This window comes from Neolamprologus multifasciatus, chromosome 19, assembly GCF_963576455.1.
Source record: "Neolamprologus multifasciatus chromosome 19, fNeoMul1.2, whole genome shotgun sequence".
In the NCBI taxonomy this organism is placed as follows: Eukaryota; Metazoa; Chordata; class Actinopteri; order Cichliformes; family Cichlidae; genus Neolamprologus; species Neolamprologus multifasciatus.
Window position 1 is genome coordinate 15,244,548 of NC_140457.1, and position 72,089 is coordinate 15,316,636.

Here is a 72,089-nt window from a genome sequence, read left to right on the forward strand (position 1 = left end):
CAGCAGATTATTCATGACAGTTTGAGTTTAAAATGATCCAAAACGGGGATCTGGGTTCATTTGTGTAAGTAAGGAATTCCACATGTCGATGCTCCGAACAGAAATTACGATTTCCACAATGGCACCCATAGATGCTGCACATGTTACTGAGATTTATACAAAAAGCTTTAAGAGGAAGCTCACTGCACACCCGGGGAGCCAAATTGTGCAAACATTTATATTATATTTTTATGCTATTGAATATAATAAAATGACCAAAACTAAACACTGTCGTTGTGTGACCTTACTGACTTATTGTCCATAATTCTAATTGCCCATCTTTATAAGGGGCCCGATTTTTGCAGATGCTGCTTCCGACCAAGAAATAAAACAATAACTGCAAGAAGCTTGGGGGCTAGTTCAAAGACATCCACATTTCAGCAATATTTGGCTCTAAATTGGCAACAGGTGTGAATGCTAGCGTGGATGGCTGCCTCTCTGTGTTAGCTCTGTGAAAGCCTGGTGACCTGTCCAGGGTGTACTCCGCCTCTCACCCTATAACAGCTGGGATCCAACTTAACTACAACCCTAAATTGGATGGATGGATGGATGGATGGATAAATCATATTATCATCTAGTTCGCCTTTGCAACCTTACTCACCTTTTCGACTTGTTTCTCAAATCTTAAGATGGGAATCTAAAAGAATAAATGGATATTAAACCTCTGAATTCTGTTCCATCCATTGTCCATTAATCTTTAGATCTGACTTACTGGCTTAGTTTGAGAACTGAGCTCTTGAAGAAAAACAAACTGCCACCATTTTCTTATTGTTGAGCATGTTTTCAAACCATGCGCTGCCATGGACTGTAAATGATGGAGACATCTTTTATGTATTTTACTGGACTCCATTGTCCCAGTGCACTGTTACTGACAATAGTGCACTGTGACTGTGGAGTCAATCTCTGCAGGACAAAGCCTTCAATATCACATTCACATAAATGCAACTCAGAGCTGCCACTTAACCCAGCCTGCATCATGTGTTTGGACTCTGGGAAGAAATCAGAGAATTCAAAGCAAATCAACACAGGCAAGGGGACAAGATGAAATTCAACACACTGAAAGGACCTCACTGGCTATTGTTTAAAATATATTCAAGAACATCACTTATGCAGAACCACAATTTGAACCAAACCACATCTCATATAAGCTGCTCTCCGTTTCATGACCGAGACAAATCTCAGTGACTTACTGTGGAATCTTTTTGAATCCACACCCAAACCATGAGCAACAAGTTGCATGTGAAAAGATTTTTACAGTTTCTATCCTGCAATGGCACAGCATGTCTGGCAGTCATGAAGGGCACAACCACCAAAAAGCTCTGCTGTCTTGTTCCACTGCCAAGCCATAATTACAGCAATAAGGTTGGAGAGGCTCGTTAACCTTAATCTAGGAATTATACTGTGGCACCAGGGAAAGGAGGACGTGTTGTGTTGTGTGCTTGTACATAGGACCTGGAATTAGACATTTACCACAGAGGGGGGCTGGTGCTGCTTTGAACTACACCGAGTGAGAGTTGTGGTTCATGCAGTTCACAGAGCGCCGTATAGATCCTGCTTGAAACTCTTACCTACTGTGTGCTGTTTGAAATGGAGGGAAAGTCCTTTTGTTAGTCTCTACCTCCATCGTGTGGTTTAAATGTAGCATTGCTCACTTATCTTATATACAATGTTTTGTTCATTAAGCCCCACTGACCTATGAATATCTCAAGGATAAAAATGGCAGCTAGCTGAAGGGAAGAACAAGTGTTGTTTCTACACATAATAGACAACTTAGCAAAAAACAATTTTAGCAGCCAGTCGCAAAGACATAAATTGTTACCATTTCTTTTGTTGAATATATGCATCAACAAGGTGATTCCCACAGAGATGTTAGCTGAAAACTTTCAGCAGGCAGTCCTTGGAAAATTGGAGAAAACTAGACAAGTGGAGAACAAAAACAAAGAAGAAGAAGAAGGAGAAGAAGAAGAAGAAGAAGAAGGAGGAGGAGGAGCATATCTAAAACAAAGCAATTTACAGCAGCTGAATTAGAGCGTGGGCCTGAACATTATCGAAGCAGTGTGGGATCATTATCTCATCTTAACAGAGAAAAGAACAAAAGGCCTCATTTCTCCAGGTCCAAGAGTTCCTTTCTATGAGGCCTCAGTGCTTTACAATACCAAATGATGTGATGGAGAAATTAGGTTGTGTCCCTTTTCACTCACTCTTAACTTTTTGTTTTCACTTTCTCTAACTGATTTGTTTATGCACTAAAACTACTGTAATAGTTTTAGAAAAAAGATGTTTTTTTTAGGGTTCAAGTTTGACAATAATTATAATAAACAGTTCAGGAAGCATATTTTATGGCACAAACTTCAATAACAGACATAAACATTACATCATTAGTACTATTCTAAGTGTTGTTAACCACACTTTAGTTGATCATCATCAAAAAAATTAGCTATTTTGCAAAGGTTAACTGACTATCATTTGACCATTTATTACTTGTAGTTGTTCTAAAGCTAAGGATTAAAGGCAAAGATTAAAGGTTGTGCTTTCCAACTTTTAACATGATTCTGACATGATTCAGCACAATTATCAGCTTGCATGACAATTTGAATATTCTAAAGAAATACACACAAGGAAAACTAACTTTGGCTTCTCCCTTCTTCACAACAAATAGGCATTTTTGAGTTGGCACCAAAACGTAATAACTTTGATTTTGCTCATACACAATAAAATATGTGACATATCATTTCATGTGTCATATCAGCATATCTCAGTCAAATGTTTACATACAGAAGAAGATTAAATAACAGAAGCAGTTCCCTTCGTATTACATGACATCGAGAGGCTATTACGACAGGCCAATTTACTGCTAATTCTATGAATCGCCAAAAAGTTAGTAAAATGTTGCAGCAAAGTAGGCGTTTCTCTTCATGTTATTCTCAGGTGCATGAAATTGTGTAGGCGAATGTTCCGTATCTTACAGGTCTTTCCTAAGAAGACCAAAATTTGCTTCCTTAGAACTGTTCGTGGTACAATTGCTGATCTAATCAAAGCCATTCATTGCCTGCTCAAGACTGCAAATATGTTGCAAACCTCTTGCAAACTGCAGCAGGCTATTTGGTCATCGCTTGTTCAGAAGAGACCATTAAACAGGTTCAAACGTGTCTTAGCTGTCACAGTCAGGTCAGCACTGAAATATATAAACAGATCTGTGTAAGACAGACACATGTTTCTACAAACCTTGAAGGACATGAAAGAAAAATATATGGCACATACCTAGAAAAAAATGTCATTAGTTACATCTTTTCACACAGGTTGATTTCACAAACTGGGATTGTTTAGCAGCACTAATGCGTCAGGTAAATAAACAACTTCTCAAAACTCATTTACTATAAGACTTAGATTTCTTTATTGTAAGTGGAAGGTATGTTTGTTTACCATAGTGCAGTAGTTAACACATTCACCCAAACAAGGAGAAGACTGTGTAACTGCACAGGCAGATTCTGCTTAAGTGTCTGTAGGTGTTTAGAGTTTGCACCAACATTCGGTAGCAGGTTGTTTAAAGCAGGTTATAGTCTAAGAACCGCATGTCACTTAAACCACTTGCATACTTTGTAGTTCAAATGTTTTAATGAATTCAGGTCAAGTGATAAAGATCAGTATCAGTACCTACACAACTTTGGTTTCAACTTTTCAACTTATCTTTCGCAACCATTTTATCTTCAGTAGCAACCTTAACAGTCACAAAGCCCACCCCAGTCAGTCTCTCTTGGTCTGTGACTGACTGTGACTTCTTTTTTGTATTTGCTTCTGAGAATTAGATTAGAAAATTGGTAATAGGAAGGCTATGGCAGACACCAGAGTCCTAGTGCGCCTTTTATGCAGAAAAACACTAAAAAATACTACAAAAATACAACGAGATCGAAAGATCAGTGACGGACATTTTAGATCAACTGTTAAACTGACACGCAGTTGTTCGCACTAAAGGAAAACACCACCATCATCTCATGCGGCTACCACATTGCTGCAAGCTGCAAGGCTGGAGCTTAACAACAACAAATTCTCTCCCTGATAACAGGACTGTGTTTATCTCCCATCTCCAACACCTGGTCTGCTATCTTCCAAGGCCGATGTTTAGACGGCGGGTCCAGCTCAGCGCCCTCCGATGGCAGCAGATGCGGATAGCTGTGTCTACATAGGCCTACTTCTCGCCCCTTACCCACCCCTGTTGCTTGTCATGTGCTTCATTGTGTTGTAATGTGATAATTTCTGCGCTCTCCTCAGAGTCCAGCAGGAATAGGGGTCTCTTTTTTTCCTCCTCCACTTGCCCATTGTACTGTACTTTCTGTGTTTTTCCATAATACTACCGGTATTTCACCGGAGGGTAACCTTTGTGTGACAAATAAAGGTTTTCTGAACATACTAAGAACTAAAACTAAACTGAAACAACAAAATCCAATTCTCCAGGACAAAGAAGTCAGATCCATGGAGGCCCCACCTTACAACTTACAGGACTTCAAAAATCTGTTACTGTCTTGGTGCCAGATACACACCTCTGGGGGTCTAGTGGACTCCATGCCTGGATGGTTCATGGCTGTTTTAAAAGCAAAAGGGGGAGGAACACAACATTAGGCAGGTGGCATAATGTTATGCATAATCGGTGTTTACATTAATACATCTGAAATTAATTAAATGGCTCAAAAGGTGTTAAAAGTGACACAATATTTGGCTGGTAAAGACAGTCGTACAAACAAAAACTGATAGACAACTTGGTCCTTGGAATAGGAACAATTTTATTAAACCTATTGTAGTCATTTACTGTTGTTTTATTTATTACTTTTATTTATTTTACCTACCTTCAATGGAAGGACAACAAAAAGTTATTCTCAAAGGCTTTTCCCTCCATTGTACGCTACCTTTGTCATCTGCATCAAAACTCTGCTCATCCGTCATAGGACACTGTATTGATGATAATGTATTTTGTTTCCCACAGACAAAGATGACACAATCAGTTACTATGACAACAATGAGTAGTGCGGAGCCCACAAGCATTAATTCCACTGAAAGCCTAGGGAGATTGCCCAATTCTTGCCATTGCAATAGACGTCACCACTGCAATAAGAAAACCAAGTAACTGTTGCACTCCTTCTGTAGGTTTATGCTTATGTATATGATGCAGAAAGGATTGCACAGCGACACATGGCCTGCACCTGCTCTGGTTCCCGTTTTATTTTAGGGTGATTAAAATCATCGGTAGCACATTTTGCTGCATTTTTAGAAAATTAAATTCAACTTAAATCTGTGAATAGTGGCAATGACTTTTCATACACAGACTAACAATTATAACTCCCCAATTTTATGTCTCATATCAGCATGTCCCAGTCTGTCTCCTTTTCAGGACTAGTTTTCCTGGGTAAGCAGCTAATTTCTTTACTTGGTAACATCATTTGTCACGGTGGTGTTTTGAAAACAATTCGATGAATCGCTAAAAAGTTAGTAAAATGTTGCAGCAAAGTAGACGTTTCTCTTCATGTTATTCTCAGGTGCATGAAAATGTGTAGGCGAATCTTCCGTGTCTTGGACCTTTCAGGTTTTTCCTATGAAGACTGAAGCGACACCTCCTCTGTCTAGACCTGAGAGAGCACTCCCACTCACACAGTCAGACACATAAATGTCCTCTCTGTCAGAGAAGTCGTTCTGCTGCTGAACTGAAGCTGTGAATTCATTCAAAGTGTTATTTATGGTGGCCCTGAGAGGCCAAACGGATTGCAACTTCAGAAAACACTTGCAAAAAGAAAAATGCTGCAAAAAGAAAAAGCACTTGCAAAAAGAAAAGCGCTGCAAAAAGAAAAACACTTGCAAAAAGAAAAGTGCTGCAAAAAGAAAAACACTTCACACAGCTGAATGGAGCTAAAAATAAATGTTTGTTTCAGTTTTATGAAGCTTTGAGTATTTTGGATCAGTAGTACTGCTGTGTTTGTTGCATCATATTGCTGTAATTGTTTATATGCTTTATATATTCTGAGGTAAGTTGATCTATAGTGTTACATCATATTCTATAAGGACGTTATGTGTTTGTATACTTTCTGCCCAGTTTGACCCATTTAGCAGAAGTCAGCCTGTTTAAGGCTCTGATATCTATTCTGTATGACTTAAAGCAGTTATGACATGGTCTGATTTTCTCACCCAATTAAGGAATATTTCATATATCAGTCTACTCTTCATTCTATCAGAAACAGTTATCACAGCTCGTACAATTGCTTCTTCCACACATATATGTAAGCATTGAGCCAAATTTACTAATGCCAACATATTAAAAGAACAATATTTGTCTCTTATATATAATACATCTATATATACACTGTCACAGATACTTGTCTTTAAGTGAAGATTTAAGGTGATAGGAAATATAAATAAATGCAACTTGAATCTTTACTGAAGCTCAGTGTTTGACACAGAGTTCACTCACATGTGATGTGACAATAGAAGTGATTTGATTTGAGAGTTCAAGCTCACTGCTGTAATAACTTATAATGATTAATATAATAACTATAATATTGGCCATCTCATATTTACACTGACTTTAGTCTCATGAACAACACTAACTATTTGTTATTTACTAGCTAATCTTATATGACTGTTCAGTACAGATATGAAGCCCAACAATCATGTTTTACAGTCCTGTGGTCTCAGCCTCAGATACTTATTAAATCACACAAAGCTCGTGTAGAAACAAACAAATGAACAAAATATGTTCTCCTTCATTTCTGTCAACCACACGTTTCCCGCTATCATGGTTGCTAGGAAACCTGGGCAGCGCGACGGAGGCTAGACCGTCCCATTTCACAAGCCTCACACTTCCGGCCTTAGCGGTCTTTGAGTACGCGGCCCTTGAGGACCGTTGAGGCTGCGTACTTTAAGGCTGCAGACCCTGAATTGGGATACAGCAATTCAGGGACTGTTTCCCAATTCAGGGTCTGAAATGGGGCGGTCTAGCCTCTGTTGCGCTGCCCAGGTTGCCTAGCAACCATGATACTAACAGCTGGAAACGTTTCATACAGCTTTGTTTGACAGAAATGAAGGAGAACATATTTTGTACATTTGTTTGTTTGTTTCTACACGAGCTCTGTGTGATTTGATAAGTATCTGAGGCTGAGACCACAGGACTGTAAAACATGATTGTTGGGCTTCATATCTGTACTGAACAGTCATATAAGATTAGCTAGTAAATAACAAATAGTTAATGTTGTTCATGAGACTAAAGTCAGTGTAAATATGAGATGGCCAATATTATAGTTATTATATTAATCATTATAAGTTATTACAGCAGTGAGCTTGAACTCTCAAATCAAATCACTTCTATTGTCACATCACATGTGAGTGAACTCTGTGTCAAACACTGAGCTTCAGTAAAGATTCTAGTTGCATTTATTTATATTTCCTATCACCTTAAATCTTCACTTAAAGACAAGTATCTGTGACAGTGTATATATAGATGTATTATATATAAGAGACGAATATTGTTCTTTTAATATGTTGGCATTAGTAAATTTGGCTCAATGCTTACATATATGTGTGGAAGAAGCAAATGTACGAGCTGTGATAACTGTTTCTGATAGAATGAAGAGTAGACTGATATATGAAATATTCCTTAATTGGGTGAGAAAATCAGACCATGTCATAACTGCTTTAAGTCATACAGAATAGATATCAGAGCCTTAAACAGGCTGACTTCTGCTAAATGGGTCAAACTGGGCAGAAAGTATACAAACACATAACGTCCTTATAGAATATGATGTAACACTATAGATCAACTTACCTCAGAATATATAAAGCATATAAACAATTACAGCAATATGATGCAACAAACACAGCAGTACTACTGATCCAAAATACTCAAAGCTTCATAGAACTGAAACAAACATTTATTTTTAGGTCCATTCTGCTGCTGATACATACTTTAGGTTTCTGAACATTAAACTTGTTGCTGCCTTTCATAGTGTGTAACTTGAAGGCCCTGAGTACTTTCTCCCACACTGAAAACACTGGGATGATAAAATTATTTGAACATTACCTAATAAGACTGATTCAGGACAGACAATTAGTGATTTTAAACTTTCCTAGCAGTCCTTCACAAACAGGGAACAGTCTGTCTATTCTCTCCATCTGTCAGCTGCTGCTGGCTCTTCCTCCTCCTCTTCCTCACACACTGCTGAGTTTGTCCTGGTGGATCATTGGGGGTGCAAAGCCTCACAGATGATGTGCAGCAGTGGGTCCCTCAGTCTGTCCTCACTCTGGACACTTGCAGTCGTCACACATGGAAATGTGTGATAAGCTGCAGGATTCAAACACAAGTGTAACTTATAAATACATGTTCATACTTTTATTCCACAATCAGAGAGAAAGAAACAGAGAGAGAGAGTGCAGGACAGACACACAGGTGACAGTCTCAGGTGTATACACTGCTACAAACAGAAGGATTTAGTGTTATTACGAGTGCTAAACAAGAAGAGTTCCCAGCTGGTACAGTGGACACATGTGTGACTGCTGTGATTAAAGCATCTTTCTTTCAGCTTAATGAGTGTAGGAACCATAATTAAATGTATTGAATTTTTTGATGATCACTGGGTTTTCATTTGTTTGGTTGCTATGGTGATGTGTAATGGGAGTCACGTGGGTGCTAGCGGTGACATTAAGAGGGCGTTGTCAGTCTGTCATTCACTGGTTTTGATTTTGACAGAGAGGAGGGATGGGTAGCCGTAGTTTTTGTTGACCGCTGCACAACATGTTTCGTCTTGTTACATTAGAGCCTGTGACGTTGTAAGAGTCCAAATCTCGAGATGACATTACTCTGTAAACACTTTAATAAACAAGCAAACAATTCCACCTCTCGCATTATTGCTAAAGTTGACAGCGCGTCAGGCAAATAGGCGGGCTCCATCCCCGGCCTCTAGCGACTGTGGAAGTCGCTACAATGAGTGAACCGTCAGCTCGTTCAAACACACGTTAAAGTCCGTTTGGCTCAACACCACCGAACAGAGGCAGCAATATAACATAGCTAACATTAACAGTGCAGTGAATCCTGCTTGTGCCGTGATATTCAGGACTGCAAACCGAGCAGCATCACTGACTTTCAGCCTGTTGTGTTTGTGGATATATGACTGACTTTAATTATCCACAAAATCATCACATTCTCTGTAAGATTAAGGTCGACTATCGAATGGCGTATAAAGTAAAGACTTTAAAACAAAGTAAACGCTGAAAGTACAAACATCGCTAATGTCACATAACTTTGCCGGCATGTGGCCAACAGTGATGTTTTAATGTTCCTCGTTATTAAACATTTGCACATAAATAAGTGACATAATATTCAGAACTTACTTTTGAAAGTTTACTCTTTGGCCGCTCTGCTTCCACTTCGTTGAAGTGTCTCCCAGTCCCAGTGCACTTGTTAGCATGTTTTGGTCAACTGGTCCGTCCGGTTATTGTCTCCCCAGAAACATTTCCGTTGTGTTTTTTCCTATTTCCGTTGTGTTGTGTGTGCTTTTGCAGCACTTTTCTTTTTGCAAGTGTTTTTCTTTTTGCGGCGCTTTTCTTTTTGCAAGTGTTTTTCTTTTTGCAGCACTTTTCTTTTTGCAAGTGTTTTTCTTTTTGCAGCGCTTTTCTTTTTGCAAGTGTTTTTCTTTTTGCAGCATTTTTCTTTTTGCAAGTGCTTTTTCTTTTTGCAGCATTTTTCTTTTTGCATCGTTTTTGTTTTTGCAGCATTTTTCTTTTTGCAAGTGCTTTTTCTTTTTGCAGCATTTTTCTTTTTGCAAGTGCTTTTTCTTTTTGCAGCATTTTTCTTTTTGCATCGTTTTTGTTTTTGCAGCATTTTTCTTTTTGCAAGTGTTTTTCTTTTTGCAGCATTTTTCTTTTTGCAAGTGTTTTTTCTTTTTGCAGCATTTTTCTTTTTGCAGCGTTTTTCTTTTTGCAAGTGTTTTTCTTTTTGCAAGTGTTTTTCTTTTTGCAGCATTTTTCTTTTTGCAAGTGTTTTTCTTTTTGCAGGTGTTTTTCTTTTTGCAGCATTTTTCTTTTTGCAAGTGTTTTTCTTTTTGCAGGTGTTTTTCTTTTTGCAGCATTTTTCTTTTTGCAAGTGTTTTCTGAAGTTGCAGTCCGTTTGGCCTCCCAGGGCCACCGTAGTTATTACATACAGAAGACGATTAAACAACAGAAGGAGCAGTCGGGTAAGTGTATGGTGTACAGTAACGCTGTCATTTGTTTTTTTTATATGACAAATAGAGGTTATTAAGGGATGCAGATAAGACTAAGTCTAATGTAAAGTGTGAAGCTGTATGTAGTGGCTGCAGTGTCTTACACTCACTAATAATAATTAGGATAATTACTTAGTGTCAGGACTGACATTAGACGATGACCCACCTCCCCCTTCAAAAATATTTTTAAAATAAATAAATAAAATCAACAAATCCTTTATTTCAAATTAACAACACTAAATAAAATTACCAAAGCAAGTAACAAAACATGTTACTCAGTAGGTTAGTAGAGTGAAATGTGATGTGGTGAGTGAAATGTTGACAATTTATGGTTTAAGCGCTTCCTTTATCAATTTCTTAGTATGATATTTGTATAAAATTAATATTTTGGGGAAGGTAATGTCTTTCTCATAATGTTATAATTTTAACTCCAAGTTATTATTATTAATTATAGCTTAACATGCATCATTAACAGGATTAGTACATTTTGACTAACCTGTAATAAAGCGATTACATTTGATATTATCAGTAGTTGAAATCAAAATTGTAAAATCTCTAACTTGGTTTCTTAGGACTGTTTGTGGTGTAGCTGCTGATCTAATTAAAACCATTCATTGCGTGCTCAAAACTGGAAACATGTTGCAAACCTCTTGCAAACTGCAGCAGGCTGTTTAGTCATTGCTTGCTCAAAAAAGTCCATTTGCACCAACATTCGGTAGCAGGTTGTTTATAGCAGGTTATAGTCTAAGAACCACATGCTGGTTAAACCTCTTGCATACTTTTGTAGTTCAATCTTTTTGATGAATTCAGGTCATGTGCTAAAGATCACTATCAGTACTTAACCAACTTTAGTTTCAATAACGTCTCTTACGTAACCATTTTGTCTTCAGTGGCAACCTTTACAGTCACAAAGGCCACCCCAGTCCCACTCTTTTGGTCTGTAACTGACTGTGACTTCTTTTTAATACCCTTATGTTGTATAGTGCTACAGTAAGATGCAGACTCACGTGTCCTCTTATCAGAAGCATTTTCCTCTGAGAATTAGATTAGAAAATAGGTAATAGGAAGGCTTATATGCCTTTTATACAGAATATTGAAATGTTTGTTTGAAGACAGTTTCTGTTAACACAATAGAACTACAGATCTGCGAAACACAGTTGCAAATTGTGATTTGTAATTACTTTATTGTATTGCTTGGTTTTACTAAGACCTTTGTAACACCCCTTTCAATCCTTGGAATAGAGACTTGAATGTTTACCTGTGTGCTGGGCCAATAGCTAAGGTTCAACTGCCAGAGCAAAGTGGATGACTAATGACACGCTCAGAAAACTTGGTTTGATAAACTTGTATTCACAAATGAATAATCACATATATATACAATGAAAAAATAGCATTGTAGAGCGGAAGTTGTATTTACCTCTCCAGCACTTATTGAGCACTAAGGGCATTTCTTATCACTGCTATGCAGATGATATTCAGTTATATATCTCCTTTAAGCCTCAAGATGTTTCCAAGCTACAGATTTTGCATAGATGCATAGACTCCATTGGAGGTTGGATGGCTACCGTATTCAATTCAAAATCCTGCTGCTCACCTTTAGAACTTAGACAAGAAGAAAAAAGTGGCTGTCACTCATTTTCTAATAATTGGATTGTTTTTTGTTGTCTTTTTACTCATTGTGATGTGCAATTTCCTTATTGCTCAAAGTTTAATTTCTAAAAATTCTTCTCAGTCAGAAAGTCAGTCTTCAGGAACACAGTCTAAAAAGCCCACTGTGACATTCATATTTAAACGGCCGACAGGGGTAAAACGGAGGGCTCTCCAGATGTTGCTGGCAGTGGTGGGAGTGTTTGTTCTGTGTTTCCTGCCACACCACATAGTTCAAGGCCCCTGGGTTCTGGCAGTGCTGGAGATCGAAGACGGCTTCGGCCACGTGAAGTACAGCGAGACCACTCGTCAGTTGCTGAACGACGCTCATCAGATCACCCTGGTTCTTATGGGCCTCAACTGCATTTTGGATCCTGTAGTTTATTATTTTGCCACAGGGAAGTTTAGAGGAGAAATCAAGGCCCACATTAAAAAATTAATCCCATGCACCCAAACTCGGAGCTACCACTTAAACCAGCCTGCATCACCTGTTTGGACTCTGGGAGGAAATCAGAGGCCTCATAGGAAACCCACAAAAGCCGGGGGGCAGGATCAAACTTATTACACTGAAAGGAGCTCTGTGGTTATTTTATAAAGTATTTTCAAAAATCTAACTTATCCAGCATTTTTAACCAAACCACATCTCAGATAAGATTCTCTCCATTTTATGACTGTGGAATAATTCTGAATCCTCAATTACATTATTAAAGAGGACATGAAACACTACACATTTGAAGGCACAGTGGAGCCCTGTTGTAAAAAAACAAACAAACTGTAATTGAGGTAATATGGATTTAGGAAATAATTGTTTTAGGTTAAAGTTTTTAGAGCAAGTCTATGGTTTGGTTGGTTTCTGCTGATAGACTTACATTATGTTATGTTAGTTAACTAGTGACAGAACCAACAACTCAGAGGAAAACAAAGAGACTAAAATTAAAAAGCAGCCTAAGGGAATCACATTTGTACTGCCCCTGGCTGCAGCAGTGAGTTTGATGATAATAAACCAAGGAGGTACTGTCTACTTTCACTCTGTCAATTTAGCAGTAAGTCATATTTTTCTTCAAAATATATGGAAATGAGGGGTAGCTCAAGACTTCCACAGTGTTGTACCTTTGGCCTATACCTCTAACTGGTTTTAATATAAATACAAGAGATTTGTGATTTATGACACATCATCTTGTGGAAGTTAATCTCTGTGTTATCTTGTGACATTATTACAACATTCTCTTAGACATGATGGATTGTTTAATGGAAGTTGATTCATGGAAGATAAATTGTTAAACAATATGCAAAACCCAATTTGTATGTACTGAAAACTCTTTCTCTGTCATTCTTCTTTACCATCTTTTCCCCTCTCACCTACCTCACATGTTTTTATTCTTATTTCCTCATCAGTGAGGATCTCATTGTTATGGTAACCCACTGGTCAAACCTTTTTCTTTAATGGAAGGACTTTTCTCACCTTTTTACATTCACAGGGTTCCCTCTGAAATGTATATGCGTTTTTGTAAATAAAAACATGAAATCAAATTTGATCAGAGGATCTCTGCCTTTATTAATTCCTTGCATTCTGATTGAATGCCTGTAATGATAGCACATGATGATAACTGAGGGCCAGTTAAGTAAGTATAGCAATTTTAAATATGATGATGTCAGCTGTGGTGGCAGTAGCAATACAAAGATACTCTTCTAAAAATCAGGTGCAGGAGTGTTACAGATGTGCCACTCTGCCACACATGCCTGTGTAGATCTTTGATGTGTTTTATTAGGAGCAATGAAAGGGTTAACCCAATAATGTTACATCAGAGGACACCAGAATCATTTTAGCTTATATCTCAGAAGTGTATAACATAACAGCTAGCCCTACCAGCATGAACCAACCACATAGTGAACAGATTAATAAACATTGCACTTCTACATAAGTGGATTCTCTAAATGTATTTCTTTCACATTTTATTCGACAGTGCTCAGTTACATTTATAAAAATGGGTCATCATTTCAGACGAAACATTATAAACTGTCATTCTCGTGAAAACTACAGATGTTGTTGGACGGAGAGAAGCTCAATGTTTGGCAGACACACCTGTTCACAGTAAAGTTTTTTACACCATTTCTGATAAATATACTGCAACAAGAAAGCCAAGTGACTGTTGCACTCCTTCGGTTTGTGCTATGTATATGATGCAGAGAGGATGGCACAGTGACACAGGACTTGCATTTACTCTGGTTCCCGTTTTATTTTAGGATAATTAACCCCCAAATTTTATGTCTCATATCAGCATGTCCCAGTCATTCTCCTTTTAAGGAACAGTTTTCCTGTGTAAGCAGTTCTTTCTTTACTTCATAACATCATTTCTTTGTTGTAGTTTTTGGAGTTTCATGTTATTATCAGGTGCATGAAATCGTGGAGGTCAACACGTATTTTGGACCATTCGGGGCTTTCCTAAGAAGACTGAAGCAACACCTCCTCCGTCTAGACCTGGGAGAACACTCCCACTCACACAGACACGTAAATTCCCTCTCTGTCAGAGAAGTCACTCTGTTGCTGAACTGAAGCTGTGAGCTGAGCTCACTGAAGAAGCTTCTCGGATGAGAGGTGAAACGTCTTCAAGCAACTTGAAGTCCAGACACTTTTCTTTCCAAGCTCCTTAGACTACAGAGAGGTGGTGGTACAGGGTGAATTTGTGTATTTTGCTATATCATTTTTATGTTTTGTCAACATTAAATGAAAGAAAAGAAACAAAAACTGTCCCACAAAATGCCTGTGGACATCATTGACGTGTTATATTAGGAGTGATGAAAATATGCTAATGAAATCAAACAAAACATCAATCAGATCTTTATTTAAACCATCATTCTGACCAATACCTCCAATTATGACTCACTGATGAGACAGAAACTTGTTAAATTAGATAGCTGGCAGCTTGTAAATTAATCACAGACATTAATGAAATGCATGCAACACAAGATTTAAAAAAAAAAAAAAAAAACAGAAAAAAAAACAACTTCTCAGAAACCTCAAGCGACTCTGGTTTTAATTTGGGGCAAATTAAAAATGTTCTTGTGACCTGCTTTATCCTGAAAGAAAGTAAGAGACTTAGTAAGAGACAGTATATCCGGTTTCTCAACATAAAAGTCAGAGCCAGTACAGACTGCTTGTTAGTTTTAGTCCCCTTTCCACTGAGTTATCGGTGCTGTTACTAGTTAGCAAACATTAAATTCTAAAAAGTCCATTAATCTCAACCAAACCAACTAAACCAGTGACATCACCTTCACTTGGTGTGTGATGTTCTGTACTAGTCCAAGATGGCGCTAAACATGTTCTAAAAATGTTAATTTTAAGCACTTATTTCTTAAATCCGGCCTCACAGACAGTGTTGGATCTATATTTATGTAAAATGTGGCAACTATAAGATTGGTTGCAGTGGCTCAGCATGGGGGAAAGAATCACAATATGTTTGTTATATTGTATAAGTATATAACGAAAACACTTGAGACCATTTTTTCCAGAACAGAGATTTATATAAATAAGAGCATTTTTTTTTCATTTTCCCACTATTACATCATAACAACGTGATTGGTCAGTTGCAGTGTTGATCATGGAGCAACAGTATTTTGATGATGCAACTAAAACATCAACACGGAGATATCTGATAAATCACCTCTGACCATGGATGTGTAACGAGCTAACCTTTTTATCCTTCACAACACTGCCTTGTATTTTCATGCAACCAATGAATAACACAAATTTAGTGTACTTCCATTTGTTTTACAGGACCTTTCACAATACAAAATATAGTATAGAAAAACACAACTTTAAAGCTTTAAATTTCCAGTTTATCATAATAATCTAAAATGATTGCCAGATATTGAAAGCTGAGGTTATTCTGAAAAAAGGGCAAGGGCATTCACTTACAGTATGATCTCTGACCCTTTTACAGCCAAAATTACCAAATGTGTTCAGGAGGTATGATGCTTGGTAAATAAAGGGACACTTTCCTGTGATTATTTTCATGTTGACTTGAAACAAAATATCAAAACTTTGCCTCTCTAAAATGTGAAATAGACACGGTGAACTGGCTTGATTTCACGATTTGACATGATATTAGGTTGGATAAACCCCAGTGATTGAGGCTACATCAGTAACATTGCCATTTATGCATTCTTATTCCCTCAATTTAGGCCCAAATCGATTTGATGTTTGAAGGCACACAGTGCTGGGAAATAAAAACTTTCCTCAAATGTGTTAAACTTAAAGTAATGAGTCTATTTTGAAGATGTAAGGAGTAGAAAATACAGATATTTGTGGTAAAATGTAGGGAATAAATATAAAAAATTGTCAGAAAAATAAATATTCAGGTACAATATAGATATCTGAAACTTCTACTTAAACACTGTAACAAAGTATTTGGACCTTGATACTTCCAGCTCTGAGCACAATAAAGGGTGTCCGTGGAGAGCTGTACAGAGTGCATCTTGAGTGTGCATCACAATACAAAACAGTCGCAATCAATAGTGTGTAACATTCTTTGCTCTTTACAGCAAAGTAAAGCTGTGAATGTGAGAACTATTAGATTCTCTTTTCTAAAGAAATTCATGAAAGAAACAATGCCAAATAAAGAAGAGGGCTGCATATTTGTCAAACACTACCAAATAAAGTCATGCAGAACTGCAGATTTGCAGGGTTTGCAGTGGAATAACTATTGTTAGTAAACATTAGTAAACATTTGGAGCACTCAGGCTGTGTCTTCTTCTTCCACTCAATATTTCATTGTTTCACTAGCATCAAAACAACTAGACAGTTCTGTTTGTTGTTGTTTTGCTGAAGGACATCTCGTGTCCATCTTTGGGGAAGCCAGTGATTTTGAGATAGATAAAAGCAACTGCAAGACACAAGACGCACAAACTCCCTCTCTCTCAGAGAAGTCGCGCTGTTGCTGAACCGAAGCTGCAAATCCATTCGAAGTGTTTACGCGCATCAGGAGATTGAAAACAGAAGAAGCAGTTGTGTAAGTGTACAGTTCTCCTCGTTATTTCTTGTTTTACGTATTAAGACAGGCAGTCTTAATATCCTCACTCACTAATAATCATCAGTCTAATAATGTGTTTTAGTCAAGAAGAGAAGACAGTAAAGCTAAAAGCATCCTTATTTTCACAAATATTTCCATTATTTTGCTGTAAACTGTGAGTTTATTATTAATCAAATTGCATTTTTCTGTTTCTGCTGTGCCTCCTTTATTCATTTCTTAGCTTCATATCTGTGTAAAATTAAGATTTTACAGGAGGCAGTGTTTTGCTAAAAATTTCTTAACTTAACTATTAATTACAGCACATCATCCGATAATACGATAATAATAATCCGAAATGTACATTGATCGCATCTTGTGTTCATCATGTGAAAAGGTATTTGAGGGGAAGAACCACAAGCAACATAACTTGCCAGTTTTGGAAATATTGTTTTTAATTTATTGCACCAATGTGTAACACTATCTTGTAGTGTCTGTATCTTTGAGGCCTTGTGTGTGCTGTCTCTGGGAAAAGTTTGATTTTTCAGGAAGAGTGAATGGTTTTGGGTGTAGAACTTTATTTTGACCTGAAAATACGATGTTTGGGAAAGTGGGGGAGATGTTATGGAATTTGTTGTTTACTGTGTTTGAGAATACGAGGCATAGTTTCAAGAAATGTGTTTAAGCAATTGAGAAAAACTGTAATGCAGTGGAGCCCTATTCTAAAAACAACAACAATGAGGTAGCAAGTCTGTGAAGCTGGATTTAGGAAATAATAGTTTAAAGTTAAATTTTGTAGAGCATGTTTACAGGTAGGTTGGTTGCCGCTAACAGACTTGTATTAGGTTATGTTAGCTAACTAGTGACAGAACCAATAACTCAGAGGAAAACAAAGAGACTAAAATCAAAAAGCAGTCTAAGGGAATCACATTTGTACTGCCCCTGGCTGCAGCAGTGAGTCTGATGATAATAAACGAAGGAAGTACTTTCTACTTTCACTCTGTCAATTTAGCAGTAGTTGTTTTCATTGGTAGCTAACTGTTAGCTGTTAGTTTGTAGACCACTTTATAAATGAGGACTGTGTGAAGGAGAGCCTGTTATAGTCAGGTGCACTGGTGGTTCACTGAACCGACAAGCTAGAGTCAGACGCTGTTTGATTTTCTCTTGTCGGGTTGGGTGTACCGAATGGTGCAATCAGATAGAAGCGCAGATGTGTGCTAGATGCAATAAGCACTATTTTATGCAATAAAATTATCTTTTTCTCAATTACATCCAAACAGTTTACAACATAACAGGTTAGTATATTTGTGTCATTCCACAAACATAACTAAGTTTCTTATCGATGCATGATCGGGAATCCTAAAATTCATCAGCATGTCCATAGGGGGAATTGATTGATGTCAGTGTTGGACAAAAGCAATGAAGAATAACTTACCGCTAAAGAGACAGAGAAAATAGACAGTACATCCCTGGTTTTTCCAAGCCTGGTGAAAAGCTGGTGTGTTGGATTCCAGCTTGTCTGTCTGGTGACTCAGACAGGCTGTCCTCTACACTGTTCACATCTGCAACCAACCAACCCAGTGATGTCATGTTCTTTACTGGTACAAGGTGGCACTAAACATGCTTTAAAACCTTCAACCTTTAAGAAATATCCAGCTCCATAGACAGAGTTAAATATATGACAGTTGTTTAGAGTAGTGCTCCATGGTGTAAATTTGCCTTTATACATGTAGTGTTTCATATCCACATTAAAGGTTGAAGAGGTTAATCTAGGAATTATACTTTGCAATCAGGGAGAGACGAAAGGAGCATTCATTGTGTTGTGTGCTTGTACATGCAGATGGAATTAAACATTTACCACAGAGGGACGCTGGTGAAGCTTAAAACGACAGTGAGTGATAGCGGTGGTTCACACAGCTCACAGTGCGCTGTATAGAGCTTGCTTGAAGGACTCCCCCACTGTGCTTTTATTTTTTTATTAGTCTCTGCCTCCATCACGTGGTTTAAATACAGTATTGCTCACTTATCTCAGTGGCTGTAAAGAAAGCAGTGTGATCTTCAGACTGCACTAACATCCTGTAAAGATGTGGGATCATTCTGAGAGTTCATTCTGAGAGAAAGTTTTGAATGGCCTACAAGAAACCTGGAAAACTATTCCTGAAGATTACTTAGAGTATTCAAGGTGTATTGAAGAATAAATGTGGTATTGTAAAATATTAACTTTTACTGTTGTTAGAATTATGGCACTCTATTTTTGCCTTTTATAATGTATTTTCACGCATATTTGCACACGCTTTTTCTGTCATTCTTCTTTGCCATTTCTTCCCTTTCACCTGCCTCACATGTTTATTATTTTAATATTTCCTCATCACTGAGGATCTTATTGTCATGGTCACCCACTGGTGAAACCTTTTTTTAAAGAAAGGACTTCTTTTTTCTCACCTTTTCACATTTGCAGTTTCCCTCTGAAATGTATATGAGTTTTTGTAAATAAAAACATGAAATCAAATTTGATCAGAGGATCTCTGCCTTCATAAATCCCTTGTATTCTGTTTGAACAGTGATAGCACATGATGATAACTGAGGGCCAGTTGAGTAAGTATAGTAATATTCTGAAAGATAAAATGAATGGAGGAATGTGGTTGGTGTTGACAAATGAGAAGATGTGCTGTATCCTTTGTGCTTTCCCACTTTTAACATTTTTTATGCTGACATGATTCATATTCTAGTATTATCAGATTCCTTCTCATTTTTAATATTCTAAGAAGCACACATGGAGAACTTCTTTTCACTGCTCGCTTATTCACAAGTACAGATGTTTGTACACACTGCCCTTGTGACACCCCTGCCCCGGGGTTTGCATTTCCCCTGTAAACCAGGAACGTAATGCATGTTAGTGGGACTAAAAGCCACTGTAAAACTGTGCATGCTCAATCATCCAGATAAGGAAATCCCAAAAAAGTTGTTTCTGTTCATCTGGATGGGAGATGTAAATACACCCAATAATCATAGATCACAGAACACCAAAATCATTTTAGATTACAACTTAGAAGAGTGTAACATAACAGCTAGCCTTACCAGCATGAACCAGTCACAAAGTGAACAGAATATTAAACATTCTTCTATATAAGCTGATTTCCTAAATGACATAAAAGGCTCAAGAATGTCCTTTCCAGGCAGGAATCGAACACTTCTTTAGCTACGCACACAACTCACACCATGCCTAGATGTCCATTGTTGAGTCAGTTTGAAAGGTGGCTCTTGCTACGAGTTAGCTTAACCTCAGTGCTCTGGAGTCCAGAACACATGGGCACATGGTCCAGAGTCTGGACCATGTGCCCAAAAGCGCAACTGCGCTCTCTTGCCAGAAGGGGGCTCTCACACACAGTCGACAGCCTTTCCAACAGAGAGATGAAGAAAGAGACGAAGAGATGAACCTGACCTCACAACCTATTGCTTGCCACTGGTACTAGTCTCAGTCATTATGCAAATGTACTGTTTAAAAGGTTGGGGAAACCTGCAAGATGAGTGACAAAACATTGCTCCCACTGAAAACGGTACGTGTAGATCAACAGAATTAACTTTTTTTTCAGTTTACTAAATAAACTATCTATAGACTTTGGGTTCAGCTTAGGGAGATTTATACTGACGACCTGAGGGAAGCAGCTGGAAATCTTTAAAGAGAGGATTGTCTGAACATAACATGACAGAGGTTGCCTTCCAAGTCTGGTCTAAAGACAAATATCGGTACCAAGCAATGACACAAAACATTAAATCAATAAAACTTTCATAAAAAAGGGTCATCATTGCAGATGAAACATTAAAAACTCTCAATCTCCTTATAAAAATACAGTCATTGTTGGCCTTTTTTTTTCAATGTAGCAGCAAAATGTGACTCAAAGGACGGAGCAATAACAAGAATAACCCACAAATACTTATAGCTATCCACCAGGTCAATGGCTGCACCATTTACTACTGTCATTGCAGGATGAGGGGATGGCTTCCTAAATTCAATTACCATGTCCTTAGTTTTCAAGGTGTTGAAATTTAAAAACGACTGATAATACCAAGAAACAAACTCATATCTCCTTTGTAATTTTTTTTTTTTTGTTACCTTAGAGATATTCCCTTCAATAAAAGCTGTCTTGCTTTCATGAATCAGCCTCGAAGACCATGGTTTGTTATTTGGGAAAACAATGCACAACTTTTAAAGGAATAATCATATCTCTACAAAAGCTGCAGATAACGTCGGTCAGTTCATTCATGTTTTCAGATGACTAGGGATGGGTATTGATAAGATTTTCACGATTCCGATTCCATTTTCGATTCTGTTTAACGATTCGATTCTTTATCGATTCTCTTATCGATTCTTTTTAAAAAAGGAGAACACTAAGGTCTAATAGCTTAGAACTTTGTTTTATATCTTCTCTTTGAACAAGATAGAAATTTAGGAGTAACATGTCCTTACAAACCCAACAGTGAGATCTTAAGAGATCCACAGCCTACGGCTCTTCAATGGGGTGTCACAGGGTCCCCAGGAAAAAAAAATTGTAAATGTAAAATAATAAAATAAATATTCTTCTGTAGCAATAACAAAGTATAACATCAATTATTCTGTAGCAATTACACAAGAATATCCAGTAATGTCCCTGCCTACAATTAAACACATTCACTTACCGAAAATCATCTGCTGTGGCAAATGGGTGCAAACCTTTGACCACAAACTTAGTCACTGCTCGGTGACATTCGTCTATCCTGGCCTGAAAGGAGACGCTAACGGTAGACTGCAGTGAGAACTGCCAGCATCTGAGCCAGACTCTGTCTCATCATGGTCACCTAAATGCACAGTAATGGCAGGTTTTGTAATAAGGCAGATCGCGCTAACATAATATGCACTGTTAGTTGATTATTTACCTGCCGCATTAACGGGAGAGGACGTGCAAACGTTACCGCTGCTGCTGGGTTGAGATTCACGAGTCCGGAGGCGGAATTAAAAACACGACATTCATTTAAGGTCATCGTGTGTTTTGTGAGCAAATGCTTTTGTATATTTGTAGTGTTTCCTCCCTTAAATGAAATATCTACTTTGCAAGTATTGCAAGTTGCCCTGTTGTCATCCATTCTTGTAAAGCAAAACCAAACTTTTGAGCGTTTGAGCCGCTTAGGCGCCGTGTTTCCTGCCAGGTAAATGACGCTCCGCAACGTGGTGACGTCATTCGGGGCGACTGGAGTCGATAAGGGAATCGTTTGCAAAAATGGCAAACAATTCCAAGGAATTGAAACACTGGGAACCGGTTCTCAACAAGAACCGGTTTTCGATACCCATCCCTACAGATGACTCTGTAAACACCGGCCAGTCAGTGTAAGCAAAGCTGCCCTGCAGGGCTAAAGAGACATCGTTATCATACCTCTGTGGGGTGTTTCCTTGCCTTCTCTCTCCGTAGCACAGTCTTATAAACAGGCAGGAGATGCACCGTGTTTTGGTCAGAGGATCTGAGAGCGGGGCCTGCCACAGATGTATACGCACCTTTAATGAAACCATAACAAAGATCCAGAAGCGTGTAGGAGAGTTCACATATTTATAGAAAGTGCCCAGTGTTTTCTTCAAATTACAGTAATTAAAGTCCAACAGAATAATATTAGGGGCCTCGGGACAGAGAGATTGGAGCGAGTACACGGGGGTGTCAGTCGCAATCTTCAGATTTGCTTTCGGATGGATGTAATTAACGGTGACGTTGATCTGCGGGAATTCCCTCGGCAGGTGACGGCCTGATAGACAAGAGAAGCTCAGTGTTTGGCAGTTACACCTGTTCACGGTAAAGTTTTTACACTATTTCTAAATAATATATTCCTCCTTCTTTCTGTAAGTTTATGCTTATGCATATGATGGAAGAAGGTTGACACAGCGACACAGGGCCTGCTCCTACTCTATTTTAGGGTGATTTTAAAAGAATCTGTAGCACATTTTGCAGCATTTTATTTTTTTTTAAGAAAATTACATGTAACCAAGATCTGTGAATAGTGGCAGTAACTTTTCATACACAGACTAACAACTATAACCCCCACATTTTTATGTCTCGTATCAGCATGTGCTAGACATTCTCCTTTTAAGGACCAGTTTTCCTGTGTAAGCAGCTCATTTCTTTACTTGGTAACATCATTTCTTTGTTGTTGTTGTTCTTGGTGCTTGTTATTGTCAGGTGTATGAAATTGTGGAGGTGAACTTTACGTATTTTGGACCATTTGGGGCTTTCCTAAGAAGACTGAAACGACACCTCCTCTGTCTTGCCCCGAGAGAACACTCCCACTCACACAGTCTGATGCATAAATTTCCTCTCTGTCAGAGAAGTCATGCTGTTGCTGAACTGAAGCTGTAAAAATCATTAAACAACAGAAGAAGCAGACGGTAAGTGTACTGTTCTTTCTGTAATTTAAAACAAAAAAATGACACAGAGGATATATTATCACAGCAGGTCATGCAAAATCAACTAACCATTGATAAAGCAATTACAGTTACGCTTGATAATTTCAGTGTGGCACATATTCAGAAAAAAATACAGTAAAACTAACAACAAACAGAGATTATTATCTACTTATTTACTGTTGGACTGTTGTTCTTTATCGTAAGTGGGTTTCAAGCTTGTTCAGTGACAGATTCTCCTTGTATGTATTTAGGTTGTTAGAGTTTGCACTGTGATTCAGTGTCAGCTGTTTTACAGCAGTTCATAGTCTGAGAACCATGTCCTGGTTCAACCTTTGACCCTTTTTGCACTACTTTGTTTTAATTCTGATGCTTATCTTTGACTGAATTCAGGCCACGTGAGAGAGATCTCTACTTCTGTAATCACTTTAGCGTAAGTAATAAAAGAAACATAAACAAGTCAGAAATCCAACCCCAGTCTTTCCCTCATGGTCTACAACTGAGGCTTCATGATGTATAGTGTTATTATAAGATGCAGATTAATGAGTCTGTGTGTCTACTTATAAAGTGTTTGACTGAGAGTTAATTGATTCAGTAATAAAAAGGCTATGGCAGATACCTAGTCCTAACAGTCTTGACAGTCTCTTTTATAAAGAGTGTTGAGATGTTTGTTTGGAAACAGATTACATAAACGTGATAAAACACGGTTACAACACTTCACAAAGCCTTTGTTCGAATATGGGTGTGGCCCGAGAATCCAATTGCAGGATGGTCTCCAGAAAATTTGCTCAAATAGCATTTTATTACATTATTTAAGACAATGGAAGAAGGGAGAACAGAAATGTTTTTAAAAAGGAAATAAAAGAAGTGAAAACAGATGAGAAGGAGAGAATAAAGTCGAAATATACACGGATCAGACATTATTGTCATGATTATCTGTTCCCCATGGCACAAAGTAGTGGGTGTGATACATGAAGGAGCGAATGATCATTTTGTCCTCAAAGTTGATGTGTTAGAAGCAGGAAAAATGGGCAAATGTAAGGATTTAAACAAGTGATGACCTTTTATGGTTATTCAACTGAGTTAGAACTGCAGCTCTTATGTGGTGTACAGCTGTCAGTATTATAATTATCTGTGAAAAAAAAACCCTTTTGAAAACTTTTGAAAAAAAAAGTAAACTAACTGAAACATTTTGTTGAACTTGGAAAAGTAACTAAAATAAAATACAAATATAGAGGAAACACTTGGATACTTGTACTGCTTTTCCTAAGACCTTCCTCTGACATATGAACTCCATACAATAATAACTAAAAACAGTAAAAACCAAAATCCACTATAGAAACTAATGGAAAATAGAGTGAATTTAAAGCAAAAAGTCAAAATGAATTAAAAATAAAAACTAATTAGAAACTAGAAGACTAAACAGTGGTGAGCTACTGTAGTTTAAATTACATTAGTGCTGGTTCTAATAGAAAAGTGTCAATTTGTTGTGTATCCTCTGAATGCACAGGTGTCAGAGCTGGACCACTGAGCAATGGAAGAAGGTGCCCTGGACTGGTTAGTCATATTTTCTTTTACATCCCATGAATGGCTGGATAAGTTTATATCTTTACCTGAGGATGAACTGGAAGAAGCTGGCGGTAGCAGTGTAATGGTTAGATATGTTCTGCTGGGCACTGCTATTCATGTGGATGTTACTTTGACATGCACCACCTACCTAAACATTGTTGCAGACCATGTAGACCTTTCACAGAAACAGAAAAATCGGCAAAATCTCAAAGTGCCTGACCGTTTCTCACATTCTTATAGCTAAGCATTCACATTCTTTCTCTCTCTCAGTGAGCCTAAGTTACAACCTTGGCTTCCTGTGCAGTATGTATTGTTCTTCCTAATCAGAGAAATAAGGTCGTGATTCTACACAAACAGCATTTCATATAAATCAGTAGTAGAATGCATCATAAAACAGTGTAATATCCCATTCTTATTTTTCTCAAAATAAACAATCAATTAATTTTATTACATGTACCTGGGGATTTTCATAGCTCAGCCCCTAACCTCAAAATATACTGGGGCAGTCCCAGCAGCACATTGACACACATAAATCAACAACCTTTGTTTTCTCAAAACTAGGTGCCTGCTGGTCCCTCTCTAGTCTGAACAACAGTGTCTCAGTAACTTTCCACTAGAAGATGGTCCCCGTTATGTACTCTCTCCCAGCCAAGTGTGAGCAAGAGCCTACAGCATTCTACCCCCCAAGGACACGTAGTCTAATGCCTTTATTTTCAGGGCCGTGTCCACTTAATACAACACTATATGGTTATATGGCATTTTTGTTAATATAAAGCATAGAACTGAGGCACTTCAAATAATTCCATCCCAACACAGGATAACGCGCCCTGCCACAAAACAAAAATGGTTCAGCAGTGGTTTGAGAGGCACAACAACAAGTTTGAAGTATTGGCTTGGCTTCAAAATTAACCAGATCTCAATCCAGTCATGCATCTTGTGAGTTCTCCAGGACAAACAAGTCAGATCCATGACTTCATTCAGGACTTCAAAGATCTGTTACTGTCTTGGTGCCAGATGCACACCTCTGGGGGTCTAGTGGACTCCATACCTGGATGGTTCATGGCTGTTTTAGAAGCAAAAGGGGGAGGAACACAACATTAGGCAGGTGGCATAATGTTATGCCTGATTGGCGTATACATTAATACATCTGAAATTAATTAAATGGCTAAAAAGGTGATGAAAGGGACACAATATTTGACTGGTAAATACATTTTTACAAATAAATACTGATACACAACTTAGTCCTTGAAGCAGGAAAAATGTTGTTACTTGTTACTTTCATTATTTTAAACCTATTGTAGTCATTTACTGTTGTTTTTATTTATTTGTTTATTTATTATACCTGCCTTCAATGGAAGGACAACAAAAATAAGTTATTCTCAAAGGCTTTTCCCTCCATTGTACGCTACCTTTGTCATCTGCATCAAAACTCTGCTCATCTGTCACAGGACACTGTACTGATGATAATATATTTTCTCTCCCACAGACAAAGATGACTCAATCAGTTACTATGACAACAATGAGTAGTGTGGAGTCCACAACCATTAATTCCACTGAGAGTCCGTTCCTGGACTCCCCGTTTCGTTATGTGCTCATCCCGGTTTTCTACATCATCTTCTTCATCCTGGGCTTCATCTCTAACCTCTACGTGCTGTTTGTCCTGCGCTGTCTTCGTCAAGCCAAGGCCATGGGAGAAATTCACATCTACATGACCAACTTGACCATCGCTGATCTTCTGTTTGTGTGTGCTCTTCCCTTTTGGATTTACTACTATATGCGTGAGGGAGACTGGGTTTATGGAGACGTCATGTGCCGGGTGACAGGCACCTTTTTTTTCATCAACACCTACGGCACCATCCTCTTCCTTTCAGCCATCAGCATCAACAGATGCTGGGCGGTGACTCGGCCTCTGGACGCAGCCTCGTCAAACCACAGAATTCGTGGAATCATTGTTTGTATTTGTATCTGGGTGTTTGTTGTGGCGATGTCTGTTCCTTTTCTGGTGAGTCCAGGGATCAACGTGCACCGTAAAAACAACACTGACATACGTCGCTGTTTTGAGGGATACCAGGGAGGAACTAATGACAAGAAGAAAAAAGTGGCTGTCACTCATTTTCTAATAATTGGATTGTTTTTTGTTGTCTTTTTACTCATTGTGATGTGCAATTTCCTTATTGCTCGAATTTTAGTTTGTAAAAATTCTCCTCAGTCGGAAAGTCAGTCTTCAGGAACACAGTCTAAAAAGCCCACTGTGACATCCATATTCAAACGGCCCACAGGAGTAAAACGGAGGGCTCTCCAGATGTTGCTGGCAGTGGTGGGAGTGTTTGTTCTGTGTTTCCTGCCACACCACATAGTTCAAGGCCCCTGGGTTCTGGCAGTGCTGGAGGTCGAAGACGGCTTCGGCCACGTGAAATACAGCAAGACCACTCGTCAGTTGCTGAACGACGCTCATCAGATCACCCTGGTTCTTATGGGCCTCAACTGCATTTTGGATCCTGTAGTTTATTATTTTGCCACAGAGAAGTTTAGAGGACTCATCAAGGCCCACATTAAAAAATTAATCACATTTACCCAACCTCGGAGCTACCACTTCAACCAGCCTGCATCACCTGTTTGGACTCCGGTAGCAAATCAGAGGCTTCATAGGAAACCCACAAAGGCTGGGGTGGAGGACCAAAGTCAACATGGTGGGAGGAACTCAGTGGTTATTTTATAAAGTATTTTCAAAAATCTTGAACCAAACCACATCTCAGATAAGATTCTCTCCATTTCATGACAGAGATGAAATGGAGAGCATGTCCACAGTAAAGGTTGGAGAGGCTTGTTAGCCTTATTCTAGGAATTATACTCCGGAATCAGGGAGAGGAGGATATATGGTGTTGTGTGCTTGTACACGTGGAATTAACCATTTACCACAGACGGAGGCTGGTGCTGCTTAAAACTACAGTGAGTTAGAGCAGTGGTTCACGCAGTTCACAATCCTCTGTATAGAGCCTTCATGAAAGACTCCCCTACTGTGCTTTTATTAGTCTCTACCTCCATCATGTGGTTTACATGCAGTATTACTCACTTATCTCAGTGGCTGTAAAGAAAGCAGTGTGATCTTCAGACTGCACTAACATCCCGTAAAGATGTGGGATCATTCTGAGAGTCAACATCCAAAGAAGTTTTGAAGAAACATGGAAACTATTCCCGAAGATTACTTAAAGAGTATTTAAGGTGTATTAAAGAATAATTGTGGTATTGTAAAATATTAACTTTTGCTGTTGTTAGAATTATGGACACTCGTGTTTTGCCTTTTATGCTGTATTTTCATGCATATTTGCACATACTTCAATTAACCTCTGCCCTTGTCCATCTTCTTTTTCAAAATATAAGGAAACAAGGGGTAGCTCAAGACTTTTCCACAGTGTTGTACCTATTGACCTATACCTCTAACTGACCTGTACCAATAACTGGTTTTAATATAAATACAAGAAATTTGTCATTTATGACACATCATCTTGTGGAAGTTGTTCTCTCTGAAATTTTTGTAAATAAAAACATGAAATCAAATTTGATCAGATGACCTCGGCCTTTATTAATTTCTTCCATTCTGATTGAATGCCTACAATGAGGGTTAACCTTTTCTTCACTTAATAGAGGAGGGGTGGGGAACTTGTGCAGACGCCTGGTAATGAACTAATCATTTGATTCAGGTGTGTTGACCCAGGGTGATATCTAAAACCTGCAGGACATCGGACCTTGAGGCCTGGAGTTCCCAACCCGTGTAAAAGAGTTACTTGAAGGAACTGAATGCATGTGGTAACTTGTGGAAACACTCCTTGTTAGAAGGATAAAGCATTACCCTCACAGTGTGAAGGGTTGACTAAGACATAGGAGTGTGAAATGTTGAAAGTGAAACTGTTAAACACTTACAAGCTGTGTGTGGGTGTATGATAACATCCTGTTCCAGTAGTGATGATAGTTGTTGGTAAAGCTGACGTCTGCATGGAAATGAAACTACAGTAACAATAACAACTGTAGAGTAGGGAGGAGTCACACAGGACAGGATCCCTGACTGGAGGTCTAAGACCATTGCCATGAGGAAGGACTACGAGGAGAACAAATCAGGGAGCCTAAACCAGGGCCTTTCCCCACAAATATTTTCTGTTTCAATGTGTCTAATATATGCTTTGAATTATGAATTGTTCTCCACTTCTCTGTGTCCTGACACTGAGAGCTCCACGGTTGTGCATCCTGAATCTCTAAATTGTTACCTAAAATAATGTGAACTGATAAATTGTCTCCTGAACTTCTCTCAGTAAAAAAGATGTACAGGTACAGGGTGAATTTGTGTATTTTGCTATATCATTTTTATGTTTTGTCAACATTAAATGAAGGCAAAGAAACAAAAACTGTCGCACAAAATGCCTGTGGACATCTTTGATGTGTTATATTTTGAGTGATGAAAATATGCTAATGAAATCAAACAAAACATCAATCGGGTCTTTATTTAAACTAGCTGATTAACTGTCATAATTCTGACTAATAGCTTCAATTATGACTCACTGATGAGACAGAAACTTGTGAAATTAGATGCCTGGCAGCTTGTAAATTAATCACAGACATTAATGAAATGTATGATGCAGAAGATTAAAAAAAACAGCAAAAAAAAAAAAAAAAAAAACCCTCTCAGAAAGTTAAAGCGACTCTGGTTTTAATTTGGGGCAAATTAAAGACCTGCTTTATCTTGAAAGAAAGTAAGAGACTTAGTAAGAGACAGTATATCCTAGATTTCTTAACGTAAAACTAATGGTGTCAGGGCCAGTACAGAGTGCTTGTTAGTTTTAGTCCCCTTGTTTTCCACTGAGTTATCGGTTCTATCACTAGTTAGCAAAGTTTATGTAAGTTCATTAACCTCAACCAACCTTCACTCAGTGATGTGATGTTCTGTACTAGCACAAGATGGCGCTAAACATATTCTAAAAATGTTAATTTTAAGCACCTATTTCTTAAATCCGGCCTCACAGACAGTGTTGCATCTATATCTATGCAAAGTTTGGCAACTCTAAGATTGGTTGCAGTGGCTCAGCATGAGGGAAAGAATCACAATATGTTTGTTATATTGCATAAGTATATAAAGAAAACACTTGAGATGCTTACCATTTGTTTTCAGAAAGAGAGTTTTATATAAACAAGAGCATTTTTTTCTTTTTCCCCTATTACATCACAACAACTTGATTGGTCAGTTGCGGTGTTGATCCTGGAGCAACATTATTTTGATGATACAAGTACAACATCAACACGGAGATATCTGTTAATCAACTCTGACCATGGCTGTGCAACAGTCACAAAACACAATGCATCATTGCATATTCACCACAGAACAGCAAACTAACCTGTTTATCCTTCACAACACTGCCTTGTATTTTCATGCAACTGTTGAACAACACAAATTTAGCATACCTCAGTTTGTTTTACAGGACCTTTTCACAATACGAAAATATTCATCAAAACACAGCTTTAAATTTCCAGTTTATCAAATGCTACTGAGCAGTCCTTGCTTTTAAATATAACCTCTCTTCTTCCTCTCCTGACTTTCTTACATCTCTCTCCATCTCTGAGTTATCGCTCACTCTTTTCTCACTTTGAATTACAGCAGCTTTACTTTTAGCTATCAGACAAACTAGGAGATTAACTGCATAGAACCAGTTTGTGTGTTTGCTCTTATTTGTTAATCTCACAGAAATATTGCATCTAAAATGGGCTCCTACTTAAAAAGCTGTACTCCCTTTATTCCTGCTCCTCTTCTGCAGAGCTAGCTAGCTATAGAAGTAGCACGATCAAACTTACGGATAAATTTATGAAGTACATACATACAAGTACATAATAGCCAGAAACGATTAAGCTAGGTGGCTAATATAACTATTAATATAACTCTTTATTTACCACGGACTTGCTGGCAGGCCCATTTTACAAGCGCTGTTTAAATGACTGTAACTCCATCATGTGGCACGGCATCCAGGCCATCACCAACTACAGGAAGACGACAACTGCCTATGAGGGTGACACCTCCCTACCAGATGCGCTGAACAACTTCTATGAACGGTTTGACACTCAGAATGGCGTGTTGGTGTGTCAGGTTCTGTGTCTCTTTGCAGAGTTAACTCTCAGAAAGCTGCTGGTCCAGATAACATCCCTGGGTGAGCGCTTCATTGAGCACTGCTGTTGTCCCAACTTGCTTCAAGGCCACCACGCTCTTTCCTATGCCAAAGAAGTCCCCAGTGTCCTGCCTCAATGACTGCCATCTTATTTTACTGATTCCCATCATGATGTAGTGCTTTGAGAGGCTCGTCATGACTCACATTAAGACCAGGTTGCCACCCACGCTGGACCACAGCAGTTTGCATATCGCCCAAACCAGTCAACAGATGATGCCATCGCCACCACCCTACATCTTGCTGTCACCCACCTGGACAATAAAGACACATATATACGAATGCTATTCATAGACTTCAGTTCAGCATTCAGCACAATCATTCCTCAGCACCTGATTGGAAAACTGAGCTTGCTGGGCCTGAACACCTCCCTGTGAAACTGCATCCTGGACTTTCTGACAGAGAAACCTCAGAGAGCCCAGATCGGTAACAGCATCTCCAACACCACCACACTGAGCACTGGAGCCCCTCAGGGCTGTGTGCTCAGCCTACTGCTGTTCACTCTGCTAACTCACGACTGCGCAGCAATGCACAGTTCAAACCACATTATCAAGTTCGCCGATGACATGACTGTGGTGGGTCTCATCAGTAAGAACGATGAGTCAGCATACAGAGAGGAGGTGCAACAGCTAACGGACCTGTGTAGAGTCAACAATCTGTCTCTGAACATGGACAAAACAAAATAGATGGTTGTTGGCTTCAGGAGAGAATGGAGAGATCACTGTCCACTTAACATCAATGGATCCTCTGTGGAAGTCGTCAAGAGCACCAAATTCCTTGATGTTCACTTGGCGGAGAACCTCTTCCGGTCCCTCAGTACCAGCTGCATAATTAAGAAGGCCCAACAGCGTCTCTACTTCTTGCGGAAGCTGAGAAAAGCCCATCTCCCACCACCCATTCTCACCCCCTTCTACAGAGTGACTATCGAGAGCATTCTAAGCAGTTGCATCATTGTCTGATATGGTAACTGCAGCGTATCAAACCACAATACCCCACAACAAATGGTGAGATCAGCAGAGAAGATTATTGAAGCCATCACAGACACCTATCACACTCGCTGCATCCGCAAAGCCACCAGCATTGTGGAGGATCCCACACACCCCTCTCACGCACTCTTCACCCTGCTGGCTTCTGGCAAGAAGTACCGGAGTATCCGGGCCCTCACTGCCAGACTGTGAAACAGCTTCTTCCCCCAGGCCGTCAGACTGCTGAACACTCAGTGACGGGAATGACAAAAACACACGCATACCTTCATACACATCACTACCAAGCATTGCAGAATCTTTGGGTGTTGGGTAGGTGTGTGTTTGTGTGTGTGTGAGACTGCATTATCCCAGTGCTGCACAGTGTAGATGATATGCTCAGTTCTGCTGTGTAGGCCCTGTGTTGAACAGATGTCACGGACGGTGATACTGTCCCCATGCTGAGCAGGAACAAATTACAGGCAGACACACACACACACACACACACACACACACACACACACACACACACACACACACACACACACACACACATTCATACAACTAGTTACTTTTTGCACAATACTCAGTCTTTTGCACATTTTATTGCACTGTTGTGTCTGTATCATTCTGTTCTGTTTGGTGTTGCCTTACATTTTGTTTATGTTGAATATCAGTTTCCACTTAACTATAAATCTGAAAAAAACAGTCAGTTTTTTGCCACTTTAAACTGTTGTTCCATTGTCATAATATTACATTAATGTAAAATGACTGCCGGATATTGAAAGCTGAGGTTATTCTGAACGGCCTGTATGATACTTGGTAAATAAAGGGACACTTTCCCGTGATTGTTTTCATGTTGACTTGAAACAAAATATGCCTCTCTAAAACATGAAATCGACACAGTGGACTTCACGATTTGACGTGATATTGGATTGGATAAAAAGCAGTGATTGAGGCTACATCAGTAACATTGCCATTTATGCATTCTTATTCCCTCAATTTAGGCCCAAATCGATTTGATGTTTGAAGGCACACAGTGCTGGGAAATAAAAACTTCCCTCAAATGTGTTAAACTTAAAGTAATGAGCCTATTTTGAAGATGTAAGGAGTAGAAAATACAGATATTTGTGGTAAAATGTAGGGAATAAATATAAAAAACTGTCAGAAAAATAAATACTCAAGTACAATATTGATACCTGAAAATTCTACTAAAATTCTACTAAAAGTATTTGAACTTTGATATTTCCAACTCTGAGCACTCTGAGTACTAAACAATCACAATCCCCAGTGTGTAACATTTTTTGCCCTTGTACAGCAGAGTGAGGCTTGTGGCTGTGAATGTGACAACTATTAGATTATCTTTTCTAAAGAAATTTGTAAAAGAAACAATGCCAAATAGAGGAGAAGGCTGCAAATTTCTCAAACACCACCAAATAAAGACATTCACAGGATTTGCAGGGGGATAACTATTCTTAGTAAAGTGATGCTGAACTAAACATGGAGAAATCAGGCTTCCACTCAGTATTTCGTTGTTTCACTCTAGCTAGTGGGACATGCTTAGGCACCAAAACTACTAGACAGGTCTCTAGTCTTGCTGTGGTTTTCACACTGAACACTGCTGAAGGACATCTCATGTCCATGTTTGGGGATGCCAGTGATTTTGATAAATGAAAGCAAATGCAAAACCTTTTTAACAAAATAAATAATGTTTCAACCACATTTTGTGACCCAAACTAATTGAAAAACGGTAGTAGCTATGTACAAAATGTTCAAGATAAAATGGATGGATGTAGATGGAGGAATCTAGTGTGTGTTGAAAATGTGGAGCAATTCTATGATTCTAGTATTATCAGTTCACTTTGCATTTTTAATATTCTAAATAAATACACAAAAAGGCAACTTCTTTTGTCTGCTCACTTGTTCACATCAGATTGGTGTGCCCCCTCTCCCTTCTTTGTGAAGGGAGATGGGGCACATTTAAAGCATTTAAAAACCACAACAAGATAAACTATCCATTGAATGCAGCATCAGCCTATGGCGACTTCCCAGTTCGTGATTCTTGAAATTGGAATTGTTGCATTGTTTGAACGGATACATGAGTAAAATGTAAGTTTTCATACGCAGACTTATAATAACATAATAACTGTATATCACTTCATGTCTCATCAGCGTGTCGCAGTCATGACGGAATTCCTCTGCAGTTCATTTCTATAACTCAGAAAAATCTTTTCTTTCTCTGCTGATTTTTATTAGCCCCTAGGACACAGTTTCCCGATTCCTTTACTCATATCCCACACGTGATGTTTCTATGGAAAAAAATGTTAAAACTCCAGCGTTGCATTAAAGCGGGCGTTCCTATTCCTTTTCACGGGAATCGTGAAATCGTATAGCTTATTGTTCCTTGTATTGCGCCACTCGGGTCTTTCCTAACAAGACTGAAACGACACCTCCTCCGCTCTGTCCAGAGAGAACACTCCCACTCACACGCTCACAAGACGCACAAACTCCCTCTCTCTCAGAGAAGTCGCACTGTTGCTGAACTGAAGCTGTAAATTCATTCAAAGTGTTTCCGCGCATCAGGAGATTGAAAACAGAAAAAGCAGTTGTGTAAGTAAACAGTTCTCCTCGTTATTTCTCGTTTTACGTGACAAAGTGAGTGAGGATATTAATCATCAGTCTTATAATATGTTTTAGTCAAGAAGAGAAGACAGTAAAGCTAACCCACAGTCTTTACAATGCTGTGATTAATTAAAGCAATATTTAATTGATGATTAATAGTTGACAAAAGGAAATGTTTGTATTTCACATTCCTGGACTGGTTATGAGGTCATTGGTTGTTCAGAGGAAACCATTAAACAGTTTTCAACATGTCTCTGAACAGATCTGCATAAGACAGATCCAAACAGGTTATAAAATAAACACCTGTGGCACTTATTCAGAAAAAAGTGCAGTAAAAATGGTACTCAGCTAAGTTTGTTTAAAAGCTGATAGTATTTAGCAGTGTCAGTTATTTCCCAGTAACAGGGGTGTGTCAGACTGAGAGTTAGATCTTAGATGAGTAATAAGAAGTCTATGGCAGATAAAGTCTTAACAGGCCCTTTTATACAGAGTGTTGAGACGTTTTTTTGGAGACAGATTATATTACTATGATAAAACTACAGCTGTGCAAAACACGGCCACAAAACTTCACATGAAGCGTATGTTCACATATGGGTGCGGTCCAGCAACTCAGTGATTTCATGCTTCTGTTGTTCCCCTTGGAAGATGGTCTCCAGTTTAAAACTTATCATACTTCTGCGCCATTACATCAATTTGGAACATATGATTCATAGTACAAAGAAATGTTAAGACTTCTCAGACTGTTTAGAATTACCTGACAATTTCAGAAGATGTGCTCAGATAACAAGAAGAAATTAATTAATACAATAAATGTATGGAATGGCTAATAATTTATCTGGTAAATACATTTGTGCCAATAAAAGTTGATAGATAACTTAGTCCTTGCAGCAAGGAAAGTGCCCTCTTTCTTTATTTTAAATCTTTCTCATTTCCTTTTTTTGTTTTTTCTCTATTTATTTTAACTGAAATTGAAATATCACAAAAAGTAGTTTTTCTCAAAGATTCTACTTTCTAATATACCCTACCTTTGTCATCTGCATCAAAAGTCTGAGTAAACCATTGTACTGAGGACAATATATTTTGTCTCCCACAGACAAAGATGAATGAAACTATAGGGAATACCAATGAATCCATTTTCCTGGACTCCCCGTTTCGTTATGTGCTCATCCCGGTTTTCTACATCGTCTTCTTCATCCTGGGCTTCATCTCTAACCTCTACGTGCTGTTTGTCCTGCGCTGTCTTCGTCAAGCCAAGGCCATGGGAGAAATCCGCATCTACATGACCAACTTGACCATCGCTGATCTTCTGTTTGTGTGTGCTCTTCCCTTTTGGATTGACTACTATATCCGTGAAGGAGACTGGGTTTATGGAGACTTCATGTGCCGGGTGACAGGCACCTTCTTTTTCATCAACACTTACGGCACCATCCTCTTCCTTTCAGCCATCAGCATCAACAGATACTGGGCGGTGACTCGGCCTCTGGACGCAGCCTCTTCGGACCACAGAATTCGTGGAATCATCGTCTGTGTTTTTATCTGGGCATTTGTTCTGGCGATGTCTGTCCCTTATCTGGTGATTCCAGGAACCAACGAGCACTTTAAAAACAACACGAAGATCCTTCGCTGCTTTGAGGGATACCAGCGTAAAACTAATTATGAGAAGAAAAAAGTGGCTGTCACTCATTTTTTAATAATTGGATTGTTCTTTGGTATCTTTTTGCTCGTTGTGATATGCAATGTTCTTATTGCTCGAGTCTTAATTTCTCAAAGGCCTCCAGAATCACAAAGTCGGTCCTCAGCAGCTCTTTCTAAAAAGTCCACTGCATCCTCGACTTTAAAAAGGCCCAGAGGGGTGAAACGGAGGGCTCTCCAGATGTTGTGGGCAGTGGTGGGAGTGTTTGTTCTGTGTTTCCTGCCACACCACATAGTTCAAGGCCCCTGGGTTCTGGCAGTGCTGGAGATCGAAGACGGCTTCGGCCACGTGAAGTACAGCGAGACCACTCGTAAGTTGCTGAACGACGCTCATCAGATCACCCTGGTTCTTATGGGCCTCAACTGCATTTTGGATCCTGTAGTTTATTATTTTGCCACAGGGAAGTTTAGAAGGTTCATCACAGCCCACCTTAAAAAATTAGCAAAGGGAGAGGGATGCTCTCAACTGGCCACCACACAGATTTCCATGGATAGCAGGATTCCAAGTCAGAGACTCCCAAGCGAGCACTAGCTGACCAGAGATGAGTGATTCATACAAGTTCAATACATATCTAAAATCTGACTATCAAACTCGTGTGACTCTCTCATGCTGATGGCAAAGATTACATACAATAAGGCGTTGAGGCATGCACATCTGGGACAATAAACTGTTTAACTTCATGTGATTTCGAACACGTCGCCTTCTGAGTTGCCCCAGAATTTCTGCACTTCCTGTGTGAAGAACAAACCGAAAAGCAGAAGTTTTGCAAGCAGCCAAAACTTTATGTATCTTTAAAGAACAATAGCATCACTCGATGATGACACAAGACATCTTCTCACACAAATCCTGTGGCGGTGTTTGACACAACATTAGGACACAAAAGCAGGAGAATATGACAGAATAACATACATGTGTGGGTACACCTCATCTCTACACGTCTGATGTCAGCAACATATGTTGTAATCGCACTGTCTGTCCTCTCTGAGAACAACTTTAATTTCTTTTTCGTCAGGCAAGTTAAATCAGGTATTGTGACACCAAGGAACAAAAGCAGTAATGCCTGGGGTACGTTTCCTCTCTGGTGTTCAGTGTTGGGACATTTCATTTACGTCTTGTGTTGAAATCACTGAAACAGACAGAAGTAGCGTACGTATGTGTATTTAATGTGTATCTGTGGAAATGATTTGTTTCTAATGTGAGACTTTTTGTTGTCGGAAATTTTGTATTTTCTATTAACTTGAACCTTGAACCTTTTTGTTATTATATATTATATATTGTAAAAAACAACAACAAACAAAAATACTCCCTAAAATTTGAAAATCTTTTGTATTTTTGTAGTATTTGTATGTTTGTATGTTTTTCAGTTTTGCAATGTCACGATTAAAAGGAGAAGAAAAACAAGAAGCTTCCAGTTAATATATAAACGTACAAACGCTATCGCCTGCGTAGATGCACTCAGCTTCTCTGGGTTTTAACCACATTTATGGTGTGATAGCTTCTGCGCAACAGATAAAATCTGATAAGTCAGGAAGTAAACTCACTGGCAATTTTCGTATAACTAACCCAGAGATAGAGTTAAAAAAAACAGGCTTGTTTTAATCAGTCCACTTTCCACTGCATGTCTCGATCTCCTTTCACGAGAGACTTGAGTACACACCCTCCCAGGTCACATTGGCGGGTTCCACATCGGCGTAGCCTTGGCTAGTGTAGTTTATGTACACGTCTGTGTCAGGCTGTGGAAGATCTCCCCTAGTGTAAACAGAAATATTATCTGTGAATAGCTTGTAGCAAGAGTTAAAGTGCATGACTGAAGTGTGCATGATTCTTCTCTCAAGACTTACGTTGGTGTGATTTCAGGTCCTGGAACATCTTAAAGAAAAAAGAAAAAAAAAAGAGTCACAAAACATTTTAATTCATACTGATTATGGCACTCATTTCCCTCCATACTTGTAGCCCTCTATACAAGAAGAGCTCAGTGATACCTTTAACTGCTGGAGTGCTGGAGGTGGTCACTGTTCCACTGGTCCTTTGGAAGCCCAGCCAGAAAAAAATAACAGCAGCGATGATAATGATCAAGATCAGAAGAGAAAAGACGAAGGCAGTTATTCCTAAATTCTCTCCCACTGTTGGGAGTTGAGGAAAGAGAAAAGAGACATTAAGACTTGTAACTTCACAGCCAGATGACGCACACAGCATAAATAAAAGATTAATGAATCCAGTCAGTTATGATTGCTATCCATTGTACAGTTCGCTATTTCAGTTTAAAAGAGAAAGCCTTAAAGATTTTTTCCAGGTTTTTATGGAATAAATATAAATTACTCAAAACACAAGTAAATATACCTAAAATTTATTAATATTAATAAATTGTCGAGTATTTAATTAAATGTACCATTCAAATTAGTATTTTTTATTCATTTATTTATCTACATAAATATATATTTATGTCCTATTTAGGCAATTCTAATATTTATTATTTATTTTTTAAATAAGCAGATTCGATCATTCCTATTTTAGTAAGTTTAGGGTGTGAACAAACACATAACCAACCTGTGGTTTGTGTTGAAATGATGTAAACTGTGTGGGTTTGGTTTGCGCAGTTGACAACTGAAGAACAGCAGCGGTACTCCCCACTTTGCTCTGGCTTGGTCAGGATCAGTTCCCTACTGTTTCCCTCTTTTTCCCAGGTCTGATTTCGCAGGCGTTCCCATGACCAAGTCCCAGTCCCTGATATTATGGAACTGCTGCAGTATAGGCTTACTTTTTGTCCTGCTGCAACCGGATAGTCCGGCGTGGCCACCACCCATAGAGGAGGAAATGTTTCTGTGCAGAAATAACAGGAAGTTGAGGTAAAACTGTAACCAACCACATTTTTAAGCAGGACATTGATGTTGCATACTGAATGCGTACATATAAACTATTTGCTGGCCACAAAAGCGATGTAGTTCTAGAAATAGTGTTGGTCTGTTGGTCACTCGATTTACTCATTCAGAGAATGAAGTCAGTGAACTTTGATGTTATTTTTTTCCTTTTTGTGCCACTGTACAAACTCTTCTTCTTCATAAGAGGTAAAGCAAGCCATGGTGATGAAGACAAAGTCCTAACTGCTTTAGTGATCTTCTGGCTTTTAATGTGGTGCCATTTGTAAAGCATTGCTGTTGACCAAACTCAGTAAAATATGTCAGTAATATCTGGTAAAATGAATGGCAAGTCAACTGCACACGATCACATAGGATTTATTCCAGTAACTTAGGTAATCCTCCTGGGTTTTCCCTTTGTTGTTTATATTTAAATATGTGAAAAACAGTTAAGCAGCTCATTTAGTTTGGATATCCATGCCTAACACAGGATGATCTTTAATAACTTTCCATTGTCATCATAAAATGTTTGTCTTGTCAAATATTTTGGGTCAGGTTTAATTACCTTCAATGCCAAAGATAGTTCAGATCCTCTGTTCCACTTAATGTTTAGCTTTAATTATCAAATGTTAAATCATAAGAAGGGTGTCACATGTTATTGAACAGCTCAAAATACTGCAGTACACAGCAATGTTTGGGCTCACAGAGCCACCAGCTTAGTTTCAATCATTAGATTCGATCTATCCTTCCAAAAGTTCAGAATCTGTATTACCTTTGTGAGTCACTGGAGCTGTCGGGGAACTCGAAGTCTGGTTTTGGGCTATAAGTGCAGACAAAATAAGAGGCAAAAAATATTCATGACAAAGCGTTAGAAGTCCACCTTCTAGATTCTGTTTTAAAATTAAATGGAAGAAATGTGCTTACCTGTACCCTCAAATGAAATAAAAAGGAGAAAAAGGACAGGCAGCATGTTGTTTATGATAAACGAGAAGCAAATACTGCAGTTACCTCTGGCTAACAGGTAGAAAAATGAATCACTGTGGCACTTTAAAATATAGGTGAAAGTGGGGGGGAAGTAAAAGACTGGCAAACTGAGAGAAGGGAAGTTTAAAGTTCCTTTATACAAATAATCAACAAAAAGAGAGAAATAATAATTGGACTCTTTAATCTTCCATACAGGGGAAACTGTGTGCAGTGTTTCCACATAAACACAAATGAGAAGAGTGATAAACAAAATGGACTGAAGCTTGAGCTTCCAATCAGAAATGTGGACTGGAGAATTCAGGGACTGATCCACTGCCTTTCTGACTGCCAGTTGACCCACTCTACCACCTGAGCCGCAGCCACTGATTAAAAAATTCCAGGTCTCACCCACGACAGCCTTAAATCCATATAAAGAGCAGCTGCAGCCCCCTGCCCGAGACCGCAACATCAATCTTTTCCTGACTGAATGTGAAGTTACATTAATCCAGCTTTTTGAGTACTTGTGATTTTTAAGACATTGCACTTGGTAAACCTGGTAAACCTGGAGACTGGAATATTGGAGGACAAAAGAAAACGTTTCAGACCTAAAAACTATTTACAGAAGATGAACACTTTCTAGAAGTCATGTTCTTAAGAAACAACAAAAAATCCAGCAAAGAGTTGATACAGGAACTGAAAGCGAAATGTTTTCAGTGGAAGGGTCGCTGAGGATCTTAAGGAAGGGAAACAGTGAGAAAAGTCTGAGGTCTAATGGAGTGATCAATCCAAATTTTTAATTTCTGGTCCGAATTGTCGGAGAAGATCAGGAAAGAGAGTTTGAACAGTGAATGTCTACAGCCATCTGTGAAACACGGTGTAGGCCGTGTCAGTGGTGTTTGCGATATTTTCAAAATATCTGTAAATAAGATTTGAAACCAGCACGCAATAAGATCTGGAAAATGTGTGATTCACAACATCTTCGCTTTCAGCATGAAAATGATCCCGAACACACTGACAATGTGACAGTGTGTCAGAAAAATCACACGGTGGAAAGAAGAGCTTGTTCATGAAGTCTGAAGAAAATATATTACGAGAAAGCTTGCCTAAGAGACCTCAGACGAAATGAAGAATAATATAGAATATGAAGAAAGAGAATACAGAGATGAAGAACAAAGGCAGTCATACCAAATGCTGTTTTTGCCTCATATACTGTATTTATTTGTATGCTTGCACCTGTTTCAATAAATCACACCTATTTCCTTGCAAAATACAACAAGAGATGACCAAAGACATCACTTACTTATGACTTACACCTTCAAAAATGCTGCTTATATTTTAATCCATGACTTATAATACCATAATAATGAGTCACATGAGCTATTTTCTAAATGTATTTTGAAGCATTTCAATCTGGGTACTGCTGTTTTTGTACCTTCAATGGCCCACATCCATTATCTCATCACTGGTTGTTGATCTTTGTCCCTACTGGTAGTGTAGTTCTACACACAAAGTGCTGTAGAAATTAGCTGACTGTCAGGTTCATGTATATGCATTGTTTTTGCAAAGTGAAGCTTCTGAAATAGGAAGTGGTTACTCTTGCATACTTTATCTGTTGCTAAAACAAAGCAAGAGCTTCAGATAATTTCTGCACAACAAAAACATCGAAAGAGCCAGATGGAGTATTTTTAAAATCCACGTCAGTGGAAAGAATGACTTAATAATTCTAAATTCATAAAGCTACCCCAGCTTTCTTTGGGTGAGAGCCTGGGTACACCATGGACAGGTTGCCAGTCTGTCGCAGGGCTAATACATAAGCTATGTCCCAATTCAGGGGCTGCATTTGAAGCCAGGCACAGCCAGGTGATGAAGGCTGTTCCAGTTCGGCTGTACCAACAAATTCATTTCCTTGAATTTAAAGCATGGGTAGGGTGTATCCTTCGTGTCTTAACCTATCCCAGAATTCATAGCCAATTCCAGTTTCCAACAAGTGGCGGCAGCTACTTAGTTGTAATATTACTCTTATTACTCTTTTCAATACTTTATTAATTAAATTATTATTTAGAATTTGTCCCAGTGTCCTGTTATATTTTAGATAGCAAGGGGCTGAGTTTATTAAACTCCACCGAGACAGCTGGTGACGCAAATCTGAAGGTTAGACCGTCCCATTTCACAGCCTTGCACTTCGGGCCTTCTCGGTCTTCGGAGGCTCTGGCCAACGTACAGGATGCAGACCTGTACCTGAATTGGGACACAGCTAGAGACAACCATTCGCACTCACAATCACACCTATGGGCAATTTAGTGTTTCCAATGAACCTAACCCCACTAACTGCATGTCTTTGGACTTTGGGAGGATGCCAAAGCATGCAAAAGACCTGGCCTGATGGTGGAATTGAACTCGGGACTGCTTTGCTGGGAGGCAACAGTGCTAACCACCGTGCCACCCGGAAAATGAATGAAAAAGTTAATTTAAATGAAAATAAATACATGAATAGGACATATCGGGAGGTATGTGGTAAATAAAGAGAGAGGAAATGTGCCTGAAACGTTACTTTATTCAAAATAGACAACTTTTACTTAAAACTTTTTTTTGTGTGCGTAATCGTTGGCATTGTTTTGGTTAGCTCTGGTGTCATCTAGAGGATTTCCTGCAGTTTTAAGTGGGAGGAAGTGACTATAGTTGCAAATTAAGTGTTGCTAAAACCAAAAAAACCAGCTGTAGTTTGTTCAAGTCATCTCATGCTGTCTCAGCTGGGTTCTGACTAGGGATGCTAGTTAATCTGATGGATGATCTGATGAGCTGACCAGAACCATGTGATCAACTGGAGATGCGTTTAGGGTGCCTAATCTGCTGTAAGACAAATAATGGCCCCACTAAGCACAAAACAGCTTGGGTGGTGTGTAACTGCTAAATGTTGTGAATGTTGATGGATCAAGTGCGTTTTGTTCTCTGAGTAAAGCTTCGCATAGTTGCAAGAATGGGGAGGGGGGCGTCAGTTCTCGGCTGGGGTTCTTCATTATTACAATATGGAAATCATTTGCGGTTAAATTGTGAATTTTATCAGAGGCGTATTTCTCAGAAGTTCATAGTGAGCTTTGCAATAAAAACAGAGCACTTTTGAAAGCAGCCGACTCAATTCTCACTAATCAAGTATACTGACGTGGGTTGTGCAAGCGCAGTGATAAAGACTGAAACCTGTCCTCTAGGAAATTACATTACATTACAATAGAAACGCAGATATTTCCCTTGATACTGATTTTTTGTTTTTATAAAAGTGTAAGTTTTATTTTAATTTCTGCTAACTAAAATATTTTCTCACCTCACGCCACCCCACCACCTCCTACTAACGTCAGAGGGGAAACCACATGTAGATTCTCAGTTCTTCTTCTCTGCACCTCAGACAGTCACAGGAAATAAAAAAAAGTCCACTCCTTTGATGTTTCTTGCCAAAGTAGTTGCTGCTTTTAAACTCTTCTTCATATTAGTCTCTGTCAATAGAGATTACTTTGAAGGTCGATTTAGCCTAAACTGCTAATGCTAACATGTGTCTTCTTATTAAACTCTCCCAAGCATTGATGCCTTTAAGTACCTTTAATATGTCAGTTACTGGTAACTTTAATAAATGTATGCTCTGTGGTAAAAGTGACTTATTAAAGTTTTATAATGGAATTCAAATATTTTGCATACGAATAAACTTTTCAAGTTGTTGAAATTTTGAAATTTCCCACAGTTACATTTTTAAATGAAACAACTATAAACTTAGGAGGAGTGTCCAAAAGTTTGACTGATGGTTTGACTGATGCATATACAAATTACGGTCCTGGGTCATTTTGACCCAGCATTTTCAGTTCTTATATTCCTTTGTATTATGGTTTGTATTCTGATCCTTTTGTCATGCTTTGTTTATTAGTATTATTTTATGTTTCAGTTATTCTTTGTGAGGGATTAGTTCTTAGGTTGTGTCTCTCGTTTAGTATAAGTTCAGTTCAGTGTCAAGTCTGTGTCTGTTTCTTGTTTCCCGTTTTATTGTGAAAGGTTGTGCCTCATCTCAGTGTGTCTAGCTTTGCTTCCCGTGTCTCGTTAGCCCAAACCCTCCCAGCTGTGTCTCCCTCTGGTTTTCCATTCCCTGATTACTGCCCTGTGTATATAAGCCCTGTGTTTTCCTGTGTTCCCTGTCGCGTCGTACCCTCAACTAGCTGTGTGTTCTGCCTCCATGTTTCTAGTGTTTAGTGCGCTTTAAGTTTCACTTCTGTGTCTGAGTCCTGCATTTTGGGTCCACCACTCCTGCTTGCCTGCCTGACACACAGCCTATCATGGTTTAAATGTGGAGAATGGAACAATTTCAAAGTAGAAGGATTAGGACAGACAGAGACAGGGTAGAAACCAAACTCAAACATTGACAAAGCAGCAGTTTGGGTTGATAGCCTCAAGGGGTGGGGGGGACATGGAGTGGTTTGGACAACCACTCCATGTTTCCTTAAAGAGTCAGGAGCTCACAAGTCTCAGCCAAACACTCTCTGTGGATTCACAGACGTACCTGCTCCTCACCTGCCTGCCAACTCCCCATCAGTGTTCTTCCACTTGTCATGGTTCCACCAAGAGTCTGGACTTGAGGACACTAGTTATTTACAAAAACACTTAACTTGGAGGGAAGCTGGGAGTGAAGAGTGGTCAGTTGTCAGGGCTGGCAGAGCAAGGGTAGATAGAGGGCACAAATGAGAACCACGCAGAAAACAGGTAAACAAGAACACATAGGAAAAAAAGAGAGCAAAAGCAGGGGAAGGACCACACAGGAGGACTGTGGGGCAATGACACTGCTCACCTTAAATCGCCACCTCCTAAACCACACCCCCTCCCAAGCTCTGCTCCAATGCACAGAATACTTGAGTTGTGACTGAAACCCGCCCCTTGTCCTAACTGTCTGTCACTGAGCTTTCTGTAAACAAACATTTAAGGCTATTAATTATGGATGGAGTCTACACCTTGGATCAGAAAAAGTGAAAAAAGTAACATTCAAAATCAAATCTTTAATATTGGCAGGGGCCTGGGCACAGAAAGGCATTCAGTAAAGTGAAACAATTTAGGAACTGAAACTTCCAAGAACAGGCAAAGAGTCTACAAACTGAATAGGAGAAAATGCAAAAATACACAAATCTTAAGCAATATGAGGAATGTATGCAAGTAAAGTAATTATGAGAAGAATAGCACAAAAATTGAGAAAATTAGGGTACAAAGTGAAGAAAGAGCAAGAAGTAAAACTAGAAAGAGGAAAACAACCCATTAGTGAAACAGGAAGTAACCATAATATAAATAACATTAAGACACAGAGACCACACTAAACATGGAGGGAACATGAGGGGACTGGAGCATTAAAGGGTAGACAGAGGGAGGCTAAATGGGAACATAAAGAGGGAACTAAAAGCACAAGAAAAAAACAAACCTCAAACAGGAACAGGAGCCAAACTTAATAAACTCACTTTGTGGTGCGTTCGCATTCCTTTCTATAAGGTTCAAGAAAAGCGGATTACTAGAAATAATTGATAGATGTTGGGCAGGGCCGTGCAGAGAGGTTTAAAGGGGCGGGTGCTCAAAGTTAAAAAGGGGCACATTGAACCAGGCTGAATAACAACAACACACATTCATCAAGAATCTAATATGGGAAGGGCAGGGCTGTGTTGATCTGAGACTGTAGACAGTAAAAAGTCCATAGGAGAGATGGTAGCTGATTAAACAAGTGTCATGAGATAATAACAAAATGCAAAGATTGGTGACAGCGCTTGGAAGGCAAAAAAAAAAAACTGTGAGAAATAATTTAGGCTCTGCCTGTGAATCAGTCTTTGCTTCTCTTCTTCCTTCCATCATTTCATATATCACTGTCCACTTGCTGTCTATCTGAGAACAAGGCACAACTTGCTATTGCAATAAACTATAATCTAATTATCCACACCTAACAACTCTTGCACTTAATCTATAATAAAATGATGACAGAAAAATGTTATAGCACTGCCTTTAGTAGCCTCACACAGCTCCTACTGTTCCCTCCTCATGTCCTTACCAGGCATGTCTGGACAATGTTATATCATGAGTAATATATATATTTTTAATCCATCTAAATAAAACACACACATGCACGCACACACAGTGACATTTTAGACCTTCTTCAGAATACTGTATATACTATGGGCATCACTGTGCTGATCCAGAATCCTTACATTATTATTTATTACTAGAGCTACAATAATAAAGCAATGAGGAGGGAGAAGTAATAAATATGAAATAATGTATTTATGATTCCATTTGTTTCACTATCCACTCTGTGCAGGGGCAAAGCTTTTTTAAACTGTAGAGATACAATCATTTTACTGTAGAGATACAATCATTTTACAGCAGTAAAAACCAAAAATTTGGTTTTTACTGCTGTAAAAACCAAATTTTGTCTTATTTAAAATATAAATCTAATATAATCTGCTTCTTAATGTATGTTCTTTAAAATACAGCGTGTGTTTTTTAATATATTATAATTATAATAAGGCATAATTATGTGGACATGCATATTAGATCGTTTTTTAGTGAAATATAATCCCTCCAGAAAGGCAGGAAAAGCCCGGAAACTTCCTTTAAAACTAAATATGTTCCCTAAAACGGTGACAGAGCTACAGACCCATGACAGTCTTACACAGGTAGCCAGCAGCTATGACCAGCACTACCTGTGCAGTTAATAAAAGGACAGGTAATGTTTGTCGCGCTGTTGCACACAAAGCACGCTCGTTTGTTTCAGTTCGTCAGTTGCAACAAGACAACTTACCAACGTGTACGTAATAAGCTAATACTCCTGTGTGCTATACACTACAGTGTACGCTGTACACCTACTTACTGGTTTTGTCGCATCAGTCTGTGTCTCTGAGTTAATTTGTGTTTCTCCTACAGCTCCGGACCGCTAAAAATGCGCGTGCTCTTTGTGAGCTCGTTCCCGGCTCGTAACCAGCGCGTTCTGCCGTCAAGGGCGATCATTGGTTAAATGTGATCATGTGACTGATGCAAGCCAGATCCTTTTATTTAGCAAAACTGTGATTAATAGTTAAATATTATTGTTGAGGGGCACAGACAGGACTCCGCACGCACACACACATTAAAAAAAATAAATAATTTTTTTTAAAAAGTTGCCTCAACAAAAGGGCACTTTGGGCACCCATCAGGAAAGGGGCGGGTGCTCAAGCCCCTCTAGCCCCCCCCTCTGCACGTGCCTGATGTTGGGTAACAGATAAAAAAAAAAAAACAGTCTTTGATAAGATGCGGTGCACAATACTTCCCCCTGAATTCTACTGAAGAAGTACAGACTCAAAGAAAATAGAAGTCGATGCTGATTAGATGTGCTTTCTAATTTATTGTCATGCCACTCGTTTGAGTCAAGCTTCATGTTTCAAGAGTAGACTCATAGTTTAAAATGTTATAACTCTGAGTGTGCATTCACTTAATTCTGAGTGATTTTTAAACTGTGCATTACTTAACAGCCCCCCATGCTCAAATGCCATGCCAATGGAGGAGTCCAATGCAGTGCTATTTCTAATAGAGGTTAAACCAAGTTGACTTAAACACTATTTTTCTGTTTCTAATGTAACAAAAGACCGGATGTGTGATTGTGATCCACTTGTGCCCTTTGGCCAGCTACAACTTCCTCTTAATGAAGCTGAACTGCTGTCTCTCTCTGAAAAAAAGGCAAACGGTGATACTGAAATGATCTGTCCTCATGTGTGCGCCTATTAGTTTGTGTTTGGTTTTGTTTTTTTCCTCAAAGCCATTATCTTCATTATTCTTCTATTATTTATCACACATTCATTATTCTGGCTGCAGTCATTACCTTTTGGTTCTCACTTCAGCCATAAATGTAGTCTTCTTGTCACAGGATAGCGATAAAATATTGTAGTGAAGCATGTGTGATTTGCGCTAATGCAAACCATAGTTCTTTTATCTTCGTGGACATAAAAAAAACTAAGATTTAAACACTTCATTATGCTGCTTTCACTGATCTGCAGAGGGCAGCATCTGCCCAGTGGTTGACGAAGGTGGTTACTGTGTGTCACGTGAATCTCTGGAAGATTGAATGAGTCATCTTCTCTGAATAGGAAAAGCATTTACATGTCTCTGCTTTGGGTGTACAGAAAACAAAAATTGAGAGATCCATTAAGAAAAGCAGAATGTTAAAGCCAGTCCATGTACACTATGGCCAATTTGTTAGGTACACTGATTCACCTGCTTGCAAATATCTGTACAGTTAGTCACATGGCAGCAAGTAATTTAGGCATGTTGACAAGATTATGACAACCTGCTCAAGTTCAACCTAGGTCAACCTTCAATAGATGAACTAAAGCAACAGAACAATGCGAAACTGGAGCTACAATTTACACAAGCTCATCAAAACTAAAACTGGAATAATAGAAGACCCTGAGACTTTACTTTAAAGAAGGTGGCAAGCTCTCCGATAATGTTTTAGCCCTGCTAATCATTCTACAAACACAAAACAGTTTGACACCTCTGTGCCATGGCCAGAACCAGACCAGTCCCAGGGATCGGGACATGAAGCACTTTGGAAGTCAAACCAAAGTCTCCAGTGAGCTCTATTTATCCCATCTCAGAGTGTAGGTGAAAAGCTAGTTCACCCGTTCACTACCTCTCGGCAGAACTATTGTAATTATTTATTCAGGTTGTTCCAAATTGTTCCTAAAAAGTCTCCCTGTAGTCTACAATGCTGCAGCAACAGTGCCAAAGGGAAGAGAAAAAGAGAACATATTTCTCCCACATTGGCTTCTTTTGATTGTCTCCCCGTTAACTCCAGAATTGAATTTAAAATTCTTCTCCACACATTCAAAATCTTGAATAACAAGACCCCATCTTATCTTAAAGACCTCATAGTACCACATCACCTCAAAGGAGCACTTACTTATGCTTTTAGAGTATCTAAAAGTAAAATGGGAGGCAGAGCCTTCAGCTTTCAGGTCGCTCTACTGTGGAACCAACTCCCATTTTGGACTTGGGAGGCAACGCCCTCTCTACTTTTTCGAAATTGGGTTAAAATGTTCCCTGTTGCTAAAGCTTACATTTAGGGCTGGATCAAGTTACCCCGAACCCTTATACTGCTATAGGCTCAAACTGCTGTGAGATTTATTGTAATACACTGTGATGCACAGAGCACTTTCTGTTCATATATCACTCTAGCATGTCATTAAATTTCGTCTTTCTTGCTGTGCTCTTGTTTCTTTTCTCTTTCCCTTCACCCACCAACCGCTCACAGCAGATGTCTGCCGCTCCCTGAACCTGTTGAAGATATCTTTTTATTAAAAGGGAGTTTTTTTTCCCAACAAACCATTGCAAAGTGCTTACTCACAGCATGATTAAATATTTCCTAGAATATTACTGTGGAGTTTTTACCATACAGTATAAATCACCTTGAGGAGACTGTTGTTGTGATTTGGCACTATATAAGTAAACTGAATTTCACTTTTTCATATTCAGATTAATGGCAGACGTCACACAGTCTGAACTTAAACCTGTAACATGTGGGTATAATAATCTTTGGCCACTTGGCGGTGGCAGAGTTGAGTAGTAACAAAATTAAAGTGATGAATTTCTCACCTATTATTATTTCACCTTATTTATGTTTATGTTACAGGTTTTAATTGGCAAGATGCAAAAATCTGTCTTTATTTCTGGTCTTTTAATTAGTTTAAATTATCCATCCATCCATCCATTTTCTTCCGCTTATCCGGGGCCGGGTCGCGGTGGCAGCAGCCCAAGCAGAGAAGCCCAGACCTCCCTCTCCCCAGCCACCTCCTCCAGCTTATCCGGGGGAACACCAAGGCGTTCCCAGGCCAGCCGAGAGATATAAAATTATAATTTTCTTAATTTTTATTTGTAAAAGATTTTGTTGGTTTTAACCTCCTAAGACCCGAACTCTTCCACGGCGTGCATTTTTAATTTCTCTTTGATATTTGGTCATATTGGGGCCCGATGAATGTAAAAACAAAGAATTACCAGATTTTTTTTAACCTTATTTTTGTTTTTAAGAAAAATAAGAGCCAAATATGAGGATATTCGTTTAAACTTTTGATAGAACAGTTGCAGGATAATGTCCTCGTAAATGGATATCAGGCTCTTGTAGAGCAAAATTCAGTATTTTGGTCTAAATAAGCCAAAATGTGATGTCCACATATGTGGACGCCACATCCTAGGAGGTTAATGAGTCTTATTTAATTCACACTTCTTTTATGGGTTAAACTTGTATTGGATGGATTAAAAATTGTGTTATTTCTTTATTTTGTTTTTTTGTTTGCTTTTTATGAGAGATTACTGTTTCTTAATTGTTCTGTTAATTCACCGACTTGTCTGTTAGTGGATTTAGCCGTGCATTATATGTTATGCTGCACTTTGTGGAATGAAATGTGCTATGTAAATACAGTTTTGCGTGCTACAAAATAATGGATTAGAGCAGCTTTAAGAGTAAAGCAGAGTGTACGGCTACAAAACACTAAACCCTTGAGACCCTTTTATAATTAAGTGCCTTCATGCATTATGTTTTCCAGTTTCCTTGTGCAGCTCAAGTCTCTCAGTGAGTGCTAAACACACATGCTTCCACTGGATGGTGCTCAATGCTCAGGGTTTATACACCTTGTTTGTACATGTATTAAAGCCTCAGCAAAAAACCTCCTCATGTGATTTTTTTTATTTTTCACATACTGGCAGGCAGGTTTTCCAACTATAAGGAAGACTGCAACAACACAAGAATCTTTTTGTATGGCAGTGTGGCAGTAATCAAATTGTAACCATGCAGTTTTATCAGTAAAAAAATTCGAAATGTATAAAACAGCTGTTTTTAAGCTTCTAGGTTAATTTCCTTCAAATGAATTCATGCGCTTGCCTTTAAATTGTCTCTGGCTTTGGGTGTTTTTAGCTTGCACTTGAATTAATGCTTCCCCCCGCTTGTCTTTGTGTTCTGAACATTTGCCCGATGGGGGGGTTACAGTCACTTTATTAGGAGGGAAATACATTACTGTATTGTTGAGTGGAGAAAGCACGAGATTCAGTCAGAGATTTCCTCTCGGAGACAGTTGCTCTTGATGACCCAAATGAAATATGAAAGCATTATGTGTGTGTTCATGTGTGCGTGTATGTGCAGAAAGCTCGATCAGTGCACTCATCCCTGCATCATTCTTTGATGGATAAGTTTCCTCCCTCCTCTCGTCACGCGTTGGTTGTCACAGTGATGACGAGTTGCTTCCTTCTGCTTTTCTGGCGGGTGGTGGGTGGGATGTGACAGTCATATGGGGCAGCTGCCAGCCAGCGTCTCACTGCTCTTCAGCCCCCCGGTACACATGATAAACACCCTACCTTTTGTCCATTTCTCCATCTAATCTTTGGCAGAGCATCTTAAATCATGAGAACGATATCCTCTCACGTGTCTTTGTAAGCTGGCCTGCATGTTGCTTCAGTAATAATAATAATAAACAGTATTAAAAACACCAGCAGAAGTGAGAAGAGCCATTACAGCAACATGCAACACAACAACAGAGTACATAGCGCTCAACTCCAGATGGGCTCTTCCTGTGCCAGGCAGAAAAAGCAACTAGGCACCCTCACCATCATATTTCATCTCAGCAGAGAACATCACTTCATCTCCGAAACATCCGACGGCTGAGCTGTAAATTTATTCCAGTTTTTTTGTTTTCCTTCTCTGCATGGGTTCTGCTCAAGTTGTTGTCAACATCAGCGAGGAGCGGCGGACTTTCAAACGTGAATATTTAGCCTCAGAACCTTTCCCCTGCCTGCTGCAGCTTCTCTCTGAATGGAGAGGGAACGAGTTTACCGTCAGAGCACACACAGATGTACACAGTGGCAGGGCTATCATGCAAACACACTCAGCTGCATACACATGGATGCAACATGAATGATCTGCAAACATTCTTGCAAATATAATAATATTTAAAAAAGGAAAAAGAAAAAGATTTCAAGTAAACATGTAATTTAACGAGCAGTTCACTATTTTTATGCCTAAAGAAATGTTTTCAGCAGGTGCTGTACTGTACAAGTACTGTCAGCTCGAGCTTTAACAGGAAAATAAAAGATGTAAAACAGGTGAAGTCACTCTCTCGTCTCCCCCTGCTTCAGAGAGGCTTCTTGCTGGTTTTAGCAGACAACATTACATCACCTCAGTCTGGCCACTTTCCATGGCTTCTTGATTGTTTAAGAATTGATTTGAATAATTTACTGATCAGTTTTTGGCTTTGTCCAAGGTTTACCCCGCTTCTTACCCTGTGACAGGTGAAATAGGCTCCAGCTCACCTGTGATCCTGAATTAGATAAGCATCAGGATGGATAGATGGATGATTGCTTTTAAAGTACTTCTGGGGGGGTTAAATATGAAAAATGAAATGATGAACTTTGATCTTCAGACAAGACTTTAACTCCTGACTATCCTGCCTTTGCTTATCTTTTTGCAATCTCTGCCTTTCAAGGCAGATGCACATATGAAGCTACTGTATTATAATTTACCAAATAGGTAGGGGCTAAAAATGGTGCAGAGGTATAATATCTTGTTTAGGCATGGAATTTTAAAGATTAGGGACTTTAATGGTTGCCAAACAAGTGAAAGATCCCTGGTTTGATTCCGGGAGGAGATATAGATCCCTTTGGGGGTTGAGTCAGAAAGATACCTGCAGCCGAAAGTAGCTTCATGCAGGCAGAAAGGTTATGATGAAGGATGTTTTTTAGCTGTATTTTGGGAAATATAGGATTCAGTAGGTTTAAAAAATAAAAGTGTATAAAAGTCTGGCCTCTGCTGATTTTATTTTGAGCCTTTTACTGAAATATATTTTGCACATCAACATTCTCTTTTGAATCTCTTCTAGTCTGTAGACATCTGTAAGTGTAATAGTAAATGAAATGTTGCTGCACAGCAAGAAGGTCCTGAGTTCAATTCCACCATTAAGCTGGGGGCTTTCTGTGTGGTTTGCATGTTCTCCCTGTGTTCGCGTGGGTTCCCTCCGGACTCCACTGCCCCCCGCAACCCTGAGAAAGATAAGCGGATGGATGACTAAATTTATGCTCAAATCTAATCTGTGTAATGTCATTTGACCTTCATTTAGCCAGCAGGGTCTTGAGTTTTAAAAGAACCAAAAACCAGCCAACCAACAAAAAATATATATGTATATATATATTTTTTAAAGAGGAGAGCAAATGGCAGTCTAATTATCTTTCCATAACCAAATCACATTTATTCAGTTTTCTTCTTGATGTTTCCTAGAATCACAAGTATATGATTAAATGTCCCTAAATGATATTCTGAACACACACACACACACGCACACACGCACACACACACACACACACACACATTCAATTCAATAATCCCTTTTTATCTACTTTGGCTTTTCTTTTTCATCCTTAATTGGAATAAGGAAGAAAAGAGAGGACGGATCAGGTTCCAGTAAATATCCTAGTAGACAGAAGTAGTAGACACTAATTCACACAACGAGAATCGAGCAAAGCAAAGAGGGGGAAAAACATTAAAAAGGTCTTGCAACACCTGTGAAACACTCCAGTTTTTGTTTAGTTCATGTGCTTCTGCACTGATATATGTTGGGTAGGTGTGTGTTTGTGTGTGTGTGAGACTGCATTATCCCGGTGCTGCACAGTGTAGATGATATGCTCAGTTCTGCTGTGTAGGCCCTGTGTTGAACAGATGTCACGGACGCTGATACTGTCCCCATGCTGAGCAGGAACAAATTACAGGCAGATACACACACACACACACACACACACACACACACACACACACACACACGCAGCAAATATAACCTTCAGATTACAGATGGCCCCTATCAGAGGCTGCTGGCTGGATTTGGAAGATGTAAATACTGAGAGGGTAATCCAGCACAGGACAGAGGGGGGTCTGAACATGGGGCAGGACTGGCACCAGATGGTGGATGTGTGCGCATGATGTGTGTGTGCGTGTGTGTGCATTTTAGAGGGAATGTTAAGCAAGCTGAGGTTTTGACATTGGGATTATGGTTTTCTGTGTTTGATGTGCCACAGATGGACCTCTACTTTATTGTCCTCAGCACAAAACACAGGTGGATAGTAGTGCTCAAATGAAACACCCAGATTCTCTTTCATTGTCTCCCTGTCCGTGCAGAACCAAGGCAAAGGGTTGTGAACTTCTCTTACTGGTAAACGAAGGCCGTCAATTAGCTCGACCTTGAGTAGCAGGCACAAGCAGAGTAAGTGAATGTGAGCATGAGCACAGCTCCACAGTAGTGAGGCAGGGAAGAAGATGGACGGAGACTAACACAAAGAGAAAGCTTGTTGTCATACAAGTGAAGCCTTGTTTCATTGTTTGACTCGCAGAGGTCACAAGCCAATCGAGCTGGCGCATTACGATATGGTGTACCATCCTCAGGAACATTTTCTACCCCGCGCTCCTCCTCATTTCACCTCCTCTCCTCCTTCCTCCTCCAGCCCCCATCCCTTACACCCTTTTTGTCCTTGCCATAATTTCATCCCTTTGCACGTCATTAGCAAGCTGGCGCCTAATGAATTTCTTATCTCTCTGAATTCAGTGGCTGTTGTGATAACGTTTATTGTTTTCGGTTTTGCCATTCCCCACGCTGGCAGCGCTGCTGTGTATGCGAACGAGAGGGTGAGAGGGAAAGAAACAGGGAGAGAGACAGATGTTCAGATGCGAAGACAGAGGCAGAAGCGAGGGGAGCGCTCACAAGTGGCGGCGTTTTATAATCCGATATGGAAGTTTAAAATGTGCGAGGAAATGAAAGCGCCAGCAGTGTGTGCATGAGAGAGGCAAGAGTGGATGGCAGTAGCCTACAAAGGGACAACTCAACAAGAACAGGTGGTGCGAGTGACAGAATGAGGAGAGCAGGAAATGTAAAAAGGGGACATAAAAAAGAAACAAAAAGCATGACTGGACCTTTTTCAAAAGACAGAAAAGAAACCTTGAAAGCAAAATGAAAACAAGAGGCGCTGACTGGAAAGCGATACAAGAAGGAGAAGCTGAGATGATTAAACAAGGGGAGAAGAAAGGATGGGAGGCAAATCCAAGGACTGCGCAGTGGCAGATGGGAGTGTTTTGGTCTGTTACTAATGTTCCTCGGAAGAATGGAAGTCCAGGAAGAGGTTAGGACAATCACACTAGCTCATATACGCACAATCACGCTGTCAGCTGAGTAGGTGTTACCGAGGGCCCCTGTAAACATCAGCAACCACCTACCGACTTTCCCTCAGCAGTATTTAGTGACTTAGTGACCCATGTAACCCCTCACACACCGGCGTCGGTCCCAGTAGTAACGCACGGTCGATCCAAAGTGTCACCTCGCTAAATATGGGCACGCACATGTATACACACCGCTCGGTGGAAGTGTTAAGCGCATTCCTCTGACACCTTTCCTGATAACAGAATGCATGCAGGGTGTGATGTGAGAAAGAGAGATTGGAGCTAATAGCAACTGTGCCTCGCCGTCAGAATTAGAGTAAAGTAGTGCCAGCACAAGGCTTCAGCTGAGCATTTGAGCTGTGTTTTAACGTGTGCCATAAATTGGCATTCTTGTGGCTTTGGAACTCCATTTCCACTGCAATAATATAGATTTTCTGTGACTAAATACTTTATGAAACTCACAACTGTTTTTAAGCCCCTTCTAGTAAGCACGGCATCAAAGTTGTACATTAGATTTGAATATCTAGTGAAACGTCCAGCCTGAGAGTCTTCCTTCTGTTCACTGCTCAGTTCTGGGCTTAAATCCCAAAGTGTGTTTGACTGAAGATGTTTGACAAATATAGTTCAGAGTTTGTATGAGATAAAGATAATTGTTAAAGAAGAAAGAAAGAAGATGGAGACAGCGGATGAATTTCTAAGATGTTTTTAATGTCATAACTAAACATCAGAACTCAACTAAATAGAGCCCTCTTTGGCTCCTGTGGTGCTCACAGCAAAAATAAACTTACTTAGAGGGACCCAATCATAAAGAGAAACCATACCTGACACACCTGTGACCACCCAACCTTTGTTCTATGTGGATGTGCCCTATCGCATACAAATTCCCACAGACTGCAGTGAACGCTGAGACACCCTAGCACACCTCATGGTTCTGAACAACATGATTTCAAATGTGCACCTTTCTCTGTGTTTTTGCACTTTGGGAACACAAGACATGAAATATATTGAAAAACTACAACAAACGATTATTGAACTTAAGTGCTTCACAAGTATATATATATATATATATATATATATATATATATATATATATATATATATATATATATATATATGTATGAAGATATTAAACTGACAGAATAAACTGCATGGATCCCAGATGGAATGTGGTTTTTTCTTTGCCTTGTTGGCAACCCAGTAATAATTGCACAAATTACCAGGACTGCTACTAATACTATTAATGTGACTACATTCAAAAGTAAAAGCCTTGAACTCACAGTAAAGTCATGTCTGCAGCACCATGTGAATAAAACTAAATAGATTACACATGCAACCTGAACTCCCAAAAATTTTTCAAATCTCAGAATCCCATCGTTTATTTCCAGTACACAATTTTAAGAAAAATATTTGCTCATTTTGAATATGACGGCAGCAATGTGTCTGACAGTTGGGACAGGGCCATGTGTAGCAGCCCTCTTCTTTAACAATAGTCTGCAAACATCTGGGAACTGAGGAGACCAGCTGTTCAACTTTTGGGAGACGAATATTGTCCCATTCTGGCCTGATATAAAATTCTAGCTGAGTCTTCTTTGTCATATGTTTTATTTAATAATGTGCCAAATGTTTTCATCTGGTGAAAGGTCTGACCTGCGGGCAAACCAGTTCAGCACCTTCCACTACGGAGCCGTGCTTTTCTAATGGATGCAGTATGCACGATATCATTATCTTGCTGAAATATGCAAGGCCTTCGATGAAAAAGACGCTGCCTGGATGGGAGCATATGTTGTCCTATACCTTTCAGCACTGATGTAGCAATTCCAAATGTGGAAGCTGCCAGTCCATAGGCACTAATGTGCCCCACACCATCAGTCTATTTTAAAACTTTGGATAGCAGTGTTTCTGGATCATGTTCACATATGACTCTTTCTTTGCACGATGGGACTTTAATGTGGATTTGTGGATTGCATGGTGAACTGTGTTCCCACTGATTCCTGAACCGATGCAGTGATTTCATGAGATATTAATACCGGTTTTTAATGCAGTGCCATCTGAGGGCCTGAAGATCTCAGGCATCCACTACTGATTTTCTACCTTCTCCCTTGAGCGCAAAGATTTCTCCAGATTCTCTAAACATTTTGATGATATTATTTATTATGTGTGAAGTCTTCATAATTTTACGTTAACCAACATTATTCTGAGAATGTTCCACAATTTGTATATACAGTCATATCACATACCTCTGGCCAGTTAATGAATGAATCCAATTAATCTGCTGCTCCAGTGGTTTCTTTATAGAAAAATATTGTTTGTATGTGTTGCCACTAGGGCACAGTCTACTAAAACAGTCTGCTCTGTGAAAACAGAAATCTAAAATGCAAGCAATGTCATGTGACACCCTTAATAAGTCTCTAATACCTAATCTAAAGTCCTCCTAATCTAATACCAGTGCTCTCTTTAGACCGTCGAGTAAGTTAGCCCTTGTGCTCTGACCCCTCACAAAGAAAAAAAAGAAAGAAAATGTAACTCCTAGATCGATAAGTTGAAGGACAACAGGGAATGAGTGTGAAAAGAAGTGACACGTACGCACACGTGTGTAAAGCTCTCCTGAAGGAGAGGTCAGAAAGAGGTGAACCCTGTGTTTAAATGATTTTAACACAAGCTAAGGCTTTGAGGAAAGGAGAAGTCTCAGGAGCGGCTAACACTGGCTTTGATGCTTCCAACTGATGCTGATATACTACTTTGAGGCCATCAGACATATAGGGTATTAAAAAATATTTGAGGCTACTGAGGGCTAAGTTAGAGCTACCTTTGGGCCGCTTAAAAGCACAATGTTATTACTACATATTGTGCATGTAATAATCAGTCGGGAGTGAGGCCATTTTAATTGGGCCTTCATAAAAACTCTCTGACAATTAGAATTTCAAATGATCCTAGTCTCTTGCAAGTGAAACCGTACAAACTTTCCATCCTGTTCTGCACCAGCAGCTCAGACAGCCATTGTACATGGGGTAGCGAGTCTACACAAGGACCCAGCAGCTTCATTATACTCCCAGTCTCATCACAGTACACCCAGCCAGAAAGCAGCCACCGTGCCGCTCGGCGCTGCAGAGCCTGCCAACCGTCCACATGTCCTGAGCACGGCTGAAGTGGGCGCGGCCTGCAGAGAGACGCTTTACTGCCTCCACAGGAACATCAGGAGTGCAGTTCTGCTTGCTGTCCCCACACATATGGCCTTGTTTTTCATTTTTTTGGGTGTACACAGCGGAGAGGAGATGGTGAAGCTAGTAAAGAGGAGAAAGCAACAGAAAGGAAGAAGGAGATAGAGATGACCAGACAAAGACAGACTGGAAGAAAAAGAGAAAGAGAGAGGAAGAAAGGCAGAGCGGCAAGAAATGAGTAATTGAGGGAGATAGAGAGAAAAGGGTTGAGAGGGTGTGAAATGCGAGAAGAGAGTTTGATTTGTTTTTCGGCAGTGTCGTGCTGTCACAGAAATGTGTTTACCAGCCCCTACTTTGCCATTAGTGACACTTGGGCGCTCCTGTAGAAGAAACCAAATAGGTTGATAACTGCCTCATGTATCCTCCAAATATCCCCATAGCTCTCCATCTGTTGGACTGTGTCTGTCCGTATGTCTCCTCTCCTCTCGTCATCAGTTCCCCCTCTCTCTGTCTCCCTTTTCTCGCCTTTTGTTTTTTTTCCCCCTCTTGTTCCTGTCTGTTACCTACTCGTGCTCAACCTTCCTCCAGGTTTGAGTCACTGCTGAAGCCGAATCAAGGTTAGAGCAGTGAAGAGCATGCAAATTAGAGAGAGCAGGATGGACGCAGATGCTGTGTCCAATTTTAGGGATCACCTCCTTTGAGAGATGTGGCCTACTGAGGTCTAGCGTCCTAAAATAAGTCTGGCTGTAGAAGATTTCAAATAGAATCATTGTGAGTTTCTGCTGCAAAGAGTTTTGCAGGTTTTGTTGCAGTTATTAAAAATACTCTTGCTGGTAGCCTACCTGACCACAAATACCTATTTAGGATGACAGTCCATCCTACCTTTCCTGTTACAGACACGCCACTAGGATAGCTAACAGCTGGGGTTGAGGCTGATTCAATGAGCACATGATAAAGAAAAAGGTCAACTCTGTACAAAGATAATTTGCACTACTGACGTTTCACAGACGAGTGACCACTTACCACCTAACAGCACTGACTCGTCCGCTATTTGGAACGAGTGATAATCATGGTGATGATGAAGGATCAAATGAATAAGGCCTCAGTGACACAGGCCTAGAGAGCAGTCTCCAACAATTTAGACAACTACCAGGCATGAGGGAAAAATCAGTACTCCAAACTTGTTGCGAGTGGTTGCTAGAGGTTTATGGCAATTGCTGGGTAAATGATCTCTAAAGCATCAATCAGAGGCCCAGACTGGCCAGTGACCTCCTTGGCAACTACTTGTCGCTAGGGAAAACTGGTTGGGAAAAATGTCCTTGTGACTTCTATGGTTGACCACTGAAGAGACTGTGTTTTATACTGGAAAAGTGCATCTCTTTCAGAGACTGACCTTGATTTTGACTCTCTCAGAGCAAAATGTAAATACTACTATAAGCATCCAGCGCACACTATAGGCTGAAACAGGATTACAAGAATGCAAAAGACCACAACAAGGGGTGATCTTGCATTAACAGCTGCTGGCTGGCTATTACATAACTCCCGAGTCCCTATTAGCAATGCAAATGGAAATGGAAAAGAAAGAGAAAAAAAAGACGGTATATTGTTCCCAGAGGAACCCTCGCTAGTGGGTACTTACTCTGAAACAGTCCCCTGGAACTATTTTGTCCAAGCGCTGCTGTTTAGAGGTGCAAAACAACAAGAAAACTGGTGATAATCTAAAAGGATATCGGCAGACCGTGGACTAAGAATGGGTTAGCTGTGTCCTTGAGATCTTTGCACTTTACCTATTGACATCTTTTCAATATGAAATACAATGCATACCTGTCAAACGTTTTCCATTTTACAAAACAGGTGCATGAAGCCATTTAATGCTCACTTTCTCATCTCCTCTGCCCTCTTTGTTCCTAATCTTTTTTTAATCTTTTTGAATCCCAAACCCCATACTCATAAAAATACCATTTCACACTGAACAAATAGCCCTTTCTTTTCTTTTCTTTTCTTTTCTTTTCTTTTGGCTATTCACACGTCTTATGTCTTTTTTTGTCTATAACCTGCCAGTCACCTTCATACAGTTGTACCTCTGACTTCATAGCACTTTTGTCTTTCAACCTGGCTGCTTTTATCTCCATTGCCTGCATAATAGCCCGTGTATCCATCTTGCTGCCAATCTCTGCAGCCCCCTCTATTTTGCCCTTTAGCAGCCTGCAAGGTCTCTGTGTGTCTCCGCCAGGCTGTCAGACTCACTTTCTCAGACTCAGCTCTTGCAGACTGCGTTGACTAACAGAAACTCCTCAATGCTCGAAGTGACATTATGTGAAGAGCTTAGAATAAGTCCCAAATAAGACATACTTATAACTGTCATGGTCATGGGTCACTTGACCCAGCGTTTTGTGTTTATTTTTTATTATTATTTTGTTGTTATTATGATCCTTTGTTCTAGTTTATGTTGATTTGTTTATGTGTTTGGGTTTACACCCTTTGGTTCTTAAGAGGTTTGGTTTTGCGCTCCCTCTGTTTTGTGTCTGCCCATGTGTTCCCTCTGTTCTGTCTGTACTGCATCTCAGAGTCCAGTCTGTGCATTTCCTGTTTTATTTTGAAAGTCTGTGTCTTTTGTCAGTGTGTTCTGTTTGTGCTCTCCCTGTCTCGTCAGTGTAATCAGTGTCAGCCGTGTCTCCCAGCTGTTTCCTCTTAGCTCTGTTCACCTCTTGTATTTGCGTCTTCCCCTGCTCATTGTATTTGACAATAGAAATCTGACCTTAATTGACAAAAAGATGCCAGTTTTGCTTTTATAGATAGATTATAAAATGCCATTCAGTCTTCCCTTCTCCTCCACTGCATTGAATAATCTTGCCAAAAGCAGGCTGGAGGTGAAAGGTGCGACTACACTGGGTCTCGCTGCGGCTGCTGCCAAATTCTTTAAAGGCGTAAGCCTCTTCTCATATTCTAGTGTCAGACCTGTCACAGAGCGGTGCTCAAAGAGCAAGATGGAAAATACCCTTTGTTAATATTTTACCGGCCCTAATGGTTAGAGATCAGACAGAGTGACAGGAGCAGGTAAAGCAGATTGAATCCAATGGTCAATACATAGAAGAGAGCTGAGCCAAAGTAGTCTACTCTGAGGATTTTTTTCTTTTCTTTTTTTTTGAGTCAACATTCGACATTGCAGTGTTGACTTAAAGCTGTTGACTTAAGGGATGGAAAAGTAATGGAGGAGAACAGAAAAAGATGATGGGAAAAAAGAGTATTAAATATAATGGAAAAATATCAAAGACAAAATCTGTTCTGTGGGTGTATGTCGCCATCTGCGTCTCTATGTGTATGAGTTAGTGAAAGTCCGCCGAGCCTTGTGGCCGTGTGCGTGCGCATGTTTGTGTGCCATCTTGGGAGCAGCTTGTGAATGGGAGGATTTAAAGGGGAGAAGTTTGAGCAGAAAGCTGCTGGAGGTAATCTTGTGGCCTACAGCTGATAACAGCTTTCCACCTGGAGCCTCTTAACAAACGCCTGGACCACCATCAATCAACCAAATGTCCTTCAGAGAGAGAGAGAGAGTGAGAGAGAGAGAGAGACTGAAAGTGTTTGAAGTTTAGAGATTAAGAATGACGTGATGCAGTGCAGGACTATAAATTTAACCTTTTAAAGCCTAAACCATGAAATAAATGCCACAAAATTTTATTAAAAAAAAAAAAGTGGTTTTTTTTAACATTCTGAAAATGTTTTAACAATAAATTAGATCATAATATATATAATTTGCATTTATATTTGCTATATCTGGCAATATTGCAGTTTATTGCCTACAAATGTATTAAGCTATTTGATTTTTTTTTTTCAAGGGAAAAAAATCACAGTGACGATTTAGAAATCGCAAAAACTCATGTCTCAAATGGCATTACTGTGTCAAACATTTGAGGATGGAAATACATGCAGCTTTTGGGGGGTTTTGCTCATATTTACATTCATTTTCAAAGGGCTCTCCATCAATCTGCTCTTTAAGTCTGACAGCTGTTATCAGATCTAAACTCCTCTTCTGTTCCCAACGTCAAACGAACAGTGTGGCATCACTGAGAGTTAAAAACTGTCTAAATTCTTTCATCTTTAATAAAATGATCTGGCTGCTCTTCCAGGTGTAACAATAATATTTAACATCCAGACATCCATGAAAACAGGACTTGTGAAGATGAACAGAGTTAGAAGTTAGCAGGGAGTTAGCTCGCTAGTTCCCATCCAAAGATGATATACCATGTTCGGACTGAGGGATTTCTAAAAAATAAAAATGTACAGCTCTGCTATCACTTCGGACATAAATGAAGACAGAAAACGAAATATCAATGATGTTTGTAGGGTTACTGAAGTTGCAGCAGCTAGCATATGATACATGGTTAGCTTACTATTTTCCATTCAATAAAAGGTAACATGTCTCTCGATGGTTAGAGAGACAAATGCAATCGCATTACAGGAAAAAGATGCTTTAAACAGACCAAACTTCAGTTAGGAGAACAACTGAGATAATCCATCCACAATACGAGGTTAGTCATTATTATACTGCTGTATGGTTTGGATTACTCATTATGAAAAATTCCTGAAATCTCTTTTAGCCTCAGAGTGATTCTTTCCTGACGCGATCAAGTATTTGGTGTCTGGCAAACCATCAAACCATGAGCTGTTAGGCAGTAGTTACATCGTAAGGTTTTAAAAACTGAACTTTAAAACATACTACAGATGAATTGTGCTACTAAAAACCCAGAGAAGCCAACAGTGATCACTGAGTATTTTGTAGGGGCTTGTTCAGCTTTAATATATCAAGATATAAAGCATTAAAACACATTAAAAAGACAACACAGTTAATGAATGCAGAGTAGTTTGGACCCATAAGCAGGGTTCATATGCTATCACTTAGCAACCGGTGACATAAAATTACTAGTTGCAGACATCCTATCAAAAAGGTCTTTTGTGATCCTGAATTGTGCTTTTTCAGGTCTAAGAAAATTATTTAAGGGTCATCTCATGGGTGACCTAGATTGGTCCTCAATAAAAGTCTTCATTTTAGCACAAACCATGTTACAAACCTGAAGTGTGGAGTAAAAGTAGCCCACCTCACAGTGTCAGTGCCAGTGAGGTCACTGTTTGGTGAGATTACAGGTGCACATTATCTGTGTTTTACCGGGTGAAAAACAACTGCAGCTCGAGATCGTAATGAGAAATATAGTCTGATATGAAGTTACTTTTCAAGTACCCAACCTGAACTCAAGCTGTTACAATAAATTGGTGTGGCAGTCTTTAAACTTCAGAAGTCTGCAACACGAGAAATGCATGGTGGAAAATCTTAAACTGTATCCCAGACGTGATTGGGATGCATGCGGTGGCACATCAAATGTGTGCGAGCGTGTGTGCGCACATCTGTCCGTCTGTCTGGTCCTGGCCTAATAGGGGCTCAGCCCACGCGTTGCTGACAGAAAATCAATGACCCACTCTGTAGGCCCAATACTTCTACCTCTATGTAGTGAGAGAGAGAGGAGAAGAGAGCGAGGTTGACCCACTGTAAACACTATGGATTCATGTCCAGGGCTTATGACAGAGTTGTCACACATCTCCTGTCACTGAATCTTGATTTCCATTGTGGACTCTAATCTTCCTGGGCTTTCATGCTTGCACGCAACCTTGACAGCACACAGATTAGTACACCAGATGCACAATACCATTTGCACTACTAAAAAAGCATTAAGCTAGAGACTTGCAGTCTAACGTTCCCCCACTGGGGTCAGGTTAATCAGATTACCCACAACTTTAGTCATTAAAGACGCTTCTTGGGCAACAGAACAGATGAGAAACAATAAAAGAAAATGGAAAGAAGAGTTCCACGGAGTTAAACAGTAAAAGTGCAGATTGTGTACTGTCTTGTCTGCATTCTGGCAGTCAACTGTGGTTCTTGCTGAGTCTGAGACAAGGCACGTGGGAGCTGTGTGAAAATCTGCAGTGAAGGTGTGAGGACTCAAAGTTAAATTAGAATTTTAAGATAAGATAAAATGAAATTTTAATGATCCCTATGGGGGAATTAGTTGGGTACAGCAGCAAAAGTAATATGATTCGACAGCAAAATTGGCTATACAGAACAAAGGAAAAAAGAAAAAAAAAACACACAATAGGGGATATCTTAACCCGAGTGGGGAGAGCCTCTGTACATGTATTGACTCACAATCATTGGAAACTTTATTAAATATCTAATCAGTCAATCACAGCAGCAACACAATGCATTTAGGTATGGAGACAAAACAAGCTCAAACAGAGCATCAGCATGTGGAAGAAAGATGAGTTATGTGACTTTGAATGTGGCATGGTTGGTGCTGCTGGTGTGAGTACTTCAGAACCTGCTGAACTACTGTGGCTTTCTCACACAACCATCTACACTTTTAGGGGACGGACTGAAAAAGAGAAAATATCCAGATCCAAACGACAGTTCTCTGAGTGAGAAAGCCGTGTTGATGGCAGTTTCTGAGGAGAATAGCCAAACTGCTTTGAGCTCAAGAAGGCAGTGGTAACCCAGCTGACCAATCATTACAAATAAAGTATGCAGAAGTGCATCTCTTAATACAAGTACTCTGAAGCAGATGGGTTATAGCAGCAGAAGACCACAGCAGGTGGCACTCTCCCCAGCTGAAGCAGTTCTGGAGGCAAAAGGAAGTCCAGCCAGCTACTGGTAATGAAGTGGCTAGTGAGTGTACATCGCATTGCTAATATGTGCTGAATACAGTATGCATATGTGAGATGAAATGTCTCTGAATCTCAGCTGTAATAAGAATTCCCTGCTGTGTTTGAAACTGGTCGAAACATCGTTACTTGTTTTAAGAAAGGCCTCTTAAAATTATCACATTTTTACATGCAGGTCACAAAGCCTGAAATGATAAGGCTTATCTGCAGTACGGACAGGCAGAGTAGTGGCTTTGTTGCAGAGCCAAGACAGTTCACAGAGAAACACTTCATGGTGGCCGGACGGGTGAACAAATGTCGCACTGACATTGGAGATTGTGATGCTTGTTGGATTTTTCCTCCCTGAAGTTTTTCCTGTAACTATGATGCTCTCACTAAACCTCAAAGGACATGTCCGAGATATTAAAAAAAAAAAGAAGAAAAGCACGGATTTTGGCATTTTTGTAAGACGTCACATGAGAAACTCATTATACGCTTTCATATCTGAGCATAAAGGTCTGGACGGCTGTTTGCCATCTTTGCAGGGCTTACATGCCACTTTCCAGTCTTTGTGCTAAGTTAAGTGAGCGGGAGGGTATCATTCTTATCAAATAACTCACTGCCACAAAGCAAATAAATGCATTTCCCTCTTTTTCTGCAGCGCTGATTTGTAATCATTTTGAAGGCTTTAAAGGCAATGACTTTCCGAACCAACTGGATCAGGCTGAATTGCGTTTGGTTTTCTGATTAATGGAATGAAAATGTAATATAACAGAAGAGAAGTGACCAGAACTGAACTAAACTGAGCATAATGAAATGGAACAGACTGGAGTGGATAGAGGCAGGAGAGCAGAATCAAAAGGGAAGGACCAAAACAGTATGTTGTCGAGCAGAACAGATTGCCATACAGCGGATTAAAACGGAGCAAAGCGAAATGGACTGAAATATACAAACAGGGATGCCACAGAAGAAAACAGAAAGCCAAGGACAGAATAAATAAATGTTAAGAATAAGTAAACACTAAACAAAGCCAGAGCCCGGCAGGGCAGGGCAGAAGAAATGGAATCAGCCGGCCTAGAGGAGGTCAGCCGACTCCCGCCGCAAGCTCTGTCTCCCGCTGTTGTGTGGGTTTCCCTGTGAAATACTGGATCACATGGTAATCTCAGTCTAATACACAAATCCCCAACCCCAATCCAATCAAACCTAATACTCCCACTGGGCCAAGCAAGAGCCACCCACCCGCCATCCCCCCCATCAGCTTCATCAAACACCAACATCGCTCGGCACTTCTGAGAGGTGGAATCTCCTCGTCAAAGTGGTGTAAGTGTATGAAAGGATTTACGTATTTGGCACTGGAGGGTGTAGCGCCCATGTCAAAAAGCTTTTGAGGAAATGTTTTGCTCTGTAAATAACAACTTTTTATTTGAGGTGTTTGGATGAAATGGGAGTGAAGGTTCAATACTACAAGACTCAGATCAAACAGCATATGTAGAGTCACAATATGTTTCATTTTAATTCACATAAATGCAGGAGAAAAATAGTGTGGACTTAAAACACACACAGGGATGTAGCATGTGTGTGTAACTGTGTCTGTGTGCATGTAATGCCCAGCCGGCAGTGTTTAATGCTGTCCCAGAGGGTTTTAATCCAGATTATCAGGAGTATAAAGTCACCGAGTCTCCCTCTCAGCTCAGCCTAGTCTAACGCTTAGCGTCCACACACAGACACACAAATCTCCTCACTCTTGCTTTCCCTTTTTTCAATCTGTCTCACACGCGCTTGCACACACAAAAGGGGGGTTGGAGGATTGGGAAGGGGTGGGGGGTGGGCCTTGGTTGGATTATCCTCTAGGGGGTGCTGTGTATCCAGAAACAAAGCCTCATCCTGGTTGGTGTGTCTGAAGCAGACGATGTCTCCTCATGGCTGTGATTCAACACGCTGCGTGAAGACCTCAGATCAGCCCCATTCAGCTTGACCCATTTCAGCATATTCACAATGTTACTGTTGACTCGTTTTACATTTCTATGATGCCTTCACCCTGCAAATCCTCTTTGTCTTACAAGAAATAAACATCTGATCCCGTGACATAACAACCGAGGCATATATATCCAAACGGTACCAGTTATCGATAGCCGTTTAGGTCATAAGCAAATGCCCGATTTCCCATCCACCTTTGAGGCAGCCGCTCCATCATTTACATACAGCAGTGTGATCTGCATATCGACCAGTTGGTCTGGATTCATTTCAGTGTGTTTAATCTGATAGTGGAGATTGATGCTTGCAGCAGGGTAGGCTGGTCCGTGTATGTTTCCTCATATTCCTTCGCTCACTCAGACGTTGCAGTGACAGGCAGTCTGATTGGATCACAACCAATCATTTTCCACTCAAATAGAGAGCAAATGAAATGTCTCTGCTACATGCAGTGCTGTGCATGGTTAGGATCCAGTAGGCACAGAGGCCCTTCCCTTATTTTCCTCTGTAAATACAGCGAATATCTGTATAGTTTCTTGCTATTCATTGTGCTCTTCGTCTTCTCTTTTGCTGTATTGTTGCTTTCCCCTCTGAGATCGCACTACCTCTAGGTTTTTCTCCCCCTCTTTCGCATTCTCGCTGCATGCATGTTTCCCGGTGCTCTGTAAATTAGGCTGAAAATGGAAGATTAACCTCTGGAGATGAGAAGCTTTCTTAATGCGCTCTGTTCCTCTCGCTCCTGGTCTCTTTTCAGTAAACCACTGCATTACAATATTATTTAATGGGAGCATCTAATTGGAATCAGCTGGAAAGCAGAGAAACTGGGTGGCCAAACCTTTTACTAGGCTGTTAGATTCAAACATGGAGGATTATGCTCATTAAAACACTCTAGTGCTCAATTTATTTTGTGTGCAAGTGTGTGTGTGTGTGTGTTTGTCAAGACAGATGAGGCGAGTGGGGAGTTTTCTGGGAATTTGCATGTGCATCATTCATGGTTGCAGGAGTTACTTGACCTCATTATTTCGCCTAATAATTGAAAATTGTTCCAAAAACTAAATTTTTCCAGCACTAAACATTTGAATTATCAGCAGATTGTCATTCTATGTGCCTTTGTTGCATTTTGTACCTCTAAAAATGTTCCAGCTAACTTCCTGTATAGTTTACTGGCTTCAGCGTGGGTCCCTCTGCAATCAAAATGAGTAAATACACAGAGTCCTTGTTTGCTGCTCCTTTAAACAATTACAAAGGAAGCTTTTTTAGCAGATGTGGGCGGCCTTTTCTGGTTCTGTTCAGTGTGAACGTTGCATTGCAATCCTACAGTAGGTGTTGCAATGCCTCACAGCGTAAAACCTCTTTTTTTTCCCTTCTATTGTATTTGTGTTAAAAAAGAGCACTGATTCATAAAACATGTAGAGAAAGCATGTAAGTTGTTTCGTTACTACACACAGCAGCAACGGCTAAATATAAATAAAATAATGAATAAAAATGGGCCAAGTCACAGATGATTGTCAGCTGGTTTTGCTTTTACAGAGTCGTGCACCTTTTATTATTCAGTCTTTTCACCATTGCTTTGTGCAAAAAGGCTATTAGCTTCAATTTTAATGTCAATATAATAGAACAACAAATCAAACAACTGTTTATACTGTGTGTGTGTGTGTGTCTCCTCCCCAGCATGAACTATTTTGGTTAAGTCAGACAACTACAGCTCATTCAGAACTCTGCTGCTCGAGTCCTCACTAAGACCAAAAAAGTGGACCACATCAGTCCAGCTCTGAGGTCTTTACACTGGCTGCCTGTCCGTCAGAGGATAGACTTTAAAGTTCTGATGCTGGTCTATAAAGCTCTGAATGGTTTAGGACCAAAATACATCAGTGACCTCCTGACCCAGTATGAACCTTCCAGATCCCTCAGGTCATCTGGATCCGGTTTTTTATCAGTTCCCAGAGTCAGAACCAGACACAGAGAAACTGCATTCAGCTTTTATGCTCCATATATCTGGAACAAACTCCCAGAAAGCCTCAGATCAGCTGAAACACTCAGTTTATTTAAATCCAGGTTGTAGACTCACCTGTTCTCAGCTGCATTTGAATAAAACACCAAATCCACACTGTTAAGCTTAAATTTCCAAACTTACATTTTAACTACTGATTTTATCTACTGTTCTGATTTTATCTACTGTTTTTTATTTATTTATTTATTTATTTTATCAATTTTAAATCATGCTTTTTATTTGTTTTTGTTTTTTAATGTCTCTGTAAAGCACTTTGAATCACCTTGTTGTTGAATTGTGCTATATAAATAAACTCGCCTTGCCTTGCTTGCCTTAAACTACTCCACGTACCAGTGCCAGTAGATGAGCTGCTTAGGAACATCTTATCTCTTCAATTTAATGTTGTGTTTAGCAGAGTGGCTCCACTGAGAGGTAATATTGGCTGGTTGGTCCATTATTTTGGTCCAGGTCAAAAAATCTGAATTGCCATGACATTTTGTACACATTCATTGTCCCTGGACAATAAATTTGATTTGTGCTATCACAGGATTTTCCATCACTGACATTTTTTTGGTTTATAGAGAAATGTCTCCACAAAATTTGGACATATAGGCATAACATTTACTGCTGCTATTCCTTGCAGGATGAATTCTAATGTCTTTGGTGGTTTATTAACTCTACAAGAAGCCTATTTTTAATTTGCTCAGCGGACTTATGACTTATTGTCCTCAGCTTTGTAGTGCTAATCAACATGCAAATATGCTAAAACTAAGATTATGTTATCATGTGCATGTCAAAATATAAGACTTACAATCCTGTAAAAGACTGTAAACTGCATATAAAGAGTTAATATTCACCTTGCAGTCTCAAATCAACCAAGCGTTCTCCTCGACCGCAAAAAATGTGAACACTCAAAATGATTACTTTTGCTTCACATATCAAATACTTTTCAAGATATGTTTTTGAAAAATGGTCCATTGACCCACTTTCAGGTCTTTTTTTTTTTTTTTTTAAATCTGGCAATATTTCAATACTGTATCTCAGAAACTATCAAAGATAAAAGTTTGAAAGTTAAACCGATCTTTCTTACCATCAAAATGATTCAGTGTCTGTAATTTGGGACGCATTCATTAAGTATTGGCTGGTATTGAAAATTTTGAGCGCATATTAACCAAAACGGCAAACTGCCAAAGACAACTAGTGATGATTTTTGGATAGCTTATAGGTGAACTGCTGTAAAACTGTAAAATAAAGCATGTAGGATCCTTTTAACCTAAAACTCTTAGTCGCAAAAGGTAGCTTTCATGCTGGATAGAGCTAATATGACAAGTGGCACTACAAAAACATAAATAACAGGAGATTTCTGGAAAAAAATTCTGGATTTTTCAGATGGAAATGAAACAGTCATCTTGTTAAAATTTATTTCATTTTCAATGCCTACCCTACCTACCTACCATTTGAAGCCAGGAAGAGTCTGATAATTTATGTAAAGAAAAACTTAGAGGCAAACATGCATTTATTTAATAAATTATCTTCTCAGGTATGACTAGAATAGTTAAAATAACATTCAGTAGCTTCAGCAATCTCACAAGAATTCCAAGAATTCCCTGACATTTGTGAGTCTTTATACTGAGACTAAGATTATTATTTCTAAATGTGTTGTAATGGTTACTATGGTTACTATTCTCTTACTGATAAATGAAAAAACTACAGCGAAAAAGAAGCTTAAAATACGCAGGAGAAATCGACCGCGCTGAACAGGTCGATCACAACAGTCGATGCTATGTGCAGTTACAGCTGCAGGGACGTGCGTATCAGGTTATGATGTAGGTGTTTGCGTGCCTACACCATAGTTTTATTCACCGAGCATCGAGAGGAAGCTTGTAGATGAGGTGCCATTTTTTTCCTCCCCTGGTTTTCCGTGGTTTGTTAGTGAGTTGATGTGTAAAATTATAACTTTTCTTTTGAGTAAGTTAGTCAGTTGAAGGATTTTTGTTTTAAGTCGCAGCTGTTTTGTTTGTAATGTTGGCCTTAGCTCTCCCTGAAGCTAATTTAATCTTCCTTTTTCAATATCCTGGCAACAAACTATTTCAAACTGACCCAAACAGTCTCCTGGTTTTCTCCATCTAGTACTGTGTTATTCTCTTTACCCATACACCAACCTGCAGAGGTAACAAACATATTGACCCTACAAGAATAGCTTCTGGATCCAAGCCTTGGCTGAGGTTTTTGAACACGCTGCAGTGCCTTGTCCCTGTTGTGGATGGTATTATCTCAAACACTCGTTTGGTTGCGCTTGTATTTGTCACTTCTTTTTTTAAAGAAAACATCAAATCAAACTGCAAATGTTTCACAAAGGTATTGTAGTTTCTGCCAGGCTTGTAAAACTGCCAGAAATTCAAATTCTACTTCAGTACCCATCATTTCCTGGAAGTTTTCTATGAATATTACTTAACCTGAATTTCTGCAGAAATCTACAGTCCTTTGTACAGTTGAAAATAAATGCAAGGCATAAACAGTTGTTGGTTTTTTAATTGGTCATATGCCAACTGGGACCTTTTATTGAAAATAATTTCACCTCCACGCTAAAGCTTCTAAGAACCATTGCCAGATCTGTGTGTTTACTAACTCTCCAAACCCCCCCCCCAAATATTTGCTGCATCATTTAAATTATAGCATTTTAATTTCCCCCTACATAGCTTTACTGCTAACATCTAACTCTGTTGAACCTTGTAATCCTCTTGGTCCCAGATGCCTTGATGCTGTGCTTGAGTGCAACACCTGGCAAAACAGCTACACTGATCACTCTGTTGGAGTTGAAGTCACGTGCACCAATTTTTACTCTTGGTATCTG

General features: G+C 39.4%; 4 protein-coding genes across 6 annotated transcripts; 3 read left to right on the forward strand and 1 right to left on the reverse strand.

Annotated features, from left to right (window-relative positions):
* The first annotated feature begins 5,008 nt into the window (after positions 1-5,008).
* Positions 5,009-13,896, forward strand: LOC146496248 (uncharacterized). Its single transcript, XM_085144241.1, has 3 exons — positions 5,009-5,154; positions 11,258-11,264; positions 11,875-13,896. The coding sequence occupies exons 1-3, from the start codon at positions 5,024-5,026 to the stop codon at positions 12,514-12,516; spliced, it is 780 nt and encodes a 259-aa protein (XP_085000367.1). The 5' UTR covers positions 5,009-5,023; the 3' UTR covers positions 12,517-13,896.
* A 3,056-nt stretch (positions 13,897-16,952) lies between these two features.
* Positions 16,953-28,475, forward strand: LOC146496249 (platelet-activating factor receptor-like). 3 transcript variants are annotated; one of them, XM_085142834.1, is made up of 4 exons: positions 16,953-22,743; positions 23,128-23,333; positions 24,859-24,905; positions 26,404-28,475. In XM_085142834.1, exon 4 carries the CDS (start codon positions 26,410-26,412, stop codon positions 27,634-27,636), a length of 1,227 nt encoding a protein of 408 aa, XP_084998960.1. In that variant the 5' UTR covers positions 16,953-22,743; positions 23,128-23,333; positions 24,859-24,905; positions 26,404-26,409; the 3' UTR covers positions 27,637-28,475. The 3 variants fall into 3 exon arrangements, with proteins under 3 accessions (XP_084998960.1, XP_084998959.1, XP_084998961.1); XM_085142833.1 differs by having other exon boundaries at positions 16,953-23,333; XM_085142835.1 differs by lacking the exons at positions 16,953-22,743; positions 23,128-23,333 and having other exon boundaries at positions 23,340-24,905.
* A 6,075-nt stretch (positions 28,476-34,550) lies between these two features.
* ptafr (platelet-activating factor receptor) lies at positions 34,551-37,669 on the forward strand. The gene is made up of 2 exons (XM_085142837.1): positions 34,551-34,692; positions 35,798-37,669. The coding sequence occupies exon 2, from the start codon at positions 35,804-35,806 to the stop codon at positions 36,926-36,928; it is 1,125 nt and encodes a 374-aa protein (XP_084998963.1). The 5' UTR covers positions 34,551-34,692; positions 35,798-35,803; the 3' UTR covers positions 36,929-37,669.
* LOC146496251 (uncharacterized) lies at positions 37,663-41,237 on the reverse strand. The gene is made up of 6 exons (XM_085142838.1): positions 40,177-41,237; positions 40,025-40,072; positions 38,945-39,217; positions 38,380-38,520; positions 38,239-38,266; positions 37,663-38,146 (listed from the first exon to the last, which is right to left on the reverse strand). The coding sequence occupies exons 1-6, from the start codon at positions 40,682-40,684 to the stop codon at positions 38,032-38,034; spliced, it is 1,113 nt and encodes a 370-aa protein (XP_084998964.1). The 5' UTR covers positions 40,685-41,237; the 3' UTR covers positions 37,663-38,031.
* Positions 41,238-72,089: the final 30,852 nt, after the last annotated feature.

What these genes read in the sequence shown, in the direction of transcription:
- LOC146496249 (XM_085142833.1), top strand. Translation starts at nt 26,410, where the DNA reads ATGACTCAATCAGTTACTATGACAACAATGAGTAGTGTGGAGTCCACA.
- LOC146496248 (XM_085144241.1), top strand. Translation starts at nt 5,024, where the DNA reads ATGACACAATCAGTTACTATGACAACAATGAGTAGTGCGGAGCCCACA.
- LOC146496251 (XM_085142838.1), bottom strand. Translation starts at nt 40,684, where the DNA reads ATGTTGCGGTCTCGGGCAGGGGGCTGCAGCTGCTCTTTATATGGATTT. An exon ending in TATTTCATTTGAGGGTACAG is followed by an intron (nt 40,073 to 40,176) that starts GTAAGCACATTT and finishes CTGCACTTATAG; the next exon opens with CCCAAAACCAGACTTCGAGT. An exon ending in GGACCTGAAATCACACCAAC is followed by an intron (nt 38,147 to 38,238) that starts GTAAGTCTTGAG and finishes TGTTTACACTAG; the next exon opens with GGGAGATCTTCCACAGCCTG.
- ptafr (XM_085142837.1), top strand. Translation starts at nt 35,804, where the DNA reads ATGAATGAAACTATAGGGAATACCAATGAATCCATTTTCCTGGACTCC.